Source organism: Elgaria multicarinata, chromosome 2 (genome assembly GCF_023053635.1).
Source record: "Elgaria multicarinata webbii isolate HBS135686 ecotype San Diego chromosome 2, rElgMul1.1.pri, whole genome shotgun sequence".
Taxonomy (NCBI): Eukaryota; Metazoa; Chordata; class Lepidosauria; order Squamata; family Anguidae; genus Elgaria; species Elgaria multicarinata.
Window position 1 is genome coordinate 11,903,649 of NC_086172.1, and position 72,089 is coordinate 11,975,737.

General features: G+C 42.7%; 2 protein-coding genes across 2 annotated transcripts; one reads left to right on the forward strand and one right to left on the reverse strand.

Moving 5' to 3' along the window:
• Positions 1-257: 257 nt before the first annotated feature.
• Positions 258-35,648, forward strand: PLEK (pleckstrin). The gene is made up of 9 exons (XM_063118532.1): positions 258-372; positions 13,333-13,488; positions 19,287-19,468; positions 22,971-23,062; positions 24,259-24,443; positions 27,012-27,116; positions 30,168-30,251; positions 31,777-31,846; positions 34,900-35,648. The coding sequence occupies exons 1-9, from the start codon at positions 292-294 to the stop codon at positions 35,037-35,039; spliced, it is 1,095 nt and encodes a 364-aa protein (XP_062974602.1). The 5' UTR covers positions 258-291; the 3' UTR covers positions 35,040-35,648.
• A 12,526-nt stretch (positions 35,649-48,174) lies between these two features.
• FBXO48 (F-box protein 48) lies at positions 48,175-56,859 on the reverse strand. Its single transcript, XM_063118533.1, has 3 exons — positions 56,784-56,859; positions 51,961-52,318; positions 48,175-48,583 (listed from the first exon to the last, which is right to left on the reverse strand). Exons 2-3 carry the CDS (start codon positions 52,282-52,284, stop codon positions 48,386-48,388), a joined length of 522 nt encoding a protein of 173 aa, XP_062974603.1. The 5' UTR covers positions 52,285-52,318; positions 56,784-56,859; the 3' UTR covers positions 48,175-48,385.
• Between the last annotated feature and the right edge of the window lie 15,230 nt (positions 56,860-72,089).

Here is a 72,089-nt window from a genome sequence, read left to right on the forward strand (position 1 = left end):
GCTACCACTGAGAAAGACCAGCTCCTACCTTTTGTGGTCCAGACTTGATGTTAGGATGGATCAGAGACCACAGTCTCAGAGCGCAGTTGATTAACAGGCTCTCTAGGACCCGGACTGCCGCAACGTTCTTAACTTCACATTTGACATTTGGTTCTGCATTTCCTTTTTCCGGAAGGAGAAATGAGCATGCTTTCATATGATTAACGATCAGAGGAACTTGTGAAAGTAACGACTACATAAAGGCATCTTGCAAAACCCCTTTCATTGTCAGAAGTATTTGGATTCTGTGAGATGCGAAAGAACAGCGCAAGCATGGAACAGGGGCCTGAGCGGGAACCCAGGCGTATAAGAGAGGGATACTTGGTGAAGAAGGTATGTGCATGCTGACAATTTCGGCTAAATGTTTTTCTGGAGGGAAAGGTTTTTTCAAACAAAGGGGAACGGTATTAAAGGCAAAACTGAAGTACTTTGGCCACATAATGAGAAGACAGGATACCCTGGAGAAGAGGCTGATGCTAGGGAAAGTGGAAGGCAAAAGGAAGAGAGGCCGACCAAGGGCAAGATGGATGGATGATATTCTGGAGGTGACAGACTTGACCTTGGGGGAGCTAGGGTTGGCGACAGCCGACAGAAAGCTCTGTCGTGGGCTGGTCCATGAAGTCACGAAGAGTCGGAACCGACTGAACGAATAAACAACAAAAGAGCTTCCTATTCTTAGTTGAACTTGTAAAACAAAGAGGTATAACCTTCATCCAGGAGGATGGGACATTTATACAACATTTATTTATATAAAAAGTGTCATTTGTCACTGTAATGCTTTCAAATATCTGAAATAAAAGAGTGGCATTTATTCTCTGTGGGCACCCAGTGGTTTAAATGCTGGTGGCTTTAAACATCTGCATCTATTAAATACAGAATTGGGTATGTTGATGTCATTTCTATCCATTTCTTTTTCATAGACTATTCTCCCACAAAATATTTTTGTGGGAATGGGTTTCGCTTTCTTCAGTATTATGTATGTTGTTTGTGCGTTTTATGGAACAGTTTTTTTAAAACTTTGCGTACTGTATTTTAGTGCTTTAATCTTTGTAAAACACCCAGAGAGCTTTGGCTATGGGGATGTATAGAAATACAAATAATAATAATAATAATAATAATAATAATAATAATAATAGCCATCATCACCATCATCATCATCATCATCAAAAGGCAGCATGATTTGACAAAGCCCAACATGTTCATTTAGAAAAACGGCCATGACTGAGAAAAGAGAAATAATAATAATAATAATAATAATAATAATAATAATAATAATAATAATAATAATAATGTGTTGCTACTCTGAACTCTAGGATGACATTATCAGTGATCTTTTCCATCAACAGGTACTGTGTGGAGAACATTACAGAATGATAACTAGGAGCAATTCATGGTATTTCATCTCAGCGGGGAGATTTTGTTTCTTCCCTTGGTGACTGATGGCCAAATAACTCCTCAGCATAAATAAGAAAGGGGTGATTTAAACCTGCTTTAAACTGGATGCAAAGGGTTATTCCTAGGAAATCTACAATGATCCAGGATTAGACGGAATACAGCTGCTGTGTTTCCTGTAAATAGAATCTTAGAGGGAATAAACCCAGGGCCTAACTACATGTGGCATTGATGATGCAATTATTAATCACTGTGTGTGTTTTCCCCTTCAAATAAATACCCACCAGGTACATAGAGGAGAGGGACTGTTATTGTGATTGCTTCCCTCTTCAGCCAAAATCTTTGTGAAAATTGCCCTCCCTGCATGACAATTAGCATTAGGGAGAAAGAAAATCCCATTACCACCAATGGGAGGTTTTGTTCCCCTAATACTAAGTGTTTCATGGGGGGGGGGGGGTGGAATTCATGGAGAATGCAAATAAAGATGGAAGGCTTAGACCTCCCCATCCCAGGTGCTGCATCTTGATAATAATTCCTACCTCCCCACTGTATCATGAGTAATGGAACTAAGTGAAGAGACCAAGGGCGCCTTTACATTAAGTAGGGTGACCACATGAAAAGGAGGACAGGGCTCCTATATCTTTAACAGTTGCATAGAAAAGGGAATTACAGCAGGTGTCATTTATATATATGGAGAATCTGGTGAAATTCCCTCTTCATCACTACAGTTAAAGTGCAGGAGCTATACTAGAGTGACCAGATTTAAAAGAGGGCAGGGCACCTGCAGCTTTAACTGTTATGATGAAGAGGAAATTTCACCAGGTTCCTCATATATGCAAATGACACCTGCTGAAATTCCCTTTTCTATGCAACTGTTAAAGATACAGGAGCCCTGTCCTCCTTTTCATATGGTCAACCTACATTAAGGAGAAATTGCTTTGCTTACTCGGGATGTTTGTGCTTCCTGCTTTTTAACGCAATTGTTATACACTTCATTATATGGATAGAGAGGGGTGACCACATGGCTTGAATGGAATACTTCCCCTCTGTTCAGTTCCATTCAGACAGCGCCATCTAGTGGCAGAAGACTCCACTTTTTTCAGATGTTGCCACTTTAAAAGTAGTTCTTTTCATGACAAATTTTCCAACAAATGTCGCGGGAGACGTCCTGGTTTTTCATAATGGTGTTTAAAAGACCTGCAAACTTTTCTGAGTGGCCAATCATGAACATGCAATAAATTGGTCATTTAGAAGAGCTCTTGGGGTGTAGTAAAGGAACAGGAAGTGCTTTAGCATTCTTCTGTCCGGCGAGGTGATGTTTGCCCTGTCCTGGACGGGGTTGCACTCCCCCTAAAGGATCGGGTCTGTAGTTTGGGGGTGCTCTTGGATCCAGAACTGTCACTTGAGGCACAGGTGAACTCAGTGGCAAAGAGCACCTTTTATCAGCTCAGGCTGATATACCAGCTGCGCCCTTATCTGGACAGAGATAGCTTAGCTACAGTTATCCATGCTCTGATAACCTCTCGTTTGGATTACTGCAATGCGTTATACGTGGGGCTGCCTTTGAAAACGGTCCGGAAACTTCAACTGGTGCAAAACAGGGCAGCAAGGTTATTAACAGGGAATGGCCGGCGAGATCACATTACGCCAGTCCTTTTACAACTTCACTGGCTGCCAGTCCAGGTCCGGGCCCAATTCAAAGTGCTGGTATTAACATTTAAAGCCCTAAACGGTTTGGGGCCAGGTTATCTGAAGGAACGCCTCCTCCCATATGTACCTACCTGGACCTTAAGATCATCTACAGGGGCCCTTCTCCATGAGCCCCTGCCAAAGGAAGTGAGGCAGGTGGCTACTAGGAGGAGGGCTTTCTCCGCTGTGGCACCCCGGTTGTGGAACGAGCTCCCCAGAGAGGTCCGCTTGGCGCCTACACTGTACTGCTTTCGTCGCCAGCTGAAGACCTTTTTATTCACTCAGTATTTTAACACTTAATTTTAACTTAAATTTAAATTTTACTGTTTTAACTCTGTATTTAATCCTATATCAACTTTGCTGTGTGGTTTTATCCTGGTTGCGCTTTTTATACTGTATTTCGTAATTGTGTTTTAAACTGTTGGGTGTTTTATTGTGGTTTTAATTTTTGTGAACTGCCCAGAGAGCTTCGGCTATTGGGCAGTATAAAAATTGTAATAAATAAATAAATAAATAAATAGCATTTAATTTTTAAAAACACACAACATGATTGCTAATTGTGTTGTTCATGTCATCCCATCGTAAGCAACATGTGTTGTAAGGCCTTGTCACACCGCAAACCTGTTAGTACCCAAATACGATGTTTTTGTCAGGAACTGATGGGCTGGGAGACTGTCTATCCGTCTTCTTTGCCCCATGGCGGTTGCGCAGTGGGCCTGAGTCGGTTATACGATGCAGCTGCTGACCTGCAGCCACTGAGGAGCTTTTCCCCAAAGCTGCACCTTAAAAAAGTCAGGGACTTAACCTGACTTTTTCCTTTGAAGTGAGGTCACCATAGCCCTTCCACCATGTGACCTCACTTCGGCATCAAGCCGGTGTGATTCTGAGGTGGATGACGACCGCTGATTGGTCGCCGGAAGCCAGGAAGAGGGCAGGGGACGAGCTTGAGTACCCAGATGAGCAAAGGAAAACCCTGCGCTCCATCCTGCATGGAGATTTCCCATCTTCACTACGCAGCAGCAATACTACGGGGTTTCAGGGGGAAGCAGCGGCGAAGCAGTGCAGTAGGATGAGATGGGATGGATGCAACTCAATTGAACCTGAACTTGTGGGTAGGATTCAACCCCCTCAACCTCCACTCCTCTTCACACTAAGATGGGCACACTTGACATCCAATGAAAGTTCCCTATGTGGGCATTCTCAGGGAAGAGAATGGGAAACCTTGTGAATACAGAACTCTGGATCATGGTCTGTTATTACAAAGGGGAATGGAATTAAAATTCAACAAAATTAAGCTAATGAGAGCCGGGTTGATTAAAACCAATGGCGTGCACCAGCTAAAGTAAATGCAATGCTTGATGGGTAGGAGAACTCTAAAACGGCGGACAGGAAGAGCCCAGACCACAAGGGAAACTAAATTGGGCTGGGGAGGAAGCAAAATTGGATTCTTAGGTACTGAAAAGGGATCTGTCAAAGCAGAAGCATTTCTGGTGGTGGGTGGGGGGAATTCTAAGTGCCTTTACAGCAACAAAAAGAGCAAAATATGTGACATTCACTCCATTTTCTTCCATAATGTTATTTATTATATTTATTTATTTATTTATTGCATTTTTATACCGCCTAATAGCTGAAGTTCCCTGGGCAGTTCACAGAAATTAAAACCATTCAAAGTATAAAACTAACGGTATAAAAAAAATGATATACAATACAATATAAAAGCACAACCAGGATAATGTTATTTTCTTTTTTAAAGAAAATTTATACCCCGTTGAGTGGAGACTAAAACCCTGATCTCCCGAGTCCCAGCTCAAAATTATAATCACTATACCACACTGGCCCTGTTCAGACAACATGCTAAACTATGATAGTTAAGCATTCTGAGCTAAACATTATGGCTTAGCATGTCGTGCGAACTATTCCTAAACATGGTGGCTACATAACCATAGTTTAAACATGCTCACTAACCACTTGCTGCAAAAGGACTAGTGGCTTATCCATGGCTTAGCATGTTGGCTGAACTGGCCTAAAGGCTCACACGTTATACAGTAATCCAACCTGAAAGTGGCTAACAGTGCAATCACAGCCACGTCTACCTTGAAGTAAGTCCCACTGAGCTCACTGGGACTTACTCTCAGGTAAGTGTGTATAGGATTGCAGCTTAAGGCATGAATGTCTGAGGCTACGGTTGTTTTCAGATGAGACACTTACCATATTGCTGCCCTGGCTTAAAACACAGAATTTTCGGGGGGAGGAACTGCTGCTAACTCTCCCACGTTTCCTCACTACTTCTTCCATCTTTTTTCTTGCCACGGTAAATCCATTCAGGAAGAAAAGATGGAGTCGCTGGAGACCTTTAGATTGGGAGCTCTTGGAGCCACCCATCTAGGAGATAGAGGTGAGGGCCGCCTTCCTCAACTTGATGCCCTCCATATGTGCCTGGCTGGGCATGCTGGGAGTTGTAGTCCAACACATCTGGAAGGCACTGAGTTGGGGAAAGCAGCCCTAGCTCAGGACTGCTGTTGTGGGAAGGCTTTTTCACCAGGAGCACGCTGGCTATATGGGCTTGACTAACCAGGAGAATATATATGGCAAGTTTCTCTAAGGTAGGGTGACCATACGAAAAGGAGGACGGGGCTCCTGTATCTTTAACAGTAATGTAGGAAAGGGAATTTCAGCAGGTGTCAATTGAAGAGTGTGAAATTCCCTCTTCATCACAACAGTTAAAGCTACACTAGCTATAGTAGAGGGGCCAGATACAAAAGAGGGCAGGGCTTCTGCAGCTTTAACTCTTGTGATGAAGAGGGAATTTCACCCTCTTCAATTGACACCTGCTGAAATTCCCTTTCCTACATTACTGTTAAAGATACAGGAGCCCTGTCCTCCTTTTCATATGGGCACCCTACTCTAAGGCCACAGCTGGACCTAAGGTTTATCCTGGGATCATCCAGGGTTCGCCCTGCCTGAGCACTGGATCCCCTGTGTGTTACCTAGATGAACAGGTTTGACCCCTGGACAATCCAGGGATAAACCTTAGGTTTAGCTATGGCCTCAGTCTGACAGATGGGATAGCTAGGGGAAATACATATTTCTAGGCATGCGTTGTAACAGACACAAGAGGAAGGAGAAGTAACATTTTAGGGAAGTTACATGCAGGCTACTCCTTAATTTTCTATCTCTGCCTTTCCCGTGGCCCACTAAAACAACCCGCATTATTCATCTGGCAAGAACTTTTGCCTTGGTTCTGCACTTCGACAGAGTGAAAGAATCTGCTTCGGCCACAAATGAGACTTCACTAAGATTTGTTTGGCTTCAACAACTGCCCAAATCTTTCCAGTCTACCTGAGAAAATAAAGCAATGGTCACAGAATTAATTCTTGTCACAGAATTAATTCTTCTAAATTTGAAGGGAGTTATTGATAATTGGTGAATATTTCTGTTTGTTAGTTTATTTTATTTATTTATTATTGCATTTATATCCCACCTTTTTTCCTGTTAAGGAACCCAAGGCAGCATACAGAATCCTCCTCCCCTCCATTTTATCCTCACAACAACAACCCTGTGAGGTAGGTTAGGCTGAGAGTCTGCGACTGGCCCAAAGTCACCCAGTGGGTTTTCATGGCTGAGTGGAGATTAGAACCTGGATCTCCCAACTCCCAGTCCAACACTCTAGCCACTACACCACACTAGCTTGAAGAAATGTATATCCTGCTTTACCTTAAAAACAAAGAAACACCGAAGTAGCCAAACAATAAGGAAATGATACAAAAACAAAGATAAATAGAGAAATTAATCAGAGAGACAGTAAAAACAGTTTTTTAAAGAAGTCGGCCAACTAAAAACTATGAGCAATACAGAAACAAAACCACACCTTCCCCAAATAGGTACACTCCAGACGTTTTGGACCAGAACTCTCAGAATTCTTGCCTATTGGCCATTATGGCTGGGACTGATGGGAGATGTTCAAAACATCTGGAGGGCACCACCAAGTCGGCAAAGGCTGGTTTAAACACTGCCAAATAGAAAGATCTTTGCCATCTGGTGGAAAGCTAGAGAAGGACTGGTAACTGGGGAAAGAACAGAAAGAATAATGTTCACAATGAAGGGATATAAGACGTGGGATCCCCCAAGGATCGGAATTTGGACCAGTGATTCTTAAGTTGTTTAGAAATGATGCTGGTTTTAACCTATAAAACCCTCCCTGGCTTGGGACTGCAATACCTGATGGAACGCCTCTCCCGACATGAACCTACCCGTACACTGTGCTCAACATCTAAGGTCCTCCTCCGAGTGCCTACTCCGAGGGAAGTTCGGAGGATGGCAACAAGGGAAACAGCCTTTTCAGTGGTGGCCCCCCGACTGTGGAATGATCTCCCCGATGAGGCTCGCCTGGCGCCAACATTGTTATCTTTCAGGCGCCAGGTCAAGACTTTCCTCTTCTCCCAGGCATTTAACAGCATTTAATAGCGCTAAGTTTGTTTTTTAACGGACCCCCAGAACTGTTGTTTTTAAATGGATACTGTTGTTTTTATACTGTTGTTCTTATGTTTAAAATTTTGTATACTTTTAATGTTTACTGTTTTTAACTTTTGTAAACCGCCCAGAGAGCTTCGGCTATGGGGTGGTATATAAATGTAACAAATAAATAAATAAATAAATAAATAAATAAATAAATAAATAAATAAATAAAATCTAGAGTTAGGGGTGAGCATTGAGGTGGCCAAGTTTGTGGATATCAAATTATTGAAGGTGATAAAAAAGGACTGTGAGGTGCTCCAAAAGGATCTTTCCAAAATGGGGGAACGGGCATCAAAACACAAAACGCCGTTCAATGAACCTAAGTTTAAAGCAAAGGGGCAATCAGTTGTAACTTTGCATATACACTGATGGGGTCTGAGCTGACAATGGCTGACTAGGAAAGGGATCTTTGGGTTGTGGTAAATAGTTCAATGGAAATGTTGACCCCGTGTGTGTGTGTGTGTGTGTGTGTGTGTGTGTGTGTGTGTGGCAGCAGTGAAAAAGTTACATTCTGCATTAGGGGGTCATCAGGAAAGGTGTTGAGAATAAAAATGCCAATATTGTACAAATCTATGGTGTAACCACAATCAAAATATTATGTACAGTCTGATTGATACACCTCAGAGAAATAGGATTTGCGGGGGGGGGGGGGGCAATATTGAAGAGCTTGAAAAAAGTGGAGAGAAAAAACAACCAAAATAATCTGGAGCCTAGAACAGCTCCCCTATGAGGAATGGTTACATATGGGGAACGGTTACACATGGGGCTTTTGGTTTTGAAAAAGTTGAGGAAGGGACAACATGGTAGATGAAATTATGCATGGTGTGGAGAATGTAGATGGAGAGATCCCCCCCCTTACACTAAACCCAAGGATCCAATGAAGCTGAATGATGGAAGATTTAGGACAGACAAAAAGAAGGTCATCTTCATACAGTCTATAAAATGCCCACCAACAGGCGGTTTTAAAAGGCAAATTGCTGGTGGATAAAGTTATCAATGCCTACTGGTCTTGATGGCTATAATATGCACTCTCTAGGATCAGAGGCAGCAGGCCTAGGAAGGCCAGTTGGTCTGACCCACCAGGGCCCTTTTTGCTTTTAAGCATTAGTACTCTCACTGAGAAGGGCTTCTCCTGCGTCCCCTCCAAATGTACCACTGATCCTGCCAGGATACAGAGAACTTTTTCTGCCAATCAAAATACATGGGATTTGTAGACCAAACCATCTGGAAGGCACCAGGACACCTGACCCCAGGCACTATGCTCAAACCCAGAACTGTGCCTGTCCCATACTGATTTTTTTGTGCTGCTGTTATGCTAGCAGTGAGTGAGAACTGTGAATTAGATAAGAAGTAATTCTATTTATAAAACTTCTCATAACAAGGGATAGTACCTTGTGGTTTTGTTTCTGCAGTGCTTAGTTTGTAAGAAGAAAAATGCTGAGTTTGCTGCTTAAACCTGCAGGGAAATTATTATTATTATTATTATTATTATTATTATTATTAATAATAATAATAATAATAATAATAATAATAATAATAATATATCACCCATAGCTGAAGCTCTCTGGGTGGTTTACAAAAGTTAAATTATGTGATTTGCATGTACATTCTGCTTCTGAATCTCATGTGAGTACAGTTGTGATCCATCCGTGGTGAAGGGGAGGCTCTCTTTACAAGCTCAGGGACACTTTCTTGAATTTCACATATTTCATATAGTCCTCCTCCTGAAGCTGTAGGAGTGTCTATGGCTTCGGGAGGGAGACTTCAAAAAATCCTGTGGTCCCTGGGACATCTCTAGGGACCATAGGACTGCTCTCTGAAGCAAGAAGGATCTACACTAACACTTTATAACGGTATTGAAGTGCATTGACAACTGTTGGGGCCCAAGACACATTCCATATACTGTTTTCAAACTGCTTTCATAGTGTTTGATGTAGATCTGGCCTAACTTATCCTAATCACAAGTAATTACCATCTTCTGTCTTATAATCAGGGTATATACCGTTTTTAAAAGCCGGTTTTAAAGCTGTAGAGCTGAGCATTCCTGTTTTCTTAATATGTACACATGAAATTTTCCCGTGCCTTTGAAAAAAACCAAGAAGCCAGGATCGTGTGAGAAATTAAGCAACTAAGTGAATTGCTTCACGTTGTATACAGAGAACTGTGAGATTCTGAGTGACCACAAACTGTGTTCTAATCTAACGATTCTTCCACCATAACCAATACTCCTTCTTCTGAAGCTGCACCCACTTCTGCTATTCTTCAGACTATTACATGGATTGTTAATGTGCACTTGATGCAAAAAAATAATAATAGAATTCTCCAAGGTAATATAATATTGAAAGGGTCCAGTTACTCTTCTAATTCTAGGAATAGGCAACACATTTTAATAGGCAACACATTTAGTTCTCCCAGCCCCCCCCTTCAAGAACTTGGAGCCCCCACATAGACGAAGGAGGCAAGAGAAATCAGCGCATAGTTAAACAATGGAATTCAAGATGTGGTGAGGGCCACCAATTTGGATGGCTTTAGAAGGGAGCTAGACAAACTGCTGGAGTTAGAAGGCTATCGTAGTCCTGCTGGCTATGTGCTACTTCCAGTATCAGAGGCAGTTAGCCTATATACACCATTTGCTGGGGAAGATGGGTGGGAGGGAGTTGTTGCACCATGTCCTGCTTGTGGGTCCTTGGTCAACAATTGGTTGGCCACTGTGTGAACCAAGTGCTGGACTAGATGGACCCTTGGTCTGATCCAACATGGCTGTTCTTCTTATGTTCTTAGAAACAATCTTATCTTGGGGGACACTCACCAGAGGCAGCAATAGGTACTTTCTTGACCCTAGGAAGTATATTGATTGGCATTGCTGCTTGCTGCTATTGATGCTACGCAAGTGATCAGCTGTAAATTTTGCCACTCAGCCCAACCTGCAGACTCCCCTCCAGGCTTATTATGGCCATTGACACCACGGCTGCATGAATCTATCCTCCCTTCATTCTTTCCTTGGACACTATTTCTTTTCTTTTCTTTCTTTCTTTCTTTCTTTCTTTCTTTCTTTCTTGTTATTAATATTTTTACTGATTTTTTCCCCAAAAGGAAATCAACAACAGCATACTAAACTGATACTATCATCTGTTGACAGTATCTCTTAGACTGTTGGCAATGCCACTAACAATGACAAAAATTCCCCTTCAAAATTCATTTCCAGCACATCTCAAAATACCCCCTTTCCCCTTTTTAAAATCGTTTTATTTGCAACACAAAAGTAACAACAACAAGCAAAGCAAAAAAGGTGGAGGGGGAAAAATTCATCTCATGCAACGTATGAATATACAGTAATCTAGGGTGACCATATGAAAAGGAGGACAGGGCTCCTGTATCTTTAACAGTTGCATAGAAAAGGGAATTACCGTAGGTGTGATTTGTATATATGGAGAACCTGGTGAAATTCCCTCTTCATCACAACAGTTAAAGGTGCAGGAGCTATACTAGAGTAACCAGATTTAAAAGAGGGCAGGGCACCTGCAGCTTTAACAGGTGTGATGAAGGGGAAATTTCAGCAGGTTCTCCATATATACAAATGAAACCTGCTGAAATTCCCTTTTCAATACAACTGTTAAAGATACAGGAGCCCTGTCCTCCTTTTCATAGGGTCACCCTACAGTAATCATTAACATCTCCCTTGATATAAGGAAATGAAAAAGACAAGAAAACACAAGGGGGGGAAGGGTTAACATTTTCATTTTAAATATATAGATGAATATAAGTAGTCCATCTATAAAAATAAGCATCCGTATGACTTTGTGTTGAATACAGGTTTGTAAATTACACAGCCAATGTCTTTATTGTCTTGCATCAGTGAGAGGGAATCAGGACACTTTGACAGTTGTGGGAGATATGCTCAAATGTAGCAAGAGTAGTAAGATCTTCAACCCGTTCAGTGATAGGTGATAGGGGCTTTTCTTTCCAAGCTTTGAGTAGAACTCTCTTTGCAACTATAAAGGCTCTCAGTATCCACTTTTGCTGTCCATCTGTCAAACGGTGTCAAATGGTACAAACGGTGATGTACATTCACTATTATCACAAGTTTTTCAAGAACCAAATTTATATGAGCAATAACTTTCAGCCATTCCCACAATATACTCAATGGCCCTGTTCAGAAGACACCTTAAACCACAGTTTTAACCACGGTGAGTAAGGCAAAAAGCCTTATTCATCGTGGTTAAAGCCGTGGTTTGAGGTGTCTTCTGGATGGGCCCAGTGGGTCATTTCATGAGTCGTTCCTTTGTTAGCATCTATCAGAGCTAGCCAGCATCTTCTTAGGAAGCCTGGGTAGTGTCTAATATATGTGAAACATAATTTTTGTTGAAAAAGCCTCCATTTAAAATTTTAATGTATTAAATAGTACATATGGAGGTGAAGGCAACTTTGGATTGATTAAACTGTATAGAGTTTAACTGTATAGAGCATTCCAGTTCCTTATTCCATTCGTCTCTGACCATCTGAACATCTACTTTACTATTTTAAACATTATGTTCCTACGTTGCCCATTTTATGAAGTAGTAAGAGATAAAACACTGGGTCAGATTATTGCCAAATTCACGGGTTCTGAAGCAGAATATATTTACTCTCTGCTGGTAGATTCACTTCCTTGTGTAGCTATCAAGTGGCCATTTTCTGATTCTTAAAATGAGGAAGAGAAATATATCTATTAATCTTGTCAGACATTTTGCTAAATTGTAGTTTAGGATTAGTTTTAATATCAGCATTGTTTCTATTATGGCCATAACGACAAGTAGACATGCAGGTTTTTATCATTCTGTTTGCATTAGTAATTAATTGCTGTTGCTTTTATGTATGCTGTATATATGCTATATTATTCTTAAGTGCCTGTTTTGAGTACCTGTGTAATGACTTTTGGTTACAACAATAAACTAAACTACTACTACACTCCAAAAGACTTTTAGAGTCTTTCTGCATGAAGCTTTTATTGTGCACTCAGGATACTTTACTCATGGTAATTTGCAGGTACTTTACATGACGCTGTCATCCTCCAGGGCCTCTCCCATGCTTTGCAACCATTATCATGATTTTTCCCTAATGAGGAAAATCTAATATTATTTAGAAATAGCAGAATGAGAGTCTCCTGTAATTGCAGAATTCTGCTATTTCACACTGGAAAAAGCGTGTGCAAAGGAGCTGATCCTAATCCCACAAAGAACCCAAAAGCAGAAATCTTGGTAAAGGTGTGGGATAAAAGTCTCATGTAGAAATGCCCTTATTAGACAGCTATTGTAGGTTTAACTTTCTGCAAGGAACCAATTAATTCCTCTAACAGTGCGGGAGGTGCTGAAGTATCTCGGAATATCCTTGGTGAACAATTGCAATCCTCACTGGACTCATGTTCGTATACAATTCTCTTTCCAACAAGTAGCTATTGTATATTGATCCACCCGTTTCCAAAAAGGACTCCATATTCCTTTAGGCACCTCTAACTGAAGATCCTCATTCCATTTATTGATATTCCCTGGTTGTTCATATTTATGTTCAACAAGATAATCGCTTTAAGGTTAATGCTGTATTTTATATTGTCTTTTAGAATCTGTTTGTAAGGGATTGGAAGGTACAACTTTATAGATTGTCCCTTCTGTGCTGTCACAGGATGCATAGATAATGTCATCTTAATTGGTTTGAATGCAGGGTAGCATGTTTAACAACTGGAAACCAATGTGGGTAGTTCTGTCAGAAGATGCAGTTGAAGTCTTTAAGAAGAAGACTGACAACAGTCCTAAAGGAATGATTCCTCTAAAGGGAAGCACCCTGACAAGCCCCTGCCAGGATTTTGGTAAAAGGATGGTGAGTATATATGTCTTCTCAAGTACCCTGACGAAAGCAGGTAGAACATGAGAAACACTATGCTGGGTCAGACAATAATAATAATAATAATAATAATAATAATAATAATAATAATAATTTGTATTTGTATCCAACCTTTTGCCCAAAACTGGACCAAAGGTCTATCTAGTCAAGCATTCTGTTCCCACAGTGGCCAATCAGATGCTTGGAACTGCACAAGCAGGAAATGAATGTAATAGCACCCTCGGGCTCATTTATCCCATAAACTGGTGTACAGATGCATACTGCTTCTGATACCATATATAGACATCAAGACTACTAGCCATTGATGAAGGGTGTGCTCTCAAGCTATTCATTTTAACAATTTTAACAATTTTAACAATTTTAGTCATGATTTTGTCAGATCACACCAGCTATATAAGCTGCTATTAGTCTCCCAGGTGATTGGAGAAGACCAGGGGAAGTTGTATAAAAAAAACAGTGTTGGTAGTTTTCTTACCAAGGGCAAATACTGGACACTTGTTCAAAGGGTCACCTTATTATGGACATCCACATGGAACAAGGTTCTTCTTATTTATTAAATTTATATACCGCCCCATGGCCGAAGCTTTCTGGGCGGCTTACGAAGTCCAACGTGTAGGTAGAGTATCTTTTGACAACCCATTCCTTGTGGTTCTTCATTGGAAGCAAGCAAAACAAGAATTCAGCAAGATCTCTGTAATAGTGTGCCTGGGTTCCCATATCTTAGGGTGACCCTATGAAAAGGAGGACAGGGCTCCTGTATCTTTAACAGTTGTATTGAAAAGGGAATTTCAGCAGGGGTCATTTGTATATATGGAGAACCTGGTGAAATTTCCTCTTCATCACAACAGTTAAAGCTGCAGGAGCCCTGCCCTGTTTGAAATCTGGTCACTCTAGTATAGCTCCTGCACCTTTAACTGTGGTGATGAAGAGGGAATTTCACCAGGTTCTCCATATATACAAATGACACCTGCTGAAATTCCCTTTTCTATGCAACTGTTAAAGATACCGGAGCCCTGTCCTCCTCTTCATATGGTCACCCTACCATATCTGAAATGTTCATATTATTTGAGTTAGTGACAGACTGAATGGTAGATGGGACTACCTGTTCTTCAGTTAGGAGGAATAACATCAGTCTGAAAATGTGATTGTTGCTAAACTATAGGATTACTCTAAGGGATGGGAATATTTCAAAATCAGCAACCAAACCAAAAATATACTGGTTTTTAAGTGACTTTAAAATGTTGTAGTTTGATTTGGGTTAGCATTAGTGTGGTTCTCAGGGCACAGTGCATTAATTACCATATGAGAGGGAACCTTGGTTCATGTATAGTGCAGCTCTCTAAACAACATTTTTCTCCCAAGCCATCTGGGCAGTTGGTGAAAATCCCACAATGGTACCTGAAAATCAGCTCACATCAATTTCAGACTACACCTCCTGCTCCAACACAAAGTGTTTGGTACAATAATGTTGCTGCTCTTCACAAAATACGAAACATTTTAGGCAGGGCTGTGCAAAAGCCTTGGATGAGGCACAAACCCAAGGTGAATCTGGGCTGCTTTGGAGATATTCAGACTGCCTCCAAATATGAGGCGACTTGGGTCTGAAGCAGTCCATGGCGAAATGGGATAGTCCTAAGGCATTTTTTTCCCTGACCAATTTTTAATCACCCACAAGCATTTCCAAGTGCTTCAGAAGTGGAAAAATACCAGCAGCCAGAGGCGGAGAAATGGGTAGTTTTGTGACTTGACTGACAACTGTAGCTTCCAACCAAGAATGAGTTACTAGGCTTCTCCTTTTTTACTTCCAGTCACAGTTTTGGGAGGGACATTGACAGTGTTATCAGAATCTGTGCCAGTGTATTCTCTGTTTGTGTGACTGGCAGAGATCAGGACTTTGGTGCCTGCTCAGTCGGCGGGTGGCACCAATTCCCCACAACCTGATCAAGCTCCCCCAGCACTTTCTTTTTGGCTGCCAGTACAAAGAAAGTGTAGCATCAACTAAAGGTGGTGCCCTCTTGCCAGTAACTTCTAAGGCCATAGCTAGACCTAAGGTTTATCCCTGGATCGTCCAGGGGTCAAACCTGTTCATCTAGGTGACACACAGGGGATCCAGTGCTCAGGCAGGGGTGAACCCTGGATGATCCCAGGATAAACTTTAGGTCTAGCTGTGGCCTAAGAGGCCTTCAGCTCCAAGCAGCCAGGCAAGTAGCCTAGCAGGTCCCAACTGATTTTGCCACCTCTGCCGATTGTTCTCACAGAGTTGAAAGTAAAGCCACTCTGAAACAAAAAGAAAGAAGGACTGACACCCACCCTGTGACTGAAAGAACAGGGTGCGGCGTGCTCTGGGGACTTTAAAGGAAGAGTTTTAACGCTCTTAAAATAAAGCCAGAGTGATGAGTTGCGTTTCTGAGCTCTGAAACAAAGAGCAAGAAGAACCTTCCGCACCTCTGCTTGGAAGACCGGGGTGTTGGTGGTCTGAGGGATTTTTTAGCAGGAAGGGTTTAGTAGTTTGCACCAAACAGTACTCTAACATTTATGAACGTGTGTGTATGTGTGAGTGTGTGTTCGCAGCCACATATATACACATAATAATAATAAAAAAACCCAGCAAATTGTTCACAAACCCATGGGGGTGGAGGAGGGGATCAGAAACGCATCCCTTAACAAACAGCCACCACCACCAAAACTTGTACAAACCCCTGTACCTATCCTTCTGAAATTTGGGAGGGAACTAACAGGGGCACCTTTATATTTTATGTCAAGCTAATGCAAACTGCCCACAAAACCACAGAAAGGTTAAGGCATTCCTTTTAAAAAAAAATCTTCTCAAATTTAAAAGCATCAAGCACAAAAAGCCTCCCACCAATCTGGTTGAGTTTGGCAGACTTCACTCCTGCATATTTCGTCTAGGCATGCCCCCCCCCCCAAAGTTCTAGGCATTTTTTGTTGTTCCCATTGTTCTCAATGGGAATGACATCTGAGACTTTAGAAAACATTGTTTGTACTTCTGGTCCCACAAGTCTGCTCATACCTCCCTCTTGTACACAGATGGTGCCATTTTGGTAGGGTGACCATATGACCAGATTTGCCCGGATCTATCCGGGGTTTTGATGGCAAATCCGGGTGGGGGAGGGGAAATCCGGATTTTTCCAAAGGACAGCTCTAATGGGAATTAACAAAAATGCTTATAACTCCATCAATTTTTAAGATAAAGACATGAAACTTGGCACAATAGTAGCTCTTAGGAAGGGCTTTAGTCATACCAAATTTGAAACAGATCCGTTCATCCATTGATTTTTTAGGATTTTTTTAAAAAATTGAGGTTTTAAAATTATTATTTTAAAAATTGTCATTTTTAAAGTTAAAGAGATGAAACTTTGTACCATGATAGGATTTAGGTAGAGCTTTAGCCACACTAAATTTGAAACAGATCCATTAATCCATTGATTTGTTAGGAATTTTTAAAAAATGAGGTTTTAAAATTATTATTTTTTAAATTGTCATTTTTAAAGATAAAGAGTTGAAAGTTGGCACCATGATAGCTTTTAGGTAGAGCTTTAGCCATACCAAATTTAAAACAGATCTAGGGTCAGTAGCAAACCCTTTTAACAACAACAGCAGCTTGCAATGAGTGAAGATACGGTCAGAAAAGATATTTGAAGGAAGGGGAGAATGTAACACATAGAGTATAGCAAAAACTTCAAAGTACAGCAAAACCTACAAAAGTAGGAGTGAGTGAAGTTAATTTCAGATACACTGAATCTCTCACTTGTTCTTTATTTCAGTGATGTTAACATTATGTTATGTACAACAGATTTGTCTTAAATGTGTGCTGTAAAATCAGACATGTGACCAAGGCTATGTTCGGGTGGGCACGCCCCCTTGGTATTGGACACGCCCCCTTGGGGGCGACCATGTTGTCCTCCTTTTTGGTTTCCAAAATATGGTCACCCTACATTTTGGTCACCTTAGGCTCAGCACTTGGGGAAAGAGTTCATTGCTAGGATAATCCATTCAGAGTTAAACTTTCAGATGTCTGAGGTTGCATTGCTATAATCTTAGGCTGACATTCTTGAGAATAAGCCCCACTGGGGACCATTTGGCTTCCTTCCGATTGAACATATATAAAATCAGACGGCTGGTCTTCCAAAATTAGGACAGATTAGTCCAGTGTTTCCATTCCTGCAAATTCTGTAGTAGTCAGAGCACACCCAGTGCCTTTTCAGATGTCAGTTAAGGCCAGTACCTCTTTCAGCCACTGGACTGGATTACGTTTTGGAGAACCTATAAGGGGCAACATTCCAATGGTGGGCAGGGCCTGGAGGAAAAAGGGGTGGAGCCAAAGATCCCAGCATATGTTAGCTTAAAGGTCTTAGCACCACTAACAGCCTTAGGAGAGGCATTTCAACCCCTTTTAGAATTGGGGAAAAGCACCGAACCATCAGTGGTTGGGGAAGAAGGCGTGGCCACCTGGGGCAACCTGGATTTGACCCCCCCCCAGGCCAAAAGCAGCTTGTAATATGCTGGGATCACTACAACTTTCTAGAAAGAGCAAACTGGGTGGAATGTTTTTATAATTTCCCCCCTCAGCTTTGGAAGACAATGGCAGCTTCATAATTCTCTTAAATATTATGTGGATTGTGCTAGTTCCCTAGCCTAAGGAAATATGATACTTGGCTTCTAGATGTTGTACATTAATAATAAACAAACATTAATGTTTTCCTGATTATTTCAATATCACATGTTCAAGCTGCAAGAAATTTGAACAGCTGATCAGGGTTTGTCAGTTATTATCTGTTCCATACGAGTTGCCCGTTGTTTCCAAGCTTGCTGAGTTATTGTATTTTGACTGCAACCCCACTGACTTGGAAGTAAGCCCCATTGAACTCAATGAGACTTACTTAGGGTGACCATGGGCCCTTCCACACGTCGTCCCCAGAGCGCATCTATTCGACCCCGGTGCACTCTGAGGACGATCGTGAAACTTGCCTGTAAAAGAAACGACAAAAAGACATCTTTCCCAGCTTCCTGCTTCCCGGCCGGCTCGGAGAGCTTTTTTTGAAGAAGGTGGGAGAGAGAGCTTCTTCCGCTCTCTCCTCCGCCTTCTTCCACCGAGCTATCCGTCCAGGGAGGGAAGCAGGAAGCTGGGTAGTGGCGGCGCGGGCACGGAGGACGTCTTTTCGTCGTTTCTTTTACAGGCAAGTTTCACGATCGTCCTCAGAGTGCACTGGGGTCGAATAGATGCACTCTGGGGACGACGTGTGGAAGGGCCCCTGATGAATCTGGTCAACAGAGCAGGGTTCCTGCAGCTTTAACTGTTGTGATGAAGAGGGACTTTCACCAGGTGCTGCATGCAGACAAATGACACCTGCTGAAATGCCCTTTTCTATACAAATGTTAAAGATACAGGAGCCCTGTCCTCTTTTTCATATGGTCACCCTAACTTATTTCTGAGCAGACATGTATAAGATTGTGCTTTTAGTTGATTATTAATGTTAATTTGATCCTGTTTAACTTTAAAATCTATACCAATTGGGTTCTAGACACCCTGGTGAGTAAGCAGGCAAAGTCCAAACAGGTAAATATCACCACAGTCTAAAACGTACTTTGAAAATCATTAAATACTTTATTTAAGAAAATTACTAATAATTAAGGAAAGATAGCATGGTTACATCATTGTGCGATTACATTATCAGCAGTGAAGGAGAATGTAACATAAAAATAGTCAGGTGAGAAATTAATGTTAACCATTGTGAAATCTGTTACTATTTTAGTTTGTCATCAAACTCACAACTTCCAAACAACAAGATCACTTCTTCCAAGCATCTCATCTTGAAGAGAGAGACGCCTGGGTGAAAGACATCAAGAAGGCCATTAACTGCATTTTGGGAGGTCAAAGATTTTCCCGGAAATCTACCAGGAAGTCTCTCAAGCTTCCTTCATCCATCAATCTGAGGTTTGTTAAAAAGTTCACTTTAGTGAATTACAGAAAGGAGTAGAGAATTGATGTGCCCAAATCTATCCTGTAGTTAAGCGTGCTCCTGAACACCCCAAAATGGACCTCTAGAGAATAATACTGAACAGGGAAGAGATGTAGGAGTAATTACACATGGCACGTGTAAAATAGCCCTGATGCTGTTTTATTCTGTTATTGTTTTCCTTTATTAAAAACAGCTTTGGAAGATGGAAATTTGAATCGGAGGGAAGGTGGTCAACAATGCTATCTGGTTTTCCTTTCTTTCTTTTACACATTTCTCCATCACTCGGAAGCTGCCAGCCAGCCTGCGTTTCCCGATCTGAAAAAGCCTCGTGGGAAGAGTTATCTCATGTGTCTTCCTCTGGGCTTTAACCAAAGGACTGGAAACTGGGGAGGCAGCAGACTGCCAGAGATATGATTGTACAATGAAATAAAGGGCCCTCACACGCAGCCCTCATAACTAAGCACAAGAACCCTGCACCACACACATGAGAAATTCCACAAAATTTTATTCTCCTTTGAAATGGTTTTTGAAAGCAATTTCTTTTTAATCATACTGAATGAAAAAAATGCAGAAACTATGTTTGACTACGTTGAACAGATTTTCTTTCCTGGCTCCTCCACTTCATTTTAGAAGGCAAGGCCAGGTATCAGTTATAGAAATAAAAATAGTTGTCAAGCGTGTCGGGTGCTTGCCCAGGCTTCAATTATGCAGTCTAAAATATGGTTTGAATAGCAGGCCGCGTGTGCGGTGATGCAAACCCTGAGCCATTTCACAACACATTGAACTATGTGCCCTTCTTTTTGAACCACCAACTTACCATCCAGATTTGACTATGTAAGTCAGATTTAAGGTGCTGCCCTCTACCGAGGCCAGATCAACACCTTGGCCGGATCTACACTAGTCTTATGACGTTGCTAGTGTCCGTTTCTAATGTGGTTCTCTGTATCACGGGGCACACTAGCGTTACTTACGTTTAGCTGCAATGGTACTTCAGGTCACACTGTTCAATCCTTTCCGTTCTTTCTCTTTTCTGAGAGTAAGCAGAGCTGCTGGGTTTGCTCCGCCCACTGCCTGCCTCGTTCCTAGCCAGCAGTCCAGGGCAATAGTCATAAGCACACACAAACTCCCTCCCAAAACGTCTTAACACAAGTCCCAGGAAATAGCCTGAATGCATAGGAGCCAGCCACTTTGCTGAAGCTAAGAAGGTCAGGGTTTGGATGGGTGACCAAACTGAAACGTTTTAGCAGCGCAGAAGGGGAGGCCTGTTTTTGGCAGCCCCAGCTGTTGAGATTATTTCAAACACACCATTGAAGCCCCGCTGGTTAGAGTTTTGGACTGGTAGCAGAGACCCGTGTTAATTTTCCTGCACGGAGCTACAGCGATCCTTTGCTTACCAGAAAGCGATTTGAGTGCTCCTCAGCTCCTTTGCAAAGAGGGGGGAAATGTTAAAAAAAATCATAAAAAATCAACGGATGACCCAATTCAATTCAAATTTGGTATGCTTAAAGCTCTCCCTAATATCAATTACTGTGCCAATTTTGGTGTCTTTATCTTTAAAGCTTACGCAGATGTAAGCATTTGTTTAAAATCCTGCTCCTGCGCCCACAGCAGCGGCTCGGAATTAGGGTGAATCTTTTGCAAAAGGAGCACAATTAAGGCAGGATGCCTGGGAGTACTTCACAATAAAAGCAGATTCTAAGGTGGAAAACTTCTGAGTCCTTTGCATGCAATTGTCAGTGATTGCACAGTATAACGCTGGTGTGATAAAGATCCAACTGCTGTAGCAGATAAAATAGCAAACGGGGTGAAGGAAGGAGAATAGGAAGTGGGCGGAGCAAACCCAGCAGCTCTGCTACTCTCAGAGAAGAGGAAGAGGAAAATTACCGGTAGAAGGAGGCACATGGATCAGTGGCAGTGCTACAACTAAGCAACAGAAAGGGGACAACAAAATAGAACCAGTAAGTACAACTCATTTACAACGTTAGAGATACAGGGTCACGTGACGCTGTGTGTCACAGTAACCCATTCAAAACATTAGAATAACATCAGTTTAGATTCCCACCTTGTGTCAAATCATTATGAATGTGGAATAAAAAGCAGGAAATAACACTATGAAAACAGTAGATGGAATATGGATTGTGCCCCAACAATTGTCAGTGTACTACAATACCACTATAAAGCAGTAGATCTAGAGCGTCATCACACAGGGGAAAAATTGTGTTTGCTTACTGTTGCTTCTCTGCCAACGTGTTTGTCCCTCATTACTTCCTCTTTTGGAAGACGAAGTGAACAAAGTACTCGTGGCCCATTCAGCAGGCTGTTTTGATCCCACTGCTTCTCCGGCACACAGCAGGAGATAATGTCAACTTCCGTCTTTAAAAATGAGTCGGACTTACTGGGGTGTTTTTTGTCATGTGAAGAAGGCCAGGAGGGGCGGGAGACGTATGGGAGGCAGACATCATCGTGAGAGTGACCCGCGAAAATCCCAGTAACGAGAATGCGGTACCTTCTTACTCTGCTTGGAAGCAGTTCCCCAAAATATTAGATGGAGTATATTCCCTGACCAACTACCTAATATTTATTAACTAGCAATGACTAAGATCATCTTCTTGGCTCGCCGCTCTGACCATGTTACTCCACTTCTGAAATCTCTTCATTGGCTTCCAATTCACTTCAGAATCCAATATAAACTTCTCCTGTTGACCTACAAAGCTTTTCACTGTCTAGCTCCTTCCTATCTTTCCTCTCTCATCTCACACTATTGCCCCACTCGTGCTCTTCGCTCCTCTAATGCCATGTTTCTCACTTGCCCAAGGATCTCTACTTCCCTTGCTCGGCTTCGTCCATTTTCTTCCGCTGCCCCTTATGCCTGGAACGCTCTTCCAGAACATTTGAGAACTACAAGTTCAATCGCAGCTTTTAAAGCTCAGCTAAAAACTTTTCTTTTTCCTAAAGCTTTTAAAACGTGATTTTGTTCTGACTTTTATACTGTTAGTTTTACTCTACCCTGTGCCTGTTTGGTGCATTCTCTTCTCCTTCTTATTGTTTTATTATGATTTTATTAGAATGTAAGCCTATGCGGCAGGGTTTTGCTATTTTATTGTTTTACTCTGTACAGCACCATGTACATTGATGGCGCTATATAAATAAATTAATAATAATAATAATTTAATACTACATACAAAACATGTGCTGCACCAATTGTACCGTGTTGTCCTTACATGTTGCATGGTTGCTGGTTCATTCTTCTGTATATAAACTATCTGCAGAACACATGGCTGTGATATCCGGCACTATGATCAGTAGGCCTTTAAGCACATTAGACGGCCATTGTTTTGATGCATTTTCAGAAGGAAAGTAGGTCCTTAAGAGCCTCATGTAGTGGTTTAGGGCAGAGGACCAAGAAGCCTGGCTAATAATTATATTCCAACTCAACATTCCTTTCCTAATTATTCCCCATTCTTTTTTTCTTCACAGTGCTTTGTATCTCTCAATGAAAGACCCAGACAAAGGGATACGAGAAATGAAGCTTGAAAAAGACAAGAAAATTTTCAATCACTGCTTTACAGGTAGAGAGCTCTTACTTTCCCATTTAAAAAAAAACAACACTCATCGGAGTAAAACAGACACTAGAAAATGGAGTCACAATGTGATTCTCATTCAGAGAAGCAGTCAGATGTTTGTGGGACTTGACCATGGCCAGATCTACACCTTGTGACAAATCATTACGAATATGGAATAAAAAGCAGGATATAACACCATGAAAGCGGTATATGGAATGCGGATTGTGCCCCAACAGTTATCAGTGCACTTTATTATTATTATTATTTATTCTTATTTATTTATATAGCACCATCAATGTACATGGTGCTGTACAGAGTAAAACAGTAAATAGCAAGACCCTGCCGCATAGGCTTACATTCTAATAAAATCATAATAAAACAAAACTTTAGTACTGCTATAAGGCAGAAGTGTAGAAATCATTGCGAACCCATCATGGTAACGCCATATTTCTCTTGTGCATTTATACCTCATAGGACACACAATGGCCATAGCTAGACGGGGTGAAATCCCGGGGCGATCCCCGGGGTCATTCTTGAGCGTTCACATGATGCACAGAGGATCCTGGGATCAGGGAGGGACGATCCCTCCCTTGCCCTGGGATCTCGCCCTATCCTTTGAGCCTGGTTTTTCTGCAGTCCCAGGCTGATCCCGAGACTGTGGAACATGTGGCCAGGCATCTCACGGTTACTCGCGAGGAGCTGGGAGCCATGCATGGGCCACAGAGCTCCTCAAGAGTTCTACACCCATCAGGGGTGGGCTGGGGGGGGGGGGGAGTGGGGAACTTTTTTAAAAAAGCAACAACCCTACCTTTGAGCACACGAGTGCTCATGCGCATCTACTGTTTTCTTTAAAAAAAGAAAATGGCGGGCACAATGTCCTCTCCTTCTGAGGTCATCGCATGCCGCGTGTAAACAGAGGGGGGATCTCGCGATAAAAATATCGCGAGATCTTCACCCCTCCATCGCGCTAGAGCCGTAGTTCTAGCTGAGGCCAATGACTTTTGTTACAGTATTTTGGATAATGTGGAATAAAAGTTAGGAAATAACACTATGAAAGTGGCATATGGAATGTGTAATGTGCCCCAACAGTTATTAGTGCATTTCAATACCGCTATAAAGCACTTGCTTAGTGACTGGCAGTCCGTAGTGCTTCCTTTTGTGCTTCTGTGCTGACACACCTTGGTTTATTTCCTTGCAATCAGGTAGTTGTGTGATTGATTGGCTGTTGTCAAACAGTTCGATCCGAAATCGCCACGAGGGCCTAATGATGGCATCTGCCCTGTTGAATGAAGGCTATTTTCAGGCCGCTGGGGATATATCCAAGAATGCAGCTGAAGGCCTGTCAGAAAATTCCTTCCTTGACCACGAGGATGCCTATTATTACTTCGTAAGTGCTGAGGCACGGGGCCTCTTTGCAGGGTCACTAGAACATCAGCGGGAGAGTATGATGTTCTGACTGTCTGCAGGACTGAATTCTGACCAAGTGCAATGTCATCCATGCTGCTGCTGCTGTTTTTGTGTGTGTGTGTGTGTGTTTTACCTCTGTGTATATGTGTGTGAGTGTTGCCTAGGAAAGGTAGCGGCTATTGAGTCACTACAACGCAGCGCTGGTCCCAATTAGTAGTCATTTCATAGGAAAATGTATTGTGTCCATCTGTAAATGTATTCTGCTTACAATCTGGGCTTTTAAACGTATTTCTTTTTGGCCCTAAATAGTTAACCACGTTTATGAGTCCACCCCCCTTACACAGGCCATCTGGAAAATGCTGTCTACAAATCCAGACCTTGGTGCATCTGTTTGCGTGTTTGACACAAGAGGATGGGTTTTATTCCCGTGCCCTGTGTGCTACATCTAGTGACAAAAGTGGGACCCTCTCTCCCCACGCTTTATGGCCAAGTCAGTGAGCACTGCCATGGCCGCAGGCCTTGGGCCCCCTTTTTACCTTTCTCTATAAAGGATCCCAACCATGGGCACAGTCAGTATATTTCTGTCCCACGGTTCTGTGGTTCTATGACCCCTTTGTGGTGCCACAGCAACCAGCTTGGCACTCTGTGTACCTTTTACTTCATCTTTTTATTTCACCGCTGCCACCATATAACTCTGTACCTTACCTCAGGTACTTAAAGAATCCACTCCAGAGTGAAACAGAATAACATTTATTTAATAAGAAATAAGTTTATGCATTTGATCAGGCTTTGTGGTTTCATTTGGTTCAGTACTTAGTTTGTTACGTTAAATATATCAGGTTTTCCTTGCCTCCCCTCCCCTCCAACTCAAATCTAACTCCTCTCATCCCTCTTATTCTCAAAATTATAAAACACAGACCCTACACTCTCTATTCCCTTCAGCAAAACCTAATTCTCTCAATGCCAAATCTCTTCAACTGCTGACTGCCAACAGCTATCCCCCTTCACACACTTGAATCCAACAGCCAATCAGCATCCCCTCCCCCTCCCAACAGAATTAGCCACTTACCATCCTTACCATATGAAGTCCAAACAACATTTACAATACAGATATAAGGCATGAAGACAGTGAAACATCACAAGCACAACTTTAGTAAACACAGGCATGTCTGATTTGGCCCTGAAGTTGTGCTTCCTGTTGTTCTGCATGCATTAGCTAGAATAGGGATCAGTGGGTACATTTGAGTCAGTAGGTACATTTGAAATGTGGAGCAACTGTCATGGGTGCTCTTATGAAATGGCTGTGGGGGGTGGGTGGGTGAGGAAGGCTTGCCCATTCATAAAATTGCTGCCATGGTAGGCATGGCCAGTCACAAGACACTCATTTCTCAGAAGCCAAACCAGTGAGATTAAAAGAAAAATGACTTGCCCAAGAACCTAAATATAAAGTAAAGGTGGGGTCTGGGTTCCAAACACTTTTTTGAGCCCCAATAAAAATGGTGCTGGTGGGTAACACTTTGCTGTGCAGCATGCATGCCACCCTTCAGGTTAAAAACGGAATTAATTTTAAAACAACTTAAGAAATAAAATACAAATCTGGAGTGACAGGGAGCCTGGTGGATGCCAAGAGAAGTGTTCATGGGCACCACTTGAGGACCCAGAGCTACACTCCCAAGTACTCATGGAAACGCTATCTAAGCTTTGTATGTGAGAACGTTCCTGACAAAATCCCAAGTCATATATAAACCTGTTCAGACATTCTACAATTCTGGCTGGCGGCGGCGGCTTCTTCTTCTTCTTCTTCTTCTTCTTCTTCTTCTTCTTCTTCTTCTTCTTCTTCTTCTAAAAGTGCATAGTTTGTGGCTATGCACTGTAGCTTTCTCCTTCATATTAGGAAGGTACAGGCAACGATCTTCTCCTCCAATGCAAAGAGCAACAGAAGGTTGGACGGAGCCCTTCCCTTCGCACACAGTGCATTTCTGCTGCTTACTCCCATTTCCTCTGTCCTGGCGTACAAGAAGCAGCAGCATAACAAGACAAGAACTCCGTCACTGCTTGTGTGGTTCTGGCTCACACTGAAAATGCGTTCTTTGCCAGGAAGGAAAAAGCAGCCCCGGTGCATTAGGAGAGGAGGTTCTTTGTCTGTGTCTCCAATCCAAGTGGATAGAAGTGGCTCAGAGGTGTAATAATGTGGGCCATGAGTTTATGCAAGGATGGGGGGAGGTAGATGGAGCTCAAAGGCTGCCAGTTACTTATCCCTCCTCTACACCAAACAGATGGTTGGTCAAAGAGCTAAACTACATGCTACGTTAAATGCTCCTTGTGTTGGTGATCCTAACTTTTGGGTTTACTTTAGTGTGCAGGGCCCCAATACATATTGAGACCATGGTTAAACCTTTCCACTCAACTGCTTTCTCTCCTAAATCTCTCCACCACCACCATCACATCGCAGGGGCTAAGGAAAAAAAAAGCCTCCATATCTAGAATAACCAGCTGAATTCTTTCAGAAGGCATTTGATAACATGGCTTCTTCCATGCCTTAACACAGGCAGACAGTGGATTCTTCTGTGAAGGAAATTCCAGTGATGATGATGGAGTCTTCAAGGAAGAGTTCAGAGGCACAGTGGTCAAACAGGGGTGCCTACTGAAACAGGTCAGTACATATACCCCTGTTGGTTGCCAACTGGCCATTTGCCTGAGGCTAATGTGAGCTGAATTTCAAAATATCTGGAGGGCACCAGGTTGGAGAAGGCTGTCTTAGAGCAACAAAGTGACTTTGCATCTAAAAGAGCATTGAAAAAATAAATATTGCTTATTTTTCCTTTCCTTCCAACATTTCCTTTTTTTTTCTGGATGGACCCACCCCCCCAGGATTTTTTTTTTCAGTGGCCTCCAAATCTCCAGATATTTTACATCTCTAAACAGGGCAGGGATGTCGAAAGGTTATATGCTTCTGTGCAGTGAATTAAGGCGTATCTTCTATTGTGGATGGGTGAAGTATGACAGCCTTCAGACATTGGGTAGTTGTGTGTCAATAGATCTGGTACTGCAAGATTTCAACAGAATTACAACACTGGCATCACGTACAGGGCATGTGATGTGTCGACAAGTATGTGACTCACTGAGATTGCCACTTGCCTCATTCCATACTATCATGCCATTAAAGAGTGACAATGCTCAAAAGAAGGGATACATGCTAAACTTCCGGTAGAATTTTGACCATCAATTCTGGGGCAATAGGTTCAGGCAAGTTGAGCAATTGCTGCATATTTTTGTGGCGTGATTTTAGATACCACAACTCTTAATAAACGCAGAATACAATTTGGTTTATAAAATATAATCCTGACTTCAAATTTCCCCCACAAAATTATTTGCAAAGGCACTCTCAAACGATGACACTGAAGAGCTTATGGCAACTGTAGGCTACACAAATAAAATTGCTAGCTTCATCAGACCCGGACTTAAACCCATGTCCAAGCTAGATGTGACATTGGAGGTGAATGGATGATAGCACCAGGCCCAGGTCCAGTTTTTTGGGGGGTGAGTGTGGCTGGGCAGGCTGTTCTCAGTGCACATCGGTACCAACCTGCCCACTCCCCGACAGTTCCTGTGGGCCTTCTCCCTCCAGCAGTATTTTAATGGGCTGGCAGCTGAGCACCCACTGCCCCCGGGGAAGCCCACAAGTGTGAGGGAAAGAGGTGGAGCAGCTGCCACCTTCCCCCAACCCGTCCGAACAGTGCCAGAGCTGTTTTTCAATTTTTCAATTTTTGTGAACCGCCCAGAGAGCTTCGGCTATTGGGCGGTATAAAAATGTAATAAATAAATAAATAAAATAAATAAATAAGAGCTGTAATGGGCTGGGAGCTTGGCAAGCACTCATTGCCGCTGAGTAGGACTACCTGTCTGCATGTGTCTTTGTGAAGGTGGCCGCTGCTGCTGGACCTTGCCAGGGAAGGTAGGCCTCCAGCAAATGTCCCACTATGCCAGGTGCTGACACTAGGCTTGGGAGCTATCTTCACGATGCCGAGTTGGTGCTGCATTCCTCCTAAACCCTGTGGTTTCACTTACCCAGGGTGGCGTTGGGTAATCCCCACACCAAGGAGGGAGCACAGCAGTCATCTATGTACTGTCGCTGACCCCTGCCCTCTTCCTGGCTTCCAGCGACCAATCGCCATTCGCCTTCCACTAGGACCACCCTCGTGGATCGGCCATGGAGCGAGATCAAATGGTGGAAGAGCTGGGGTGACCTTGCTCCCACCGAAAAGGTCAGGGTAACTCCTCGATGAGTGGTAAGCAGCAGTTACTGCAGCCGAAACTCTCCCCATGGCCTGAGTTCGATCCCAGCGGAAGCTGGTTCTCAGGCAGCCGGCTCAGGTCGACTCAGCCTCCCATCCTTCCGAGGTCGGTAAAATGAGTACCCAGCTAGCTGGGGGAAAGGTAACTGTGACTGGGGAAGGCCATGGCAAACCACCCCGCTACAAAGTCTGCCAAGAAAACGTCAGCGAAAACAGGCGTCCCTCTAGGAGTCAGTAATGACTCAAGTGCTTTGCACGAGAGGTTCCTTTCCTTTCCTTTTCATGGACCCCCCCCCCCCCCCGGCGGTAGCTGTGAATCTGGGACTGTGTCATATAACTGGCGGAGCACAGATTTGCAGCCACCATGGGGCTTTGAGTGCATATAGACATCGCCCTGGTCAGTGCCTTCAGGGGTGTAAGTGGCATAGTAGACAATTTCTACAAGACCATTTCCTGCATGGTTCTAGAATCTAGAAATTTTACATTGAGATGTGCTTGAGAAGTGTCCTTTCAAATAGCTTTAAATTTATTTCTTCTACCTTTTAATAATTTGAAGAGGTTTATTCAGACATAAACATGACAGCAAGAAGGGGGCCATAAAAAGAGGTGTGCTGTAGCAGGAGCAATTCTGGGATACTTTTAGAAAGTGCACAGCTTAGAGAATATTTTGTTATAAGAAATGTTTTATTATAATTTGTTTGAGGATGAATAAAATATTGTCTAGACGATCATGAGGGTTCCCCCTTTCTTTTTCAAGAATGAATCCCGAACAATTTAAAAATACATATCTATGGGCAATGGCTTACAGAGGTCACTTGCAGCCACACTGAGAAGTTTATTGAAGGCGTCATATAAATCTCTCCAATAAATAAAAGTGAATTAGTGCGGCCTTGACTGTGTCAGGGCAGCAAATGCAGTCCAAGAGTACAGTCTGGTTTCAGAAAAACGAATGGAAATGTTGCTATTGAATCTACTGGGATGGAGACAAAACGACAGACTTACTCACCTGTAAATACAACTGAGTATAGCTCAGTTGTATTCTTGTATTCATTCCTCTAAAGCAGAACATTCAAGTCATTCATTCGATTTAGGCTGGCTCCCTCTGTGCTACAGTTTCGGAGGCAGGCGAAAACTTTTTTGTTTCAGCAGGCTTTTGGAACTATACTGGACCTGTGTTAATGTATTGGATCCCCCCTGCCCCTTTTAACCTGTTACAATTTTAAAAAAAATTTTTTACATGTTTTTAATTTTACTGTAGGTTTAATTCTATTTTAACTTTTGTTATTTATATTTATATGTTTTAATCGTACGTTTTTAAATCTTGTAAACCGCCTTGAGTCCCAGTACTGGGAAAAAGGCAGGATATAAATAAATAAATAAATAAACAATAATAATAATAATTTATTTAGGGGCACCGGAGGAAAAACTGGAAAGTACGGAAGTTTGTGCTGAGAGAGGACCCTGCCTATATGCACTACTACGACCCTGCCGGGGTAAGTTCACCTGCGAGCCGTTTTGGTGGGGGATGTTCTGAGGGTCATTTAGAATGAAACCACCTTCCAAAGAACACGTGAATGACATGGTTGTTCGTGTTACTGTGTTTCATTCTTGGCACCTAACTACTTTAAAAGAAGCGTCTTTAAGACTTAGGACGTTGCTAGATGAGGCGTTAGCGCGGTGTGAGGCCCGGTCTCCCTCCTGTGCATCCAGATGACGCACAGGGGATTCCGCGGTCAGGCCGGGCTAAGACCTCCCTTAACCGGATTCTCGCTTATGGCCCGGTTTTTCCGCAGCCCCGGGGAAATTATATTTTTTTGTCATATGAACTTTACGTTCTTCAAAAATATTGTTTGTGTCCAACTGAGGAAATATTTGTGTTCTGAAATCTAGATAAAATCAAAATTCCAACTGGTCTGGTTTTCCCAGATACTCAAAAAGGGATATTTTCATTCTCCATCCCCAAAACATTCGTGATCATGAGAACTTGCCTCCATTGATCACCGTCTACAACAGTGGCTAGCTAGATGCCTCTAGAAAGCTTGCCTATGGGACTTGAAGTTAATGACTACCCAATCCTTGCATCTGGAAATTGGAGGTGCACTGTCTTTGAACATGGTCCATGGATGTTCCATTTAGCTATAATTATGACCAATAGTTACCAGCCTATCTTCTATGATTTTGCCTAATCTTTTTTTTTTTAATGCCATCTGGACTAGTGACCAGGTATGGTCCATTGCTTTGGGCAGGCAGGAGACAGCTTCCCCTATTGCTGCCCCCAATCACTTCCTGACATACAGAGAAGACCCAAGGTTGTTATGTGACTGTGCACTTCTTGAGATTAAATCCAGTCTGTCTGGAGCAATCCCATTGGTGGATCATGCACGTCTAGTGGCTTCTTCTTTGATGCACAGTGACTTGCCTTCTGTGCATGTGTGCTGCGCATGCTCCAAGATTATACACATGAACAGGCAGCAGCAGGAGACACAGGCAGGGCTGGGGATGATGGCAGTTGTAGTCAAGGCACATCTTGAGGACACCAGGTTGGGGAAGGCTGTTGCAGAGTGTGTGTATTTAGAATGCACCAATTTCAGACAGTGTTTTGACAGTGAGTTTCAGTACTTTAATGGACTCAGTGTTCCCCTGCCCCGCTCCGGTTGTGTCCTGTTCTGTTCACAGAGTTTTTCTTCCATCTGTCATGTTGTTACTGCCAATACATTTATAACACTGAGTTCTAATACTATGTGTCAGGGGCGGGGGAAAATCTCTCCTCACTTTCTCCACACAGTTCATAATTATTTATATAACTCTCGATCAAACCTCCTTCTCCTTGCCTTTCTTTCAAATTAAAGAGCCCCAAACCCATCAGCTTTTCTCCACTTTTTTCCTCACAATCTGTGTCCACCCACACTCCCAGCCGACATCAGGTGCATTTCGCTAGCTCTGGCTCAACGCTGAAAGAGATTCAAAAACGAGTTTTTCACCAAGGTGAAGATTGTTTTTATTTGGAATTCCTTTCAGGGAGAAGAGCCGCTTGGAGCCATTCACTTGAGGGGTTGTGTGGTGACAGCAGTGGAGGACACACCAGATGGTAAGCGCTAAGCAGGAGTGCATAGAGCCCATGCACTCAGTATATATTTATCTGCAAGTATTTGTAGTGTATTCAAGGCTTGAAAGCAAATGGTCCAACACTCACTGTTTTCTTGGTATCAGAACTGGGGCTCCCCGTACCATTATAACCAAGCCATCACACAGGGCCTGCCCAAGAGATTTTGCCACTTGAGGTGAAGGAAATTGTGTCCACCCACCCACATAAACTGACTGGTCTGGCAGTTGAAACTTATTTCAATACTGCCAGACCAGTGGGAGAGCACCTTGCATCACATCTGAGGGATGCAGGCCGGCTTCGTGGGTGCTGGGCAGGCTGCATGGGACACCAGCTCTATTCTCCAATGGAGGCACAGATGTGGCAGTTAATGGCCTGGAAGACTACCGTCACTGCCCCTTCACTTCTGAGCATTCACTGCCTGAGGCAGCCGCCTCACTCTCCCTAATGCTAAAAGCACATAACACAAATTAGCATCTCTCTTTCTCTCTCTGTCAACTTAAAAGTTTTTTTTTGCTTGGATGGTAAAGATTTAATATGAAGAGATGCCCGTTTCAAAATAATTCAAGTTCTGACTTGATAGAAAATATAGATACGGGAAAGCCGCTGAACCCTGCAACTCACCCCGATCTCTTGAGAGATGAAAATAGATAATATTAATAATAATTATTTATTTATTTATTTATTACCCACCTCTCCCTCTGGATCGAGGCAGGGGAAAAAAACCAAACACAATATAATACAAAGAATTAGTTAAAAGAGCATATCAAACCAATACAATATTAAAATAACAATCGCAGTATCTTAAAATTCTTAGGTTTAAAATTCATCTGGGTAGGCCTGCCAGAAGAGACTAGTCTTTACGACTGTCTTAAACTCTTGGTAGTTGCTAGATGAGGCCTTAGTGTGAGGCCTGGTCTCCCTCCTGTGTATCCAGATGATGCACAGGGGATTCCGGGGTCAGGCCAGGCTAAGACTTCACTTGAACCGGGATAAGCGGATTTGCTTATGGCCCGGTTTTTCCGCAGCCCCGGCGGAAAGTCTAACAACTTCCATGGCTTTTCCCGACTGCTCGCTTACGAGTAGCTGGGAGAAGCCACGGACTGGGCACAGCGCTCCATAGGACCGCTGTGCACATCGGGCCGGGGGGGGGAAATCATGGGGGGGAGATGGGGGCCGGGGGAAAGACCAACCCGGCAGGAGAGAGGCGGGGAGAAGAGTGGGCACGGGCACGGGCATCAGGGACGGGGGGCGTGGGGAGAAGAGTGGGCACGGGCCTGGCAAGCGGGGGGGGGAGAAGATCGGGGACAGGGATGGGCCTGGCGGACGGGGGAGGACGGGCGAGCAAGCGGGCAGGGGGGCATCAGGCATTGTGGGGGGGAATCAGGGGCAGGGGGAGCGGGGGGCCCTTTATTTTTTTAAAAAAAATCACTTACCTTGTCCGGCGGTGCGCTCCTGCGCACATGGCCCTTTAACTGGGAAACAAAATGGTGGATACAACGGGGCTTCCCCTTGCCCCGTCGCGTCTTACGTGTGGAAAAGGGCGACGGCGCGTGCTAGTTGCAGCGCGCCGTTGCCCCGACTCCCGGACAGATTATCAGGTAGGTCTAGCAAGGCCCTCAGAGAGAGCTTGAAGCTGATGAATCTCCTCCGGCAGGCCATTCCACAGTCTGGGGGCGGCAGAAGAAAAGGCCCTCTGGGTAACAGTAGCCAGCCTAGTTGTGGCTGACTGGAGTAAATCCTTCCCAGAGGACCTGAGTGTGCGGGGTGGATCTTTGACTTACTTGAAACTAAAGCCTTAGCTAGACCTAAGGTTTCTCCTGGGATCATCCCGGGGTCGTCCCTGCCTGCTCCCGAGATATCCTGTGTGCCATTTACATGAACAGGGATGACCCCGGGACGATCCCGAGATAAACCTTAGGTCTAGCTAAGGCCTAACTCCCATTGAACTCTGGATTGTATCCAGCGGTGGCATTGCACTAGCAGAAAGGTAGTGCGCATGAAAGGTAGGGCACATGAAATTTGCCTACTATCCTTACACACTGTAACTTCCTATGCCCATTGCTCTTGAGGGGTGGGTGAGCTCTGTGGGGATATGGCACGGAGGCATGCAGTAGATGGCGGAATCAGCAAAAATGGGGTGCCCTGCCTTCATGAGCAGAAGTGTTTTCTGCTAGTGCAAAGCCACCCAACCGGACAGCCTCCAGCTGTGCTGAACTGCAACTCCCAGAATTTGCTGGCTGGGAATTATGGAAGTTGCAATCCAACACCTCTCAAGGGTGTCAGCTTAGGGAAGGCTGCTCTGCTGGATACAACCCAATGAGATTTACTGCTAAGTAAACATGCATAGGATTGAATTGTTTAGAAGGGGTTGCTGTTTGTGTGCATGCATGAATCCTACTATGATCTCTTTTTTAAAAGTTTGGGTGTTATTTCAAGTTCTGTTTGTATATCAAGGACAACAACAATTCTGTTGCAACTCTTTTAACTTCCTTAAAGTATCTTCAGACATGATCCCCCCCATGAACACTGGGGAAAGTGGCAGGTTACAGAAGGCTGCTGTAGATTATGGGGTTGTATCCAATGTAAGTCCTGCTTATACTAAATCCCATAAAATTAATTGAACTTAAATTAGATTAAGGCTGGATACAATTCATTGGATGGATTAGATGGATTTTTTAGGTGGAAATAGGGAGAGTTCCATCTGTGTTTGTAACTCTCATGTAAAAATGGAAGGAATTATTTCTTTTGAGGCAGAAACACAGAAACAATCCTTTATCTTTCATTCACTCCCATATTGCTGAAAGGGTCTCTAAGTTTCTCATGACCCCAATGCAAATTAGAAAAATAACGTTGCAATCCTTCTGAGAGAAGCAACTCACCAAGCTGTATTTTGGGTTTATGTCACTTTTTATCTATCCTTTGCATGTTTTGGCATTGATTTTGCTGCTCTGTGACCGTAATAATAACTATGAATGAAATGACTTGAGACACAATCCTTTATCTTTCATTCACTGTCTTTTCTCCCTCACAATTAGGCAAGAAAAATGAAGTCGAGGGGAACCTGTTTGAAATCATTACTGCGAACGAGGTCCACTTTCTCCTGCAAGCAGCCACCTCTGCAGAACGCACAGAATGGATCAAGGCCATTCAGATTGTCTCCAGGACTGGGAAGTGAAGAATCACAGACTGTGGCCCAGGGTTAGACAAGTTGTGGCCCTCCATGTGGTGATGGGAATTGCAGTCCGTCAACATCTGGAGAGTCATAGGTTGCCTACCTCTGCTGTAGCAGAAGAAAGTGTTTCTTGTTCAAAGGGATTTCCCCCCCCCCTCACCCAGGCAGCTCTTTGTAACTTTGCTCATATACATGAATATAAGAGCGGTTTGACTTTTTAACTTTTTCTTTGACCATATTTATCATGCTTGTCTCCCACTGGCTTTCTGTACCTGCCCATCATCTAAAATAGAACCATTTGGTATAATGGAAATATTATAATCAAAAGGTTCTTACTTATTCCTGCCAAGTTAAGGGGAGTGCTTTGAGGCAGAAGCATGAATAAGCGTCACATCAGCCTTATGATTTCTGCATATGACAGCAGTGAACAACTGTTTGGTTTGTAAAATGTGTTCTGCATCAATCGCCCTGACCTTCAGCCACTCCACATCTATCTGTAGATGTCCCCCACTCAAGTAAACAGATTTCTGTTTGTGCCAATAGAGATGTGCAAGAATCAGAGCTGTCACTAACATTAATATGGAAATATAGAAAATACAGCCTTGCCTTTTCTGCCTGTGTCTATTTTTTGATGAATCCATGGGAAGGATAATCATGATAAGTGTGGGTGTTTGTTTTAAACAGCCAGCATTACTGTGGTTGCTCAAATAGATCACAGTCGTCATTTCTTCTAGTGGTTAGTATGCCATAAATAGTTGATAGTTCGTACATTTGACAAAAAAAACTGTAATTCAGCTTTGCTTTCCTGTGCCATGGTTGTAGCATGTGCCTTACTAACATTTGTTTCTAGTCCTCATTGACAAAGGTAGCTTTTCAAACAGTCTTCCCCAACTTGGTGCATACCAGTTGTGTTAGACTACAACTCCCATCAACCCCTGCTAACATGGGAGTTGTAGTGTAGCAGGCACCAGGTTGGGAGAGGCTGTTTTAGAACTTCTGCCAATTAATGTTTAAATTCTGTTCACCTCCAGCTTTTTGATACAATAGTGTATTGATTTACATGATCAAGATGGAACATCTTCAATACAACCATATAGTAAACAAGGGGTGGGTTTTTTGTTTTTGTTTTTAAATTAGACACACCAGAAGAGCAAGCAAAACTCTGCAATCATAATGACACCTTGGGCCAGTTCACCGATCAAATTTGATTTATATTTGCCATACACTCAGATATGTGATTGCTTGGGTAAAAGTCGGTGTCTTAATGGCTTGTTTATACTGGGAGAGCCACAGTGACTTCAGTGATCATGGATTCACTTTTTAAAATATATTTATTATTGCATTTATATCCCACCTTTTCCCCTCCAATGAACCCAAGGCGGCGTACGTAATCCTCCTCCTCTTCATTTTATCCTCACAACAACAACCCTGTGAGGTAGGTTGGGGTGAGAGTCTGTGACTGGCCCAAAGTCACCCAGTGGGTTTCCATGGCTCAGTGGGGACTAGAACCCGGATCTCCCGACTCCCAGTCCAACACTTTAGCCACTACACCACACCAAACATTGTATTCATGGTTATATAACTAAGGCTGCAACTCTGTCAGCAATGGGTTCAACACTGACCTTCCCCTCATGCAGTCCTGCACCTGAGAACACAGCCACATCATTGGAAGCCTTAAAATAGGACAAGGCAATGGGTGGGGAACCTCTTTCAGCCCAAGGGGCAAATTACATTTCAGAGATGCTCTTGGGGAGTGTATTCCAGTGGTGGTTGGAGCAGAAAGGGGCGGGGCCAGAGGCAAAGGGGGCGGGGCCAAACATACCAGCATCTTTTAGCTTAAAACTCTGACTGCCAGTAACAAAGCCTTAGGCAAGGCATTTTTTCAACCTTTCAGAAGAGCAGAAAAAAATGTACAAAGCCCAGGAAACAACCAATCGGTAGCCAGGGGAAAAGGGGGTGGGGGGCTGGCTATTTGGGGAATTGAGGATGCTGGATTTGACCCCTGAACCTGAGGAATTGAACCTCTTTTCACCAAATTGTTTCAAAGCAGTTATAATAAAGCAAAATTAAGAACATAAAATAACCAAAGTTCATTAAAAAAAATGCAATTTAAATAACAACCCCCCTCCCAAAAAAACCCCACACAATAAAGAGTAGAAACTTGAATAATAGTACTTTATTGTTTTATTAGATTCTTGCCTTTTCCTCCAAGGAGCTCAAGGAAACGTACATTTTTTGCCTCCCCAGCCACCTAATTTTATCCTCACAGCAACCTTGTGAGGAAGGTTAGACATAGATAAAATGTGGTCACCCACAGAGAGTATCATGACTGAGTAGGGAAGGATTTGAACCCAAGTCTCTCCCGTCCTAATCCAACATAGAAATGGGAGATATAGATAGATAGATAGAATGGAGATCCATATATATATGTGTGTGTGTGTGTGTATGTATGTATGTATGTATGTATGTGTATGTATATATATATATATATATATATATATATATATATATATATATATATATATAGTTTTAGAATGAACCTCTCTTTAAAAATAAATAAACACCTTGCGTGAAAAGGATAGATTCTTGGATGAGTTTAGACAGGCTATATGAAAGTGGAATGGGTTCAAGACCTTGTCGTTAGTTTTGATTTCACAACTTCAGTATTTATCAGACAATGTAGATTAATCACTAGGCAGAAAGAAATGGTTGAAATGGGAGTCTGTGAACCACTAACTCTCTTCCCTGCCTAGCTGAATTCTTAGCCCTTGGTCTGCTCTTCTGCCTTCTGTAGGGTGACTATATGAAAAGGACGGACAGGGCTTCTGTAACAATTGTAGAGGAAAGGGAATTTCAGCAGGTGTCATTCAGCAGGTGTATGCATGGAGGACCTGGCGGAATTCCCTTGTTATCAAACAGTTAAACCTGCAGGAGCCCTGCCCTCTTTTGTATCTGATCACTCTAGTATAGCTCCTGCAGCTTCAACTGTTAGGATAAAAAGGGAAATTCCCTTTTTTCTAAAACTGTTGAAGATATAGGAGCCCTGTCCTCACCCTACCTTCTGCTATGACACCATCTTTCATCACCATATCCCACTTTGAATATTCTCCTTGAGCCCACCTCACAAACCCCAGGTTACCATAGGAACAGCAATTTACATCATTGCAATTGTGTGGCCTATTCCTTACCAGATATTTGGACGGTAAGGACTGCTGCTGCTTGACTCTACAGTGTTTGGGAAGATTTCCAGAGTTGTGGCCTTTTCTAGCATCATGGCAGGTAAGATTTTTTTCTTAGATGTGAAGGATAGAATGAGGAATAATGTAATAAAGAATTTCTGTCTGTTAGTTTTATAAACGTTTTTAGACGTAAGTGATCAGAATGGCTTTAAACCCACATATCCAAAAAGGTAATCTCATTTCTATCTTGATGAGAGGAAAATTTGATGTTGCTATAGTATTGACCCAGGTTACAAATTCAATGAAACTATGTGGATTTGCAAAAATTTAAAAAAATCATCTATGTATCATTTATAGAAAAGTATTTCCTTATAGAACGGGTTTTGAGCTGGATGATAGATAAAATTCTCTTCCAGACGTGCCATGAATAAATTGGCCACACTAGGGGCAAAAGGGCTTCCCATGGCAACGCCTGGAATCTGCAGGAACTTTTTCCGTCAAACCTAAAATAGTTTTTTTCTAATATGATCTCAGTAAGTTCTAATAGGACATAGGTAGGTGGAGAAAGATTATCCCGTTTATTGAGATACCATTCAACAGTATTGCGTGCCTCGTCATGGGGGATATTAGTATAGAGGGAATTGACATCTAACATTGCCATAATGGCATCGGGCGGAATATATTTACCCTCTGTTTTATTGATGAAATCGGAGGTATCCTTTAAATATGAAGGCATTTGAGCCACGAAGAGGCACAAGAAATGGTCAACGTATTGGGATAAGGGCTCTAAAATGGAATTACACCCCGAGATTATTGGGCGTCCTTGTGGTGGGAAACTTGATTTATGGATTTTAGGTAAGATGTAGAAAACCGGTATGCGAGGGTGTGATTTTTGTAGAAACTTTGCTGTTTGTTCATCTATATATCCCCAAAGCTTGCAGTGCTTATAAAAAAAGAGATATGCTTGGTAGGGTCTGATCTGCAGGGTTTGTAGCAAGATGAGTCCTGTAGTTGTCTAAACACCTCTTTCAGATAATCCTGTTTGTCCAGTAGGACAATCGCACCCCCTTTATCTGCTTCCTTGATGATTATAGACAGATCATTAGCCAGGTTCTTTACAGTTTCCCAATCTTTATTTGATCAATTGTGCCATGTTGATGGGATGTGTAGTTCCAATTGATGTGAATCTTTTAACACAAGATGTTCAAATACTTATATATGCGGATTGTAGGAATTAGGATTGAACGCAGAGCGCGGACGGAAGATAGAAGAAGTGTCAAGTGCACTATCACCGAAAAATTCTCTCAATTTTATTTGATGCACCAAACGAAATAAATCAAGCCTTGTATGAAAAGCATTGTATCACGGTGTAGGGACAAAACTCATGCCCGATTCAATATCCTTCTCTCTTAATTGGATAGTGTTTGGGAAGATAGGTTCACAATCAAATCTTGTTGCGACCTCTGCGACGTGGACGATGGGTAGAAAAATGCTCCGTTCTGGGGTGTAAAGATCTGTCCCAGGAGGTTCTATTTGAACCTTCATCACCGGAGGTTCCAGTGGATTCTTCCGTTGTATCCATACTATCCAGGTCTGTAGGAACATATGATGCATCCTGCCAAGACACTTTCTTCGTAGGCTTCCTTTTAGGGTGTTCATCAGACATCTGTTGTTCAGAAGGACCCTTGCTTTGGGGGCCCTCAGAGCGCTAGAGTAAGAAATCTGTGTGGGAATAAAGTGCCTATGAAGACTTCCTACTTTCCTGCTGTAATCCTAAATAGCATTAGAAGACAAAGAGTCTGGCTCTGGTTTCCCATGACCGCAACTCAAATCTCATTGCGGCTTTTGCGTGACGGGTCCAAGGGAGCCGGGAGCTCTTATGTATTCATTAATCCAGAGCAAAAAGTTCCAGAAAGTCAAGGAAGGTTGGGAGAAGAGTGTGATGTTTAAATAGATAGCTCTCTCTAACAAGAATCATAGCAAAATACAAAAGGCGAAGGAAATTTGGCTGGTGCCCAGGACTGCGCCGAGATTATCCATTCACATTTGGGCGAAGACTTGGGTCAAAGCAAACGCTTATTTCTCAAACTTACTGTGTGGTTTGACTTACTCTTTCGCTCCCCTAACAGCCTCCCTCCCTCCCCCTCCCAGCACCTTCCATTCAGGCCAAGCGGCCATCCCTTCTTTGGACTCCCGTTTGCATCGTGAGAGTCTCTGGCCTGGTAGAACCTTGGGATCCCAGTGGGAACGGCAGTAAGCAAGTGCAGAGGACGCCCGTTCCATGGGTTCCTCTTTACTTGAGGGCGACACCTCTTTGTGCCAGTTCAGATGTTATTGAAACTGGCAGGCTGCAAAGCGAAGGGCTGCCCTCCAGCTCCATCTTGATGTGGGTTCAAAGGAGTGTTTTTCTGTTTGGGTACTCAGATTCCATGTCCGCGTCGTATTTGGTTCTTGCGCAAGTGACCTTTCGTTGAGTCTTATTTTGTAAGTGTGCCCCAAACACCCTTTCAAAATGCCAAATGTGCCCACCAACCCCAAAAGGTTGGGCACCCATGCCCTGGCAGCTCCTGTTGAAGCAGCAGCATGGGGGAAAGGACTTTGCCTGGGGGGACCTGAGAGAATGGCTGCCAATCAGCAAAGACAGGGAGGCCCAGTGGTTTGGCCCAGTATTAGGGGATTTCCAACACACCCACCTGCGGCAGCGAGTGGGCTATCACCCTTCTTGCAGGGGGAGGGGTACTACCGAACAGAAGATGCAGCAGAGACAACCATCTCAATAATATGTATTGATGTATTAGGATTTATGGATGTTTTACATCCGCAGATTTCAAAGTAGCGAACACAAATCATAAAAACATAAACATGTAAAAACAATATGTAGAATAGATGGTATGTATAGTGTAGGATGAATTACACACAGAACGCTTGCATAAACTGATGTGTCTTCTTCCCAGCAGAATCCAGAGAGGATTCGCGACTGCCTCGGATTTTGGAAATCCCCTAAAACTGGGCCAAACCACTGGGCCTCCCTGTCTTAGTATTGCCTGTGTTCCTTTGAAGTGGTTAACACTCCTGCTGCGAGGAAATTTCCAATTTATTTAAGAACTTGTCAATCACGGCTGCCAATGCACACAGAACTTTCTGAACTTGGCTAAAACTTTTTAAACATGACTAAAAATCAGCGGATGGACCTACATGCTTCAAAATTGCCATGCATCAAGCCCTTCTAAAGACCTACCATATTTAGAGGCTATCATGGTGCCTAGTTACATGGCTTTACCTTTAAAAATGACAGAGATTAATGCATTTTTGTAAAGGGAGAATGATAAAACCTTTAAAAAAACTACTAAAAATCAGCAGTTGACCCTATGTGCTTCAAAATTGCCATGCATCTACTCCTACTTAGGTTCTATCACACTGCAAAATTGCAGGCGTGTATCTTGAAAAATGACAGTGTATTTTTAAAGAATATTTTTAAAAACTCAAACTTTTTTAAAAAACCTAAAAATCAGCAGATGAAGCTTCAAAATGTGCTTCAAAATTGCCATGCCTAAGGATATATTTAGATGCTATTAGGTTGCCAAGTTACATGTGTTTACCTTTAAAAATGACGGTGATAAATGCATTTTTGTAAATGGGGGGATGGTTTGAGGGTAAAATCTTAAAAATAACTCTAAAAATCAGTGGATGAATGTATGTGCTTCAAAATTGCCATGCATCTATCACAATGCAAAGTTACATGTGTGTTTCTTGAAAAATGAGGAAGTTATTGCACTTTGAAATGACTGGAACTCACATTTTTAAAAATTCATTGCAAGAAAACCAATGGACATATCTGTCTAAAATTGGAAATGCTTAAGCATCTCCAAAGTATCTGTATGCTCACCAAATTTCATTTTTATATCTTCAAAAATAAAAAAGTTATAGGCATTTCTTTAGGCCAATGTAATCCTATGGCAAACCTCCCTTGACAGGAGGGGGTTGCACTTGCTAGAGAAAGGTGAGCAGATGTGAAGAAAAGCATAGGGAGCGCTTCGTCTTCTTTGGTGTTCACTAAACTCCATTGAACTTACATCTGAGTAGGATTATGCTACACTGTCTAGACATTCATACAAAGTTAACCAGAATTAACCTGAATTTTACACTGACTATCCATTTAATATTGCTAGTATATTAAATGTCTGACTCATGGATTGTGGTGTAGTGGCTAGAGTGTCGGACTGAGAGTCGGGAGATCTGGGTTCTAGTCTGTACTCAGCCATGGAAGCTCACTGGGTGTTTTTGGGCCAGTCACAGACTCTCAGCCCATCCTACTTTGCAGGCTTGTTGTTGTGAGGATAAAATGAAGAAGATTATGTACACTGCTTTGGGTTCCGTAGAGGGAAAATGGTGGGATATAAATGGAATACATACATACATACATACATACATACATAAAACCTAACTCTTGTAACTTATAGTCAGATGTTTTGATAGTGGTAGTAACAGAGTTTGGTAGAAACTCAACACTGAGGCCTTATGGTGGGTGCTTCTCACCAGTTCTCCCACTATTGTACAGATAAAAATCTGCAAAAGGCTATGCCTGGAGCAAGACCTTTAATAGAAATGGTGAAAATCTAGTTTATATTACATCTCAAGTGTTACAATATTTTAAAGAGAATATTGCTCAATATTTCTTGCTCAATATTAAATCACATTGAATGGGCCTAAGAAAAGATTGCTACAGTGACCCAATCATTCTTCCGCTCTTCTTTCTCCACCCTTGACTCGGAATAAGTCCTGTTAATCTCAGTGAGGCTTGCTTTTGGTTAGGGCACAATCCTATGCATGCTGTCTGTGCAGTGCTGGGAGTTGTAGGACGTTTCTTTCTTTACTGTCAGTGTCCCATTTTCTGTTTAGTCTAGCAGTTGTGTACCAGGTCCTAACCACAGTGTTCCTTGGCCTTCCCACCCCCCCAATCTAGGACCTGTTTTCTTTAGAAAAATGGAAAATAATAGATTTTCTTTTGCATTGATCTAGTATGAGATCAATTTGTACAGCAACTAAAAATACATGTTAATTTCAGATACATTGAATGGCTCACTTTATTTCAGTGGTTTTAACATTAACATATTTTGTAGAACACGTTTGTCTTAATTGTGAGCTGTAGAATCAGACATGTGACGAAGGCCACGCCCCCTTGGGGCCGGTCATATCAGGATGGGCCCGCCTTGGGGGCTGAGCATGTTGGGTTGGGCACGCCTCCTTGAGCCATGTTGTCCTCCTTTTTGGCTTCCAAAATATGGTCAGGCTAGTTGAATCATTAATACTGAGGCCACAGCTAGACCTAAAGTTTCTCCTGGGATCATCCAGGGTTCGCCCCTGCCTGAGCACTGGATCCCCTGTGTGTCACCTAGATGAACAGGTTTGACCCCTGGATGATCCAGGGATAAACCTTAGGTCTAGCTGTGGCCTGAGTCAAAGAAAAGCTGACTTCTGCTTTATGAACTTGAGTACCATAAAGAAGATTAAGATTTGCTCTAAATGAGTGAGAATCAGCCCATGAAATGCTGATGCTCAGAACAATCTGCTGGCGATTCGAAGACATACAGAAATTGTAACTAATATTTGAACCCACTTTTCTTCCCCACACTCATGAGGGAGAAGCAGAAACCTCTTTGCACCTAAATCCATTAAATGTAGTACCTTTATGAGGCCAACTCAAAGACTTAAAAAAAAACCTGCAAGCTTTTGAGATACTGAGATCCCTTCATCAGGCAAGATATTACAAGGAGCAAGTGGGGAGAGGGGTGGGGGAAAATGGCTGACTGAATGCTGTAGTCATAATTCCTTGTAACATTTTCCCTGACGAAGAGACCTAGAGTTCTCAAAAGCAGGAATAAAAAACTCTCTTGTTTCTTTACCCACAAAAGGGGTGAGGAATTTCTTTCTCCCGAGGGCCAAATTCCATTTGGAAGAAGCTTTTGGGGGATGCATTCTAGTGGTGAGTGGTCAAAGGAAAAACATAGTTGGAGCAAAGCCAAGGTGGGAGGGGATACCAAAAATATTAGCATACCTAAACTCTGGAACTCACTACCACAAGATGTGGGGATGGCCATCAATTTGGATGGCTTTCAGAGGGGGCTGGATATAATAATAATAATAATAATAATAATAATAATAATAATAATAATAATAATAATATATTTCTTACCCGCCTCTCCATTTTGATCAAGGTGGGGAACAACAGTAAATACAAAACACATAAAATTGAATTAAAACATAATATACATTGTTAAAACATCCTAAAATCATTTTTAAAACATCCTAAAATTACACTGGATAAGTTCCTGGAGGAGAAGGCTATCAATGACTGCTAGTGCTGATGTGAAACCTCCAGTATCAGAGACAGTAAGCCTGTATACACCAGTTGCTGGGGAACATGGGCGGGAGGGTGCTGTTGCACTCATGTCCTGCTTTCAGGTCCCTGATCGACAGCTGGTTGGCCACTGTGTGAACAGAGTGCTGGACTGGATGGACCCTTCGTCTGAACCAACGTGGCTCTTCTTCTTATGTTCTTATTTTAATTTAAAGCTCTTACTGTTGATAACGAAGGCTTAGTAAAGTTATTTCAACCTTTTAGAATGGGAGAAAAAACTGCACAAAAGCTAAGAAATTTCCCAAAGACTGGTGGTTGTGGAAATGGGGTGGAGCCAGGGGAAGGGGGCGTGGCTATCTGGGCAATCTCAGAGGACTGGATTTGGCCCCCAGGTGGGCTAGGTTTGGCCCCCAAGCCTGAGGTTCTGCACCCCTGATCTACACATTGTGGGGCTGGAGGGCACAATGCTCTCCACCCAAAAACCTCAGTCTAGCCCTGCGACCTCATTTCTTTCATAGAATCATAGAATCATAGAATAGCAGAGTTGGAAGGGGCCTACAAGGCCATCGAGTCCAACCCCTGCTCAATGCAGGAATCCACCCTAAAGCATCCCTGACAGATGGTTGTCCAGCTGCCTCTTGAAGGCCTCTAGTGTGGGAGAGCCCACAACCTCACCAGGCAACTGATTCCATTGTCGTACTGCTCTAACAGTCAGGAAGTTTTTCCTGATGTCCAGCTGGAATCTGGCTTCCTTTAACTTGAGCCCGTTATTCCATGTCCTGCACTCTGGGAGGATTGAGAAGAGATCCTGGCCCTCCTGTGTGTGACAACCTTTTAAGTATTTGAAGAGCGCTATCATGTCTCCCCTCAATCTTCTCTTCTCCAGGCTAAACATGCCCAGTTCTTTCAGTCTCTCTTCATAGGGCTTTGTTTCCAGACCCCTGATTCTGGAATTGCATCTTTTAATGAAGAGCAAACCAGGAAATGTGATTGTGACCATGTATCTATGCCACACCCTCATTGTGGCTCTTTCGCCATTATTTATGAGTTGTAAAAGTTGGTGTTTTGTGGAAATCTACTCACAGCAAGCCCTTCCTGTAACTCATCAGTGCTGACAGGACCCCCTGATGTTTCAGCAGTTTTGCAACTAAAAGGGAAGCCAGGAAAGGGAGATAAAGCTTGCTCATGGAGCTATTGCCTTCTTGATCATTGCTGTGTGGTCATGCTCTTACTTCTAAAAATATGTGGCCTGTCTCAAACCAAGAAAACAGGAACTCACACTATTTTTTACTACTATGTGGCGTGTCAGCCTTTGAATTATGCAAAGGTCACTGGGGCTAACATCTAGCCATTTACCCAATGCCAAAAAAGGAAAGCAAGAGAAAATGCATCCCCAGAAAAGAGAGCAAAAGAGGAACCTGGGCCATATTGACACCATCCCATCGTGGTGACGCTATGTCCTTCTTGCACGTTTATGCCTCGTAGCCCACACAATGACATCTGTTGCCGTATTCTGGATAAAACGTGGGAAATAATGCTAGTAAAGCAGTGTATGGAATGTGTAAGGTGCCCCAAGAGGTATCAGCGTGCTTCAGTACTGAGAAGAACCACTAGCATAGCTCTAGCTCTGGTTAGCATAAAAAAATTGCATATGCAAATTTATATGTATAGATACAAATCTGGAAATCATTCCTATGGTTTAAAAAAAGAAAGACAACAGATCTCACCATAGCGAGGAAGATTGTCTGCTTGCTCAGTTTGCAGTGCTAGTACTAACTCTTGCTAGGCAAGTCCAAGGCCCCTGTTCACTCTCCTGTCTTAGGGTTCTTTGACTTCAAACCAGACAGAGGACACCTTCAATCAGAGGCCTGTCCTCTATAAGCTGGACACATGGCCTCCCCAAGAACCCTGTGCATATTTCTGTGTTAACGAGATTATTCTGTTGAATCAGGGCAACCTCCCGCAACCTGGTTTTGGACCAGAACTCCCAGGATTCCTGACCATTAGCCATGCTACCCATTGGGCTGCTGGGATTTCAACTCCAGAACATCTGGAGGGCACCAAGTTGGGGGAGGCGGCTTCAGGGTTTTTGTCCTCAACTTCAATAACATCATGTTAGATGTTCTTCACTTCCCCAAGCACTGGGAAATTCCTGGGGCAGCTCTTCCTCTTTGACTTCTGGTTTGGTTTCTTGTATGGAAGTGTGATCGCTGGGCACTGCTGTAATATTTGCTTTATTTATCAATACACAAGTGGAGCCAAGCAGACTTGTACTCCTAGCAGGCATTAGACCTGATACTCCACATCAGATCCCGAGAGAGAGAGAGAGAGAGAGAGAGAGAGAGAGAGAGAGAGAGAGAGAGAGAGAGAGATGTATGCACCCCAAAGTGCCTCCAGAGCTCAGTTCTCTCTTTATGTTTGTCTCAAACTGCAGTTTCTTTTCACACACACACAGATCACAGATCAGCCACACGCGGGCACATCGCAACGCATAACTGGGGAGGATGTGGCTTTCACATTCCAGGCTTGATCTCTGTGCATCTCAGCTGTGAGCTCTCATTGTGGGTACATCCTGAGCCATTAACAAGTGATTTTCTCAAGAAAAGTTATGGCTGGCACGGCTTGGCCAGCATTCACAACAGTGTGAAACTCTAGCGAAGGGGTGCAGCATACTAGTGGGGGCAGTGAGCCCTCCCCATCAGACCCTCTTTGTCCAGATGATATCAGTGGGCACAGCCACAGCCACTGATGTCATCACCCTGCCCTCCACCCATTTCACATTTCTCTGCGTTGGAAGAAGCATGGAAGATCCGTGCCTCTCTCAGCACAGAGAAAGGGATTTGGCACTCAGAGGAGTAGCACCAGCTTTGTACTAAGTGGCTTTGCACACCACATGCCTTCCCCAGGAGGATACTGTGCACCACGTGAAGCCACTCAGGACTTAAGAAGATCAGCTGCTCCTCTCAGCCTTGGCAAGTCCTTGGTTTCATGTGGTGCATATTGTCCCCATAGGTTGAACAGGATACTCAGCCATTTCTCCCTGAACAGGGCCGTGTCTATACGAGGTCACATTGGCACCTCAAGATCTGACATCCCGCACTTGAGTTCCTGCTGGGTAGTCCCCATGGCAAGAGGCGCAAATGCGGGGTTTGCGCGTCTTGGGGTGCCAACCCCTCTAGCGTCCTGTTCCTCCCACCCCACCCCATTGTTTCAGTCTTGTTCTGCCAGTAGTTCTATTCAGTGGACGCAGTGAGGAAGCTGATCCAACCCTTAGTATTCAACTGCAGTCTTGAAATGCTATGTTTATGAGGGGTCACTTTAAAATAATGGTATGATTAGATAAAGGCAGTCCTGACAAAGTATACCCTTGAAGAAATAATCTAGGCAAAGGGTCCTAGGAGAAACAGTGGATTATACCTTCACACACACACACACACACACACACACACACACACACACACACACTTTCACTCCATACTTCCTACTGATTTTATTAATGTTACAAATATGTTCCTTGCCTTCTCATGACTATTCCACTATAAGCTTTTGTTATAGCTTATTCCTATAATAGGCCAAGAAAGAAAACACGCACTCAAGCTTTCAAAGGTATATGGCATTATTTGCAAAGTGCATTTTGAGGGAGTCCAAGAACCATGTACTTTTAGCAGTACACTAGGCTGGAAATGTATATACAATGTCTCGGCCTTTACAATAAATATTAGCAGTTCTGAAAGTGCAAAACAAACAGAAGATGTGTAAACAACTGCAAAGTATTATACACAGAGCGATTTTTTTTATAGATGAGCTCAGCTTTAGTTCCTTCTGTAGAAGACCCTTATTTGGGCTTCTTTTCTTTCAAGTTCAGCTTCCAGGATTTCTCCCCAGGTGTCAACATCCATAGGATACATGCTCTTTTCTGGCAAACCACTGTGGGAATGAATATAGCTATATTTCCCACTCAACCATTCATACTTCACTTTGCTTTTCCAGTAGTTTCTCAGCAGCGTCACCTGACGAAAGTAAATTGGGAAGAATGAGATGAGGCAAAAGACATGAAAAAAGAATGGAAACAATGCAATAAAAATGTAATAAATAAATAAACAAATAATGCAAAGTCTCCTTAATTGTACCAGTTTGCAAATCACTTCATAAGCAGACCTTAAGACTATTTTTTCTCTTGGAATTCTACCCTGTCTTTCCACTTTAAAGTCAGCTTTAAGACATTGTATACCTATTGTCACAAGTAAGACTAAAACACATCTGAAGGTCTCCTGTGCTGATTATGAAAATAACCATGAAAATATTGTTAATGCACAATAGAAGATGGAATATAAAACAAATATCCATTCTAGTCAATATAGCTTTTAGATTTGCTTTGCAAACCTCTTTAAACCTCACCTATGAAAACATCTTAAAACTAAGAATGACTTACTCCAGAAAAGTGTATGAGGCTGCAATTCTATGCTCACTTACCTGGGAATAAGTCTCATTGAACTCAATAGGGCTTACTTTGGAGCAGACATATATAGGATGGCACTCCAAGAATTTATAATGGACTCCTATAAACAAGATATAGGTATACTACTGCCCACTAGTGGACCAAGGAAATGATCTACATTCTCATGGTGCCCTTACATGCAATGTGTTTATTGAGACCCTCTGGCCAGTTTTTTAAACAGAGGAAAGTTGTTTTGGAAGGGGTTATTTGGAGTACAGAAGTAGTGGGTGGGAGAAAGAGAGACAGTGTGGTGTAGTGGCTAACATGTTGAACTGGGAGTCAGGAGATCTGGGTTCTAGTCCCCACTCAGCCATGGAAACCCACTGGGGTGACTTTGGGCCAGTCACAGACTCTCAGTCCAACCTACCTCACAGGGTGGTTGTTGTGAGGATAAAATGGAGAGGAGGAGGATTATGTACGCCGCCTTGGGTTCCTTGGAGGAAAATGGTGGGATATAAATGCAATAATAAATAAATAAATAAACTTAACCCTTTCCCTTCCTGTCAGTTCTTCACTCCAAATTGCACAAAGCATCTTTTCTAGTTTTTTTTTTTTTTAAGGATATATTACTCACAATCATTTGCAACATTTAGTTGGGCCCTCTAAGTCTGAGCACTTTTGTATATGAAGTTTGAAATGGATCCTGCTGCAATTGGCTTACATTGTGAACGTAAAACCTAAATCGACGAGCATGTTCCTTCCCATTACAAAGGCTTCTCCTCCACTTTCTCTTCTCCATTAACATCAATCAGATATTCACATATAAACAAGGGATGCGGGAACATGTAGCCTTGTAGAATATTTCAGAATATTTCCAAGCTCAGGGAAACTGTACTCCCCAAATATACAGAGGGCCACACAGTCCCCATCCCTGATATAGATAGTCTGAGGCCTTTTCTACACCAGTGCGAAAATGCAGCTTGGTCACGGCCGAGTCCCTGTGCGTCCAGGGACTCCTGGGAGCAGGGGGGCGGGATGAATGCAGGTTTTCCCAGAGATAAATAACCCCTGTGAAAATCCAATTCTTCTCGCGGTCTCAGGATCGTCCCAAGACTGCGGGAGGTGTGGCTGCCCTCCCTGGCTTCTTCCCTCCTCCCCATGAGTAGCGGGGAGCAGTAGAGGGAAGGAGCCAGGCCAGGAGGAATCGGGGGTGGGGGCAGAGAGGGGTGGGGGCTTTTTTTTAAAAAAAAAACCCTCTTTTTGTAGGAGCGCACGGGCGCTCAGCTCCTTTAAAAATTAAATCCCGGGATGTCGTGCCCGCATGTGGTCTAAGGGGAGGATCTCACGATCAGGATCTCGCGAGATCCTCCCACCTCCCTCCCTCTACACCAGGCTGGTGTAGAAATGGCCCGAGAGAATACTGATTTCAGCCTGTTGTGTAAAATCACCATTTGTGATTGATTCTATCGTTTCCCTTCCCCATTCTTTTGTGTATGTTTGTAGGTGTAGTGTGTTGAATGGCACCTACCATGGTTTTGCCCCTCCATCTATTTTTGCCCCTCTATTGGGCAACCTCCCCACATGACACAGGATGCCACGAGGGAAGGGACCAGCTTCAGACTGACAAAGATGCTCCCATCTTCTGGCTCAGTCATTCTTATACCTGGGAGAGTGATCCCATCCACTAAATATGGGCCGAATTAGTACCAACGGAAAGGAGGAGGGTTAGAGAGGGTTTTTGACAGGTTTACAGACTGATCTTGAATACAATATGTTGTGATAGCTTGTAGTACAAGCAGGCCATAAGGTGAATAAGCAATTCCAGTATAGGGAAAGAACCTAGTGTCTGCCTACTTACAAAGCATTTATTTCTTTCAAATCTAGAAGTGCCTCTCTCCTGCTTACAGACAAGGAGGGGACACAACTTGTGCCTCTCCAGATGTTTTGGCCTATAACTCATATCTGCCCTAGCCAGCATAGCCAATAGTGAGGGATCATGGGGGCTGTAAGCCAAAACATCTGGAGGGCCACAAGATGCTCACTCTTGTTTTGGCATTTTGTTTCTGTCAAGTTACTACCTGGTTTGAACATTTAGTAGGAGAAGACTTTAAAGCTGCTTCTCATCATAAGTGCATGGATCAGAGGGACTGCTTGACTGAAAGCGATACTCTTTTTTAAAAAATTGTCTCGTTTTTGTCCCAGACTGGGCTGGACAAATATGAAATTCCTTCTTTGCACCGACTTATTCCTGTTGTAGGCATCAACAGCACTACAAGATGAAACAGTATCACTACTGAAATTTCTTCCCAACCACTAAGCACATAACTGCTACATGATGGCAGGGCTTCTTATTTTATTAGTTACAATTGTTTGTTAACCTAGGAGGATTCTCCAGTAAGGAGAAAACATCGTTGAAACCATATTCCTGTCTGAGAAGCAGCCTGATCCTATCCTCTATTTCAAGAGTCAAGCAGGGCCATTTGGACCGCTTATCTTTGCTCTCAGCAGCTGTAATTTTGACCCTATGCTAAATAAAATAAAATAAAAGGCTGGGACTCATTCTATGAGCGAAACGGGTGCAAAAGGTTACTGGTGCCTCCATCCCATCCCATTTTAAAAGGTGGGCTCCCTAGAACTTGGGGGGGGGGAAGCATTTCTGAAATTTGAGCTGAAACCCCTGATCCTAGGCTTGGTTTAGAATAACCACTTTCAGAACAACCACTAGACTAACCACTTTCAGAAGGCTTGCAAATATATTGTTCTCTCTTTTTCGCTTTTAAAAAATGAAGAAGCCTAAGCTATACTTTTCTGTGTGACAAACTGCCTATCAAATAGGAATAGTACTTGACCTGATTGACAAATTGTGGTTGTGGCAAACTTGGGTGCTACATTTTTTAGGGCTGAAGATCTCGATGCAAGAGGCTACCTACCGTCAACAATCAAACATACCTTCCATGAATACCCATTTCTTCTGTCACCATCAATCTCTCGCTGACAGACAACCCTTACACTTAAACAATGAGGTTTCCATAAATTATCACAGTTCTCAATAGTCTGGTTCCAGTTCCTACATGTCATGGAAGCTTTGCATAAGCTCTGAATGTCAAGTTTGCTAAAAATCTTTAAGCTGACTTCTAGTGGGAACAGCTGCACAAAATCCCTTTGACTTGTCTTTGTCTTCTGTTCAGCTGATTTAATGGACAATTCTTTACAGGTACCAGCAGCTCTCTGCTTGTTTCTTCTGGAAGTTGTCTGCTTACAGCCTTTCTTCATTGCTTAGACCTTGCTTAAATACCAGCCACCCTTTCTGAAAAAGTAAAATTATCAGTGAAAGTTGTACTAACTGAAATGGAGTAAGAAACATCAGGTCTGCTTGGAAATACTTGCTGATATTTTGTGGCACTATACCAATACAGCCTTAATACACAAAAAACATGTCTTTGAGAATAAATTTAAGTTTTTAAAGTGCCACAAAACCCTTTGATGTTTTGCTACAACAGTCTAATATGGCTACCCCTCTGGAAATCATTTCAGGAATTTTCTCTTGATGCTAGTTCTTTCAGCTTTCCATGTTACATTATTTTATTTGCTTCATTATAGTACAAATCTTTCTTTCTTTTTAACTATCCTTTCCTTTTAGTTAAAGTAGGGAAGCATCTCCAGAAATGAATAGGCAAAGAGAAAAGGAGCAACTGTCCAAAGGGACAACTATTTGGAACTGAGATGGGGAAAATAGCTGCTCTTAGACATCTGCATATAGCTGAGAGTTGTATCTGTCATAAGGTGCAATTAGGGTTATTGTTTTCCCTATATCATCAGTATTGTTTATTTGATGTCTAATTTAAAATTGCCCATTGCCTAGCGCCAAAACTCCTTTTATGATTGCTTTTATAACACTGCCTAACTGGAAACCATAAGAGCAATGGGGGAGAGAGTCCAAGAAGTTGTACGTGGTTGGTAGTTTTGCATAGTGCAATTGCTTTAATTGAAGTGTGAGGAACTGTAGCTGTGATGCTTTAACAAAGTACTAATATGTAGTTCCATGGCTTGTATCTTGTGCGCTAAAGGACTATTATAAGGGGTGACCTAAGGAAGCATACCGAAAGCTGTCACATAAGAATCCAATGAACACATATTATCACACATTATTACATAAAAAATTAAAATTAGCCGAACTCTGTACAGCAATTACTCCCATCAGCACACATCTTCTACAGTAAACATATCCTAATTTCTCATTGTACTCTGTATATCTATGGTATATCTATTGTTTACAATCATCCACCTGAACGTGTTCCTTCCTAATTTTTGCAGATCTTACTGCAAAATAGGCCAAATTCAGTAGGGTCGATTTCTCTGCCATTAGTAGGTAGCCTCATTTCGCTTGGTCTGTTAAATGCACCATAGGGGCCAAATACCTAGCTAAATATTTATTCCTAGGGCTATTGTATAATCTGCAGTATAATATATAGTGAACAGTGTCCTCCACCTCTTGTTCTCCACAACAGCAAATTCTTTGATCTCTGGGTATATTATAAAATCTTCCTTCTCTAATTCGTAATTTCAATTAGGTATTTTTCTTCTCTATGCTTTAATTTTATGAAAGGATAGATATTGGAGAATTTGGAAGCTTTAATTGCATTAATATCAAGCTTACCGAAATAATTCCTCAATGTTTGTCTAATCGCCATGTGTTGTTGGTCTATATTTCCTTCTAATATCGTTTCAGGATCTATTCCGAATTGTCTTAGCTTGGCTTCGCTCCTTTTTATCCAGTTGCCATGTGAGGGGTATTTTCTCTGCTCTTTCACCACCAGCTTAACTAGGTTATTTGTTGATGTTTTCATTTTGAGGTAATAAAAAAACGTGTTCCTCCAGATGGCGTACTCTATTGGGAGCATCCCAACTTCCGCCCTCATATAACAAATGGGTGTGTCAGGGGGAGGACGCAACAATATCCATAGGAATTTATTTTGGACCACCTCAAGTTGCTTTATATTATCATTGGCCCAAATTTCTGCCCCATAGAATAACTGCGGCAAAATCTTTGCCGCAAAAACTTTACATGCTGGGGCTATCATTTGTCCTCCTCTTATTCTGGCAAATTTTAACACTGTCTGCATTGATCTATTTGCTTTCAATTTTATTGCCTCCATATGATTCATCCATGCACCATTTTGTTTAAAAAATATACCTAAGTAGTTAAATTGATTTGTTTGTTCCAGACGGTGTCCATTTAATGTCCATTTATGTATTTGTGGGCTTCTCCCAAAAACCATTACTTTTGTCTTCTGATAATTAATGGTTAGTAATTCCTTCCTACAAATCTCACCAAATACTTTGAGTGATCTTTGCATACCCACTAGGTTTTCTGATAATAATACCATATCGTCTGCGTATAATAAAATGTTCAGTTTTCTTGAACCTACTGCCACAGGGAAATTCTGTTTATTTACTAATTCACCAATGATATTATTTACATATATATTAAATAGAGTTGGAGCTAGCAAGCAACCTTGTCTAACCCCTAAAGATGTTTCTATTTCATTGGATAATTGTCCACCTCTACCTACTCTTACCCGCATGGAGGTATTTGAGTAGATTTTTTATCAGCCATAAAAGGCGCCTGTCCATTCCGAGTTGCCAAAGCTTATACCATAAACGATCCCAGTCAATACTATCAAAAGCTGATGTTAAATCTATAAATGCAGCGTATAGGTGTTTCTTCGGGTATTTACAATACTTCTCCCTGAGGTGATTCAAAACAAAGCATTGGTCAATTGTCGATCTGCCGCTATAAAAGCCGGCTCGTTCATCACTTATAATATCGTTTTGATGCACCCAATCTTCGACTTTATTAAGAAGGAACTTAGTATATATATTTTAAGGACACATCAAGCAAACTTATAGGTCCATAATTAGCTGGACACATTTTATCACCTTTTTTATAGATTGGGATAGTTATACTTTGTGCCCAACTCTCGGGGAATTTGCCATTCTGATTTATGTAAGAGAACAGTTTGGTTAGAATCGGGGCCCACCAATTTTCATTCTCCATATACCGCTCTGAGGGCACCATGTCTTCCCCAGGTGCTTTATTTTTTTTAATGTGGAAATGAGTCGTTTTACTTCACTAGGGGTTACATCTGGCCATAAATCTGTCTCCTGCATATTTAAATAAGGCAATTGTATGTTACCAAATAATCCCTCTGAGTTATATTTTTTTATATAATATTCCTCCCATTGCCTGCTCGGTATTGGGACTGCCGGGACATATATTGGTTCCTGTAATTTACATGCTACCAATTGCCAAAACTTAGATACATTCCGTTCTTTGGCAGCTTGTTCAATATCGACCCATAACTTAGTTATAAATGCTGTTTCCTTGCTTTTAAGAAGTTTTCTATAACTACTTTTTTTTGTAACCATATCTATTAGGATCTGCGGCTGTTCCCACGTTTGTATTGTCATTTTTGTGAGGTAATATCACAATTTTTATGGTCTGTTTTTTAGTATACCTAAAATCCTTTGCTTATTAGGGGCTACCCCTTATTTTCTCCAAAAAATTGCTTCGCACAGGTAACTACCATAGAGATAACAAAATTTTCAAAAGTAGGGGGGTCCATGGCTTGGCAGTTGAAAAACAAGGGGTCCTCAGTACTTAGCTAATTGGGAACCACTGCCGTAAACTGTACTGTGCGTGTGTGAGAAAGGGGGGATTTCTCAAAACTGGGCATTAATGGAAGGCAGATCTTTGATTCAACCCCTTCTTTGATTGTTTTGGCCAGTTAGCCTCAAGGCAGGCTATTTGGTGACTAAAAGTTTCAGTTTCACACAGCTCAAAACATCTGCATGAGTTGTTGTATGCACTCTCTTCCTGTGTATGTGAAAAATGTGGTGTCCTGAACAGGTTTTTGAGGACACTGACTCTGGATGCTAATAAGGATTCGCTCCTTCTTAACATCCACACTTCCTTTTTTGTATTTGCACAGTTGCAGTTGGTTTGAAATTGTAAAGGCCTCTTTCTCTCTCTCTGTGTGTGTATGTGTGTGTGTATGAGAGAGAGAGTAGGGTGACCATATGAAAAGGAGGACAGGACTCTTGTATCTTTAACAATTGCATAGAAAAGGGAATTTCAGCAGGTGTCATTTGTATTTATGGAGAACCTGATGAAATTCCGTCTTCATCACAACAGTTAAAGCTGCAGGAGCTATACTAGAGTGACCAGATTTAAAAGAGGGCAGGGCACCTGCAGCTTTAACTGTTGTGATGAAGAGGGAATTTCACCAGGTTCCCCATATATACAAATGACACCTGCTGAAATTTCCTTTTCAATACGACTGTTAAAGATACAGGAGCGCTGTCCTCCTTTTCATATGGTCACCCTAAAGAGAGGGAGAGGGTTTTATTGACCGTGAGCCCCAAAAGGTGCTAGTTACTTGGCATCACTTTGTCCAGAATGCAAGAGCACATATCTGGAGTTTGGCAGCCGTGGGCGCTTTTCCCCACTCAGCCCTATGGAGCTTCACAGGACTGAGGAGAACGGGCCTTGCACCGAGCTTCGCCACTGTTTACGCGGCCACCTGCTTGCCTTGATCTTCCCCACTAGACCCCATCGCGGCCAATGGGAGCCCTCGAAGCACTCTCCCACGCGTTCCCCCGCCCCCGCTTTCCCGCTGCGCCCTCTTAGGGGATTGGACGAGCGAGCGCTCGCGACGCCACTCCTCGCCCACTCAGCAAGCTCGCGCCTCACTGCACCGCCTGTCACTCACCTCGCTCCGTTTCCGTTAACGGATGAAACGTCTCCTCCATTCGAACGTCTTTGTTGACTTCTCTCCTTCCTCTCCACCCCGCCCCCCCCGTTCCGAAATTACGTAATCGCAGGTCCTCGGAGAGGCGTTGTCGCGGGGCGTTGTGGGGGTTGTAGTTTGGTAACGAGCAGGAACTTCCGAGTTTCTTTCCGTGCGTGTGTTTGTTTATTTATTTAGATATACCCCGCCTTTTTCCCCCCTTCCAAGGAATCCAAGGCGGTGTACATAATCCTCCCCCTCCCCCTCCATGCTATCCTCACAACAACAGCCCTGTGAGGTAGGCTGGGCTTGTTGCAAAAATAGCTCGTTCCCTGGTGTACCAAGTCCAATTCAGCACACAAGGAGGAGAGGAGATGAAGTATGCGTCAAACAGCGTTTATTCTGCAGAATGCTAATTGCTGCGAAGCATGTGCCTACCTCGCAAGGGAGGTAGCTAGGTTTATACACTATCTTCTCAGGCGGCTGCATACGCAGGCAGCCTTCTAATGTATTCTCCCTTATGAGCCTGCCCGTGCTTTGAGATATTCTGGAGAAGCCCTTCTTTCAGTCCTGCCATCTTCACAGGCGTGCTTGGTGGGAACATGGGAGAGGGCCTTCTCGGTGGCTGCTCCGGTGCTCTGGAACTCTCTTCCCGGGGAAGCTAGGCTGGTTCCCTCCTTGATGGGCTTTCGGAAGCAGGCTAAAACTTTTTTGTTCCAGCAGGCCTTTGGAGAATAATCCGGCCCTCCATCTATGTTAATGTCTTATAATTTTGTTGTGTATTTTAAACATGTATGGTTTTGTTTCCCTGCCCCCCCCCCCAATGTATGTTTTAATCTTTGTAAGGCCGCCTTGAGGCCCAGCATTGGGCAAAAGGCAGGATACAAATAAATAATAATAATAATAATAATAATAATAATAATAGGAAATTTCTAGCTGTGGAAAAAAAGTACCGTATTTCTTTGATTGTAAGGCGCTGTTAGACAAAGGTTCTTTTGCCCAGGGGTGAGATCTAATTAGCCCCAAAGCACGACTCTACTTTCATAACGACAGAGGGTTCAAAAAGCGCTTTATTGATTTAAATCAAGATCTGAGCTCTAAAAGGCGAGTGGTCAGACAAAGAAAACGAAAGTTAAGTACCTTTATATAGTTAGTGTCTGGGCTTTGCCCAGTGACAGTGTTAGCCAATCAGAACATAAAGTTTAGCATAACAGTTATCTTGCTCTGTATTCCTTTCGTCTTACAACAACCAACACTGTTCCTTTGTTCTACATCAACAATGACCTTCCAGGCCGGAGCTAGAAGTAACTATTTTTGTTAGATAAAGGGGAAACAAGCTGACACCTATGGATAGACGTGACTTCTCGCTTGCTGTGAAATACCTGCAATTCTACTTCCTTTCTGAAATGGCTTCACTTTGGCTAACATAGCTCTTTTTTCTAACAGTTTCCCCTCTTTTAAAGCAATTTAAAACTCAAGCTGATTTCACATAAGTTCTTTCAAAATCTTCTATGGCTAAAGCTTCATAATGCATATACATCTGGTGATGGATTACAGACTTTACAAGATTCTTCACAAGGGACAATAAATGGGGGAGACAAAAGGCTAAAATGAGCAAAATCATGACAATAAGACATATTGCAATAAATCCTTCTTTTAACCATCCAAGATTTGGTAACTAACTAGTAAGCCATCTAAACAGGTCATAAGTAGGAGGTTTTCCTGTTTCATGAAAGACCTGTACTGCTTGCTTTATTTTCTTTACATCAGTTTCAATTCTGCTTTCTTCATTTACATAAAAACAACAAGATTCATTAATTATGGTGCACACACCTCTCTTTTGGGCCAATAATAAACCCAAAGCCATACGATTCTGCAGAACTACATTGCTGAGAGAGGAAACTTCAGTTTGCAAGTTCTCTATAGCATCCAGTGTACTGTTAAAGGCCTTTTCTAATTCTAATGAGGTGTTCTTGACAGCTTTCTTTAATTCTGCTACCCCTAGCCAAGGAAACATCCATCGGGTAGTAGAATGAAATCCAGTGTTGCGTCTAGCTAAAGCAGTGGTTCCCAAACTTTTTCAGGTCACTGCCCCCTTGGTTCCACAAACTCATGCCCAGCACCCCCCCTACCCTACACTATCAAAATCATTAATCAGAATAGTGGTTTTCAATGACCCACCAAGGAAGATAATAACAATAAAATTCAAAACAGTAACAATTAATTGAATACTTTATTCAAAATCCAGTTGGTGTGCCCTGCCATGCTGGCTGCAAACAGAGGCGTTCGCTCTCTTTTCCCTCCCTCCCTCGGCAAGCCTGGGGCCGGTGCTTCCCATTTAGAGGGGATTCTAGGAGTTGAAGGACTTTTTTCTGTCTAAACATGCATAAAATTGTGCCTTTAACTTATCATGTCACACTAGCATGAATACAGGAATCAAATAGGATTTCCTTCTTCAGTGGAACACACTTACTTAGGAGTAAGCACCATTTTGTTATAGGAAAGGATTATTTATTTATTTATTTATTTTATTACATTTATATACCGCCCCACAGCCAAAGCTCTCTGGGTGGTTTATAACAATTAAGTATTTTTTTGTAAAATACAATAATGTATTTTAATTAAAATTTTAAAATAATTATCTGCCACCTGGTACAGTTTTCCTATGGAAAATCCGGCTGGGACTGAAGTAGAGGGGCACTAATTTTACTGTACTTATTGTCTTTAAATATGGTTAAATATCCCACAGTTACTTTGCTATTCTATTTCTTCAGTTCATTTTCTCCTGGCTTTTCTTCACCCTCTCTTTGTTTTCTGGCTGAATCCTATGCACATTTACCTCAGAGTAAGTTCTATTGATCTCAGTGGGGCTTACTTCTGAGTAGACATACTTAGGATTGTGTTGCAGCTCTGTTTTTATGGTGACACAAGATACACACATACCATGTTTACCAAAAGAACGCTTGAGAAAAGGGGGTTGGACACCCTGAAATAAGCAAGGGCAGATAGGAATGGTTTCAGCAAGCATTCTGGAAAAAGGTGCTGCTGAATCTTCTTTAGCCAGGAAGGACCTGGGGAATTGCAATTCTCTCTCCCTCCCCGTTTTCTTTTCTCTCCCAATCCTGTTGTAGTCCAGATGTTTTTGGGGGTGGGAGCACACACACAGACACACAGCATCTCTCTCTCTCCAACCCCCCTCCCTCCAAGCCTCTCTCTCTCTCTCTCTCTCTCTCTCCAACCCCCCCTCTCCCCAAGCCTCACAATAGCTGCCGGGCTGATTATGACAGGAGGGCAGCAGCTCAGAGGGGAGATGGCCCCAATCTGCAACTCCTGACAGGGGAAGGGAGCCTGGTGATACCTTGCAGCAGCACAAGCAGTCCTGCTCCCCACCCAGCATGCCAGCTGACTGCTGTTCTTGGCAGGTGCTCTGCCACCCGCCGTCCTCCACATGCTCCTTCCTCTCCGCCACACGGCTGCTGCTCCCACCTTGTGCAGCAACTATTGCGAGAGGTCTGCCGGGGCAGCTTGTAGGAGGGAGCAGTTCTGGCCGAGGGAGCGAGCGAGCAGGCAGCGGTGGCTCCAGCAGGAAAGAAGCCTTGGGCCCTCCTAGACAGAAGAGTGGGCAGAGCAGCTGAATTCGCCGCTGTTTCCTGCTCTGCTGCCTCCTATGGGCACTTCCTCCACCCCCTACTTCTGGTGGGGCCGCTGTGGGCTTGAGATAGGAGGAGAGAGCGGCTGCGTGAGTGAGAAAGTCCTTCCTGAGCAGGAGCGGTGTGGGGAGAGCAGCTGAATTTGCCACTCTTTCCTGCTCGGTCCCTGGGTTTTAGGACCTTCTGGAGAGACCACCTCGAGCACCCCCCTGCCGCCCCTTTGCCTGTTAGTGCCCCCTGCCAGTGCCCCCCTGCTGTCCCTTTGCCTCTTAATGCCCCCCTATGCAATCCCACCGCCCCCAAGGGGGCAATACCGCCCACTTTGGGAATCACTGAGCTAAAGGGTTAGCAGATCTTTGGACAACTTTATGTGCAAAGCTACCAAGATTGGTCATTTGGTCAGAAGTAAGGTTTTTAACAATGTGTAGATTTGGCACAGCAAATGATACCGTACATCTTCCTTTCTACTTGGCAGGAAGGGCCTTTTACAGATTTTCTCTACATAAAAAGTATAATCCTTGCTCAGCAAGAGAGAAAGGATATATCTTTTTACATTAACAGCTTTGCTATCTCTAGGTCTCATCTTTATCTTAATACTTGTTTCATCAACATAGTGGTGTGCACATTTAAAGAAATGATTAGTACTCTTATGCCACAGTTATACTTGCTCTTCTCATTTTAGGGTGAGCTTAAATCCACAAAAGATGGAAGTGGCTAAGGTTTCTAAAAGGCTTCTGGGAACCAAGTCTGGTGAGAGCTTACTGGTTTGATTTTCTCTTGGACAAGAACTATTAAATGAAGTCTTGGCAGTGGCTCCATTTTCACTGAAAAAGAATACAGAGTTGTTTAACAAAGTTGTTAATTCATTCTATCAAATGACATCTGTGAAGTTCAAACTATAAAGAGTTGGATTAGTAAGAGTATAGGTAGTCATGTCATTAAAGCTGTATGTGTGATAGCATGTAGACTTTTTCTTGCTCTTACTTTTTCTATCAACAACGTAGGATTCTAAGAGTCCTTGAGTAGAATCAAACCATAGCATGTGTGCACAATTTTGAACTCTTCGCCATCCTACATCTTGACCAGTTGAATTCTGTGATTTTATACATATTGAATGCTTTATGTCATTAGGTATCACTTGGTAGGCCACAAGTCCGGTTGAAAGAGGATCTCGTACCCACTGACCTCGGGTGGCCTGAGCATGATCTAACTCATAACTCTAATCAGCTACTCATGCTGTGATTTCTCTTGTGGTCCAGTATTTCAAAGGCACAGGAGCTGGAAGTAGTTTATTACTTACATCTTTTTTTCCTAATTTTTCACAGACCCAACAATCTTTGGCTTGTGCTGCTGTTACAAGCTTCTGAAGGGCAGGGAGGTGAGGGTGGTTAAGGGGATTTGTATAAAGTGCTTGGCCATTGTAGGGCCAAGTAAGGCTAAAAAGGCACAAATACAAACAAAACTCCATCTTAAAGGCTTTTGCTTTGGACACTCTCTTTTTCTGTAAGATGAGTGCTGATTTCTATTGTGTTTTCAAAGAGGAACTTTGAACTTCCAAAGCAGGAAACCTGTAAACAGGACTAAAATCATTAAAACCAGTTACAATATCGTCATGTGATTGTGGGCTTATTGGTTCTGTTTGTGAATTTTAACTCTTGTGCCCCCCTAAGTGTTGAGCTGTGTACTTAGGCTGCTCCTGAAACTTGCTTCAGGCAAAAGACTATATTTACTAATTCAAAATATCACGTGGACAGATTTAGAAAGAAAGAAGATTTGTGACTGCCACTGGGCAGCCAGTGGCCCATAGAGGATTAACAGTTGATTTGTTAAAAGCCCTGATGTTGCCAAAAGAATTGGCTAATTTGTCTACAAACAAGCTGCCATGACTTCTGTGCATGCTACGAGTTCAGCAGCTTGTTGTATAATTGTAGCTGGATCCATCGGTAAACAACTCGAGGTCATCATACAGGTCTGGGTGAGATTTGGTGCCAAACTGCAAGGCTTCAGGGCAATCATGCTCTGGAACGTCTTCTTTTCTTTGTAGTTCAGGCATCAATGTGGCAGAATTCAATGAGGCGAGCCTTGGGTCCATGAGGAGGCTGATCTCATATCTGGACTGGCAGGCGGGGTTCAGGTGTCGGCTTCCTCCACTGTACTCCACTGGTCTCCAGGTGGGACTTGACTTTTTGGCACAGCACACCTGAGGCTATTCTTTTCTCTTCATGGACGTATAGTCGGTAAGGTTTTCTTTCATCAGGTAAAGCCAGTGTAACCTGGAGTTTTTAATTGCTTTAATTATTTCACAAGTCCATTTTTAAAAAGCAATAAATAGCTGTATTTTTCATCTGGCTTTTAATTTCAAAGGATACTGACGCAATGACACAGTTACATTTAGGACTCATGATGGCCCAGCAATTGTCTTATACTTGGGCAAAAAGCAGTTCAAGTGTTCTATTAGGCCACGGGAAATTTGGGCCTATAACTTAGTTAGAATATCTCTGCCCAAAAGAGCCACTGGGCAATTTTCAGAACATAATATTCAAAACACACACAAAAATATAGCAATTCAATATTTCCAATCTTCGTCAGCAGAGGGCGCACGACGTCAAGATTTTGAAATTGTCCATTCACGCCCACAAGGCAAAATTACCACCAGGCAATTTTGACCTAGGGAGGAGGGACAAAGAGGCGCCCGTATCGATCAGGCCTTGAAACACGTGCTCCCTTACTTTTATCTTTGCCATGGGGTCAGGTTCCTTGCCCCTGACATCTTCAATCTTCTTCTGTGTAAAGACGTGCTGAGCTGGGGGGTTGCCTGCTGGCTGGGAGGCCTTGCTTGCTGGCTGGGAGCAGGCCCCCTCTTGCTCAATTTCTATAATCATATTCATACTGGGAGGTTTCTGTCCTGACTTTTGCATGCCTCTTAATATCAAGCCATAATAAGCAGCAGCTCTAGCTCTGCTTTCATCTAGAAGATGGTTCTAGTCAGGAGCAATAACAGGCAACGCATTCAGAATCTGGGTTTCGGTAGCCCCATCATTCTGCTCCAAAAAACGCTTTCCTTGCCCCAGCAAGAATTTGGGCCTTCATTTCTGGTAACAAAGTATTCAAAAGCATTTGTGTATCACCCCAGGTAGGCTGATGGGTGTGCGCCAGAGAACACATCAAGCTGGTTAGCCTTAGAGGGTCCTCCATGAACGGAGGGTTTTGAGTTTTCCAGTTATATAGATCAGACGTCGTGAAAGGCACATACATGAAAGGCGTTCCATCTCCTTGAACCACCTCTTGTATATATGGAGAATCTGGGGGCAATTTCCTCTTCATCACAGCAGTTAAAGCTGCAGGTGCCCTGCCCTCTTTTATATTTGGTCACTCCAGTATAGCTCCTGCAGCTTTAACTGTTGTAATGAAGAGGAAATTTCACCAGGTTCTCCATATATACAAATGACACCTGCTGAAATTCCCTTTTCTATGCAACTGTTAAAGATACAGGAGCCCTGTCCTCCTTTTCATATGGTCACCCTAACTAACGCCCTCCTTACCTGGTCACTGAGTTTTGGTGGACGGCCTTCTCTAGGCAGAGTCGTGATTGTGCCATATTATTTCCATTTTGTAATAATGGATTTAATGGTGCTCTGGGGATGTTAATAGCTGGGATATTTTTTTCATAGCCCAGCCATGATAGGTGCTTCTCCAGAACTTTATCCCAGACTTGTTTTGATAGCTCCTTGGTCTTCTTGGATAGCTGTTTGCTTAGATAGGCTTTCCAATAAACTTCCAGAAACAGGTGTATTTTATCTGAGATCACATGACACTTGAATTGCACAAAGGTGGATTCTATTCAACTATTTATGTGACTTCTGAAGGCAGTTGATCACACCAGTGCTTATTTAGGTGAATGCAGAGGGGTGAATGCTTATGCAATCAAGACCAATCAGTTTTTTATTTGTAAGCCATTTTGTAAAACATATAGATTATTTTCCCCACTTTGACATTACGAACTATTTTGTGTAGATAATTGAGAAGAAATCCCAATTAACTCCATTTTAATTCCAGGTTGTAACACAATAAAATGTGGGCAAGTCAAAGGGGTGGGTGGGATGAATACTTATGCAAGGCACTGTACAATTCATTCACACTGAAAGTAGTCATGTTGTTTATGAAGTCACAGGACATGGAGGTAGTCTCCCCAGAGTTAACCTTCCCAGCAGTTCCTTGTATTAGCTGAATCTAAACAAGCACTTACTCCCTGTTCATCCAACATGTTAGGGAGGTTCATATGAATCCCACTCCATGCTGAAATAACACATGAGAGGGATGTGTGGTCATGCCAGTTTACCCTCCCCCAGCTGGCTGTACACCTCACAAACCATGTGTTTGGTGGTTGTGTGAAGCAACGTTATGTGGATACATATGTATATGCATTGGGCTCCTGCAAATCAGGCCCTGAATTCCCTCTTGTGTGGAGTCCTATGCATTTACATTGATGTGTGCATAGAGTCCCTTCCCATGGCCAAATGCACAGAGGATGAGGCACAGGGGTAGCTTGCATGATCCCACATAACTCTAACTTTCAATCTGAAAGGATTTGTGTGAACCCCCCTAATTGTAAACTCACACCACCGCACAGTTCCAGGACTAGTGTTGAGTGCTATTCTCTGCTTGCTGAAAATATTCTGCATTGGCAAGAGAGAAACGTATATGCATCATCAGCATTAAGGGCAGCTTTGGGAGGTAGCAGAGGCCCTCCTCACTGCTTTTGTACCTGCAATGATGTCTATATGCTTTCATTCTGGACACCTTTCTGGGTGATAGGCTGCTATGGTCATAGGTTTTCTGAAGATTGACTGACTAATGTGTACCACATTTCAGTTGATCTGAATAAAAGTATTACTCTAGTGGGGCTTCTGGATTTTCATGTAACAGAGCAACATGGCAACTTACATTTTTTGTGAAATTTATACATAGTATTTTAAACAATGCTTTAAAAAAAAAGCCCATTGCTCTGGTCCATCTTTTATTTCATATGCCCCACTATGCATTTGGAATCTTATAGTGATAAGATTTACAAAATGCAGAAATATAACTTGCCTTCGTTAGTTGTTCAAAGAAGATTTTATGTATTTATTGGGCCAGTGTGCATGATACAACAGCCCATCGTGGGATAATTAACCCACATTGCAGTGTGTGCTGGCTGCCATTTTAAATATGCACCTCCTGAATGGGTGTTGTGTCATCTGAACCTGGCCAGCAGGGGTTATGTGAAGATTAAATAACACTTACATAAACATACATCAATCCAAGTGTTATTGTTTAACCCTTGCATAATCCCTGATGGCTGGGTTTGGAAGTTACAACACCCCCCACGTGGTGCTCCCCTACATGGTGCTCCCCTACATGCACCCCCCTACATGGAGTGGGGCTGCATATGTAAAATGGTGCTCATTGTGAGTTAAAGAACCCACACTGAGCCATGGTTGTGGTGTGAACCAGGTTATTGACATCATATTTGATCATGTGCAAGAGGTCATAATACACTCATAGTATGAATAGCTGCCTCACCTGAGTTAATTATACTTCTTGAAGCCTGTACTGTTTTTTATAGCTATCCATTTGGAAATAAGGATATTCTTGGGAGGCGAGCGCTACATTTTAATTAATTAAATATTTTTCCTTTCAGTTTTATGAGTTCCTTGTGTTTGTGTGATTTGTGCACCTGATTTTAGATTGGTGCTTTTAACTAGATTTCTTCTTTAGTTGTGGAGATAATTCTTTAATTTCTACTAAAATTCCCTTTGTAGGCCAGGTAGGACGGTTAAGATAATCTATGAAGGATATCTAGTAGCAGTGAATTTGGGGATTGAAATGACTTATATGAGGCAGACTTACCCTCCTCTGCTGAAACCACGCAAGTAGGACGGGAGTGCTTATCTCAGCTGGTTTGGAAGTTGCATCGTGTGCAAAATGCAGCATCCAGAACTCTAAAGAAGCTGCCCAAGGTGCTGAACCAATTTAGGGGGCTTGAGTTCAGCACCTTGGATAACTTCTTTAGAGTTCTGATTGAACCCAAGGGTGGATTCACAGTCCCACTGTCATCAGAGCCACCAGCCTCCACTGCTTGAACATAACGTGAACCCTGCTGTATTAGGCCATAGCTCCTTTCCAACAGTAGCCAGTCAGATTTATTTATTTTATTTATCATTGCATTTATAGGCTGCCTTTTTTTTTCCTCCAGTGAACCCAAGACGGTGTACATCCTCCTCCTCCTCTCCAATTTATCCTCACAACAACAACCCTGTGAGGTAGGTTGGGCTGAGAGTTTTTTTGTGACTGGCCCAAGTTACTCAGTGGGTTTCCATTGGCCGAGTGCGGACTAGAACCTGGATCTTCTGACTCCCAGTCCAACACCTTAGCCACTACACCACACTGGCTTCCAGAAAGATGAAACACATATTACAAGGCTGTTGTTTCCCCGCACAACTGATGCTCTGAGATATACTGCCTCTGAACATGCAGGTTCCATTTAGCTATCATGCTTAATAGCTGTTGATAGACTTTCCTTCCATGAATTTGTCCAAACCTCTCTTAAATCCTCCAAAACTAGTGGCCGTTACTACATTTTATGGCAGCAATTATGCATTGTGTGGAACAGTACTTATTTTACTCTATTTTGATTTTACTGTCCATACATAAGCTGGGTTGCAGTTAAACCTCAAAAAAACCAAGATTATGGCAACCAGCTTGATTGATAACTGGCAAATAGAGGGAGAAAATGTGGAGGCAGTGACAGACTTTGTATTTCTGGGCACAAAGATTACTGCAGACGCTGACTGCAGCCAGGAAATCAGAAGACGTTTACTTCTTGGGAAGAGAGCAATGACAAATCTTGATAAAATAGTTAAGAGCAGAGACACCACACTGACAACAAAGGTCCGCATAGTTAAAGCAATGGTATTCCCCGTAGTAACCTATGGCTGCGAGAGCTGGACCATAAGGAAGGCTGAGCGAAGGAAGATAGATGCTTTTGAACTGTGGTGTTGGAGGAAAATTCTGAGAGTGCCGTGGACTGCAAGAAGATGAAACCAGTCCATACTCCAGGAAATAAAGCCAGACTGCTCACTTGAGGGAATGGTATTAAAGGCAAAACTGAAGTACTTTGGCCACATAATGAGAAGACAGGATACCCTGGAGAAGAGGCTGATGCTAGGGAAAGTGGAAGGCAAAAGGAAGAGGGGCCGACCAAGGGCAAGATGGATGGATGATATTCTGGAGGTGACAGACTTGACCTTGGGGGAGCTAGGGGTGGCGACAGCCGACAGAAAGCTCTGGCGTGGGCTGGTCCATGAAGTCATGAAGAGTCGGAAGTGACTGAACGAATAAACAACAAGTCCTAGTATTATGAGACCAGCGTGGGGTGATCTGCGGTTTTCCTATATTATACTTAATTTTATAGAACTCTGTCTTTTGAATCTTCTTTTTCCAGGCTAAAACCCCACAACCTTTATTTGGAAGGGACGCGCACCAACCCCCGATCATTTCGGTTGCCCTTTTCCGCTTCCTTTCCAGCCTATTTGAGAAGAGCTGACCACAACTGTACACCATTTCCCAAATACAGCTGTACCATAGATTTATATAAGGGCATTACAGTCCTGGCTGGGTTTTTTATTATTAATATTTTCAGTCCTTTTCATAATAATCCCTAACGTGTTATTACAGCAGCCCCAGTTTCTTCCTTGCTAATCTCTGTTGACAATAGTAGGACAACTGCAGTCAGAATATAATCATATACCTATGAAAGGCTCCTTTCTACTTTGGTTACATGAAGGCCCAAACTGACATGATGTGGGAGATTTGCTATCAGAACTCTAAAAAAACCACCCCATAATGTTTTTAAATAGGTTTGGCTGGGTGGGTGGGTGCGTGTCTGAAATATTTAGTGTTTTCCTGCAGGCCCCATGGTACCACATTTTAAACGATTTTAAGACATTTTGTCTTAAAATCATGGTTACATAACCCCTGTGCCCTAATTGGCTGAGTCATACCCAAAGGTGCATCTGATTGGTTCAGGTCACTGCTACTCAAACATACTAGTTTTTTTAAAAAATGTTTAAAATTATGCGTGGGGACTGCAGACTTTGTCAGTGGAGCCAGGAGAAGAAGAGGAACGACCTCCCCTACGACACGCATCAGGGTTTTTGTTTGTTCATTTGTTTTAAGAAACCTGAGTGGTTTCTTTAGCAGCCTTCCATAACCCACATCCCCTGGATGTGTTGGACTACAACTTCCATAATCCCCAGCCGATTTGAATGGGCATTATGGGAGTTGTACTACAACAGCCCTGGAGGACACAAGATTGGGAAAGGCTGTTCTATAGATATAACAAGGAGAAAGACATACACCTCTTGAGTCTATACACCTAAATTGCAAGGAAGTATTTTTCTTTCTCTTCTGGAGACTTGACTTTTATTTGACAGTTATTGAATGATAAAGGATACTCGGGAGGCTATGAGTTTGATCAGTGCTCCAGCCCTGGGGAAGAGGGTTTTTAACTCCTCCCCAATCCCCATATAAATTGGCTCCTTCTCCCTCAAAGCTGATTTCAGTCCTTCTAAGGAGGAAACTACAGGTGCTAGAACCCCGCCTCCCCAATAGTAGAGCTAACAGCAACTTTAGGATGGGGCAATTATAGCACAATCCTTTGCTCAGAAGTATGTTCTGCTGGGCTCTATGGGGCTTAGATCCAGCTGGTCCAGCTGGATTAGAAGGTTGGCAACTCTGGCCTGTTTTTAAAATGCAAATGTTGAATCATGGCAATTTCAAATTTGGGAAGGAACTTTGGATTTTCTTTCCCAAAGCCAAAAAACCACAGACCTTAACAAAATACCTCGTAAAATAAAAAAATAAAAAAATAAAATAAAAAAACCCAAAAGTGGTAGTGAAGGGTAGATCTCCGTTTTGTCCAAAAATGCGATAACCTCCATTTCCACTGTCAGAGGTCTACCCAGAAAATCAGAAAATAGCTTTTATATCTGGACAAACCTTCTTAATTGCTCTAATGTACAACTCAAAAGGCTCAGACAGTTTGAAGCAGTAGTTAACCAATACACCAAAGGCTTTAGGGGCCACTATGGGGGTTTGTTACAGTCTTGTGCTCTGGCCCATGGCCCAGGTTTTCCTGCCAATCTTGTTTGTTCTTCCGCTATTGCATGCTATTATCAGCTACCAGCTATTGCAAAGTATCAATGCTCAGATATCAAAATCAAAAATCGCTGAGGGACCAACATAAATATCCAATATTTGGATAATGTTTGAGTGTCAAAGGTATAATGCTTGAGCTCAATATTCAGAGGGGAGAATTGGAGGAATGTCTAGACCAACGTAAGCCTCGTGTGGCGCAGAGCGGTAAAGCAGCAGTTTCTGCAGGTGAAACTCTCCCCACGGCCCAAGTTCAATCCCAGCGGAAGCTGGTTTCAGGCAGCCGGCTCGGGTCGACTCAGCCTTCCATCCTCCTGAGGTCGGTAAAATGAGTTCCCAGTTAGCTGGGGGAAAGGTAATAACGGACGGGGAAGGCAACGGCAAACCACCCCGCTATAAGGCCTGCCAAGAAAATGTCAGCGAAAGCTGGCATCCCTCCAAGAGTCAGTAATAACTCAGTGCTTGCACGAGAGGTTCCCTTCTTTCCCTTCCTAGACCAACTTAGTTCAAGCTCTAAATACTCAAGTTATGCCAGAGCTAGGTGCCCTAGGGAAGTGTTTTATCACACGATACATGCTGTTTCTGCTGACGAGATGGTTTATTATTATTTGAAAAGTGGTGTGTGGTATTAAGTGAACGCCACAGTGGAATCCCGAATGCTATGAATATCTGCATCAGCAGAGATAAAAGATGACATATGTTGCGGTTATGACCTAAATCAGTCCAGGTCTGGCAGACGCAGGTGGCTCTGCCATAACAGCGGCCAAGTGCTTGATCACCGGGAAGTGCTGTTGGCTAGAAGGCTCTTGCTTAGCAGAGCGGAGAGGAAAACAACCAGGCATTAAGAGATCCAGGGAAGTGTTGTACGAACTAGATTATACTAGTCAACAGGAAAGGGATGTTTTGTACATTAGCGCCCAGAAGGGGAGGTCTCTCCCCCCCACCACCACTAAAAAAAGTTTCCTCCTGATAGTATTCCATGCAGAGGAGCATAACATTGCCAATGTGCTTAGCACATGAGTCAGTTTCGGTCTCTTGGATGACTCTATCCCAGTGATGGTGAAGGGCAATTTGGAGTGTAAAATTCTACACAGCAATGAAAGGCATGGGAACCCTGCCCCCCCTTTCTTTCTAGATAGCCTCCAGACACCAGATTTTTATTAAAACGTTTTTATTTTATTTAAAGTGTTACAGAAAAGAAAATGAATACAAACAATCCCCTAACGCTAAATATCAAACCAACAGTTATATGGATATGTATAATATACAAAGAACAGGAAAAGGAAAAGAAAAGGTTGATTGAAATAATTACTAGGGAAAGTAATCGAATTAGAAAACAAAACAAAACAGGCAACTGATAACATATGATGGAGGATTTGTCAGTTGTTTTATTAGGTCCGGTATCTTATTGTAACTGTTTTCTAGCTCTTTTAAAGCCATTAATGATTGTATAGTATATTTTTATTTATGCTTTACTTGTGGCTTGCAATTTTTGTGAATCACCCAGAGAACTTTGGCTAGTGAACTGCGTAGAAATGAAATAAATAATAAATATTTCCCCCCCACAAGAATGTATGTTCTCAGAACATACAGCTTATGGCTGTAAATGTTCAAATACCCAGAATATCTTGGCATGTCTAGGACCATTGGTAAAGCGGTAGCAATAAAAGCAGGGACCTCCCATTCTTGTTGTTCTGCGCCACGCATAGAGTTTCCCCAGATCCAAACAGATTTTTTATTGCATTCTTTATCTCTGTTTGATGTTACACTTGGGTTAACTAGAGCACCATTGGTCCCCAATGCCTTATAGATCAATTCAATGTTTGGAATGTGATCTACAAGGGGTTGGCGGCTCTTGAAGTGGGAGCATATTCCATAGGGTAGAATATGGAATATAGAATATGGAATATAGGCTAGAGAATTGTTCAGTAAGAACTCCGGAACGGGAGTAAGCATGGCGCCCTGCAGGAATTTCTCCAGGGGCGACTGGCAAAGCAGCAGTGTGCAGCAGTTTCTGCTTGTGCACTTCCCTTCTGTGTGCACTTCACATTCCACGGCATTTAGAAGCCTATACCGAGTGGTGGAAGATCCCGGGAAATGGCTAGCACTGGTACAGAAGAGGGTTATGTTCAAGAAACATCATAAACTCCAACGAAACCACATTGGGAGTGAGGGATGAAAGCACACACACCTAGGATCAAGAGGGGGGAACCCCAAAGGTCCAGACAGAATACAGCTGTCTTAAGAATATAATATCTGATATTTTATGGCATCATCGTACCCTTATTATAACATCGACAACTTCACATGACTTGCCTGGAATTATTTCCTTCATCTTGGAAACATTGGTGAACACTCTCTAATTCCACAACTTGGTGCCCTCCAAACGTTTTGGATTACGACTCTAAGCATTTCTGACCGTTAGCCATGCTGGATGGGGCTG

What these genes read in the sequence shown, in the direction of transcription:
- PLEK (XM_063118532.1), top strand. Translation starts at nt 292, where the DNA reads ATGCGAAAGAACAGCGCAAGCATGGAACAGGGGCCTGAGCGGGAACCC. An exon ending in CCTTCATCCATCAATCTGAG is followed by an intron (nt 19,469 to 22,970) that starts GTTTGTTAAAAA and finishes TTTTCTTCACAG; the next exon opens with TGCTTTGTATCTCTCAATGA. An exon ending in ACTACTACGACCCTGCCGGG is followed by an intron (nt 30,252 to 31,776) that starts GTAAGTTCACCT and finishes AATTCCTTTCAG; the next exon opens with GGAGAAGAGCCGCTTGGAGC.
- FBXO48 (XM_063118533.1), bottom strand. Translation starts at nt 52,284, where the DNA reads ATGAAGAAAGGCTGTAAGCAGACAACTTCCAGAAGAAACAAGCAGAGA. An exon ending in GAAATGGGTATTCATGGAAG is followed by an intron (nt 48,584 to 51,960) that starts GTATGTTTGATT and finishes TACTTTCGTCAG; the next exon opens with GTGACGCTGCTGAGAAACTA.